The following is a 57,438-nucleotide window of genomic DNA, read 5'->3' as shown; positions in this document are numbered from 1 at the left end:
TAAATTAATCCATTTAGTAAACGGCGTAACTAGAACATTACATAAAATGCCAGAATTACAGGACGAGTTCTCAGCCAACAGCTATTTGGCCATTGTTCACATGACGTAAGCCTATGTTATATACAGCAATATGCAGCAGGATACACGAGATCCAGGGAAACATCCAATCACCAGAAATGGGCTCAGGAAGGAATTTTTTTCCCCCCTGAATCAGAATTCTTTTGGGGGGGTTTCTTTACCTTCTTCTGGATCTTTGGGTCCCAATGACTCTCAGGTGGTCCCCAATGACCGCAGCTCGTTTTGTGGTCTCCACCGGGGCCAATCTGAGAGTGACTGTGACCATAGTTTAATTTCTTAAAGGACCAGTAATATTTTCATTACAATGTTGCTTATTGCTATTTCAATAAAAAAATTTATTATACAGTACAGACCAAAAGTTTGGACACACCTTCTCATTTAAAGATTTTTCTGTATTTTCATGACTTTGAAAATTGTACATTCACACTGAAGGCATCAAAACTATGAATTAACACATGTGGAATTATATACTTAACAAAAAAGTGTGAAACAACTGAAAATATATCTTAGATTCTAGGTTCTTCAAAGTAGCCACCTTTTTCTTTGATGACTGCTTTGCCCACTCTTGGCATTCTCTTGATGAGCTTCAAGAGGTAGTCACTGGAAATTTTTTTCACTTCACAGGTGTGCCCTGTCAGGTTTAATAAGTGGGATTTCTTGCCTTATAAATGGGGTTGGGACCATCAGTTGTGTTGTGCAGAAGTCTGGTGGATACACAGCTGATAGTCCTACTGAATAGACTGTTAGAATTTGTATTATGGCAAAAAAAAAGCAGCGAAGTAAAGAAAAACGAGTGGCCATCATTACTTTAAGAAATGAAGGTCAGTCAGTCCGAAAAATTGGGAAAACTTTGAAAGTGTCCCCAAGTGCAGTTGCAAAAACCATCAAGCGCTACAAAGAAACTGGCTCACATGAGGACCGCCCTAGGAAAGGAAGACCGAGAGTCACCTCTGCTTCTGAGGATAAGTTTATCCGAGTCACCAGCCTCAGAAATCGCAGGTTAACAGCGGCTCAGATTAGAGACCAGGTCAATGCCACACAGAGTTCTAGCAGCAGACACATCTCTACAACAACTGTTAAGAGGAGACTTTGTGCAGCAGGTCTTCATGGTAAAATAGCTGCTAGGAAACCACTGCTAAGGACAGGCAACAAGCAGAAGAGACTTGTTTGGGCTAAAGAACACAAGGAATGGACATTAGACCAGTGGAAATCTGTGCTTTGGTCTGATGAGTCCAAATTTGAGATCTTTGGTTCCAACCACCGTGTCTTTGTGCGACGCATAAAAGGTGAACGGATGGACTCTACATGCCTGGTTCCCACCGTGAAGCATGGAGGAGGAGGTGTGATGGTGTGGGGTTGTTTTACTGGTGACACTGTTGGGGATTTATTCAAAATTGAAGGCATACTGAACCAGCATGGCTACCACAGCATCTTGCAGCGGCATGCTAATCCATCCGGTTTGCGTTTAGTTGGACCATCATTTATTTTTCAACAGGACAATGACCCCAAACACACCTCCAGGCTGTGTAAGGGCTATTTGACCAAGAAGGCGAGTGATGGGGGCTACGCCAGATGACCTGGCCTCCACAGTCACCAGACCTGAACCCAATCGAGATGGTTTGGGGTGAGCTGGACCGCAGAGTGAAGGCAAAAGGGCCAACAAGTGCTAAGCATCTCTGGGAACTCCTTCAAGATTGTTGGAAGACCATTTCCGGTGACTACCTCTTGAAGCTCATCAAGAGAATGCCAAGAGTGTGCAAAGCAGTCATCAAAGCAAAGGTGGCTACTTTGAAGAACCTAGAATATAAGACATATTTTCAGTTGTTTCACACTTTTTTGTTAAGTATATAATTCCACATGTGTTAATTCATAGTTTTGATGCTTTCAGTGTGAATGTACAATTTTCAAAGTCATGAAAATACAGAAAAATCTTTAAATGAGAAGGTGTCTCCAAACTTTTGGTCTGTACTGTATATATATTGTTTTGTGTGTTTTTTTTTCCTGGATTTCACCTTACACAGTGAGAATGATAAGAGTAATCACAAAATATGGGGGCTCCATACACAGAGAGAACTCTGGTACCAAATTCCATGACAATTGTTCTGGGGTTCAGTCTGTGATGGAGCAGTAACATTGTATCCAGGACGTCGTACACACCATGCTACAGAAAGAAGACTGAAGAACGGGACGCAGCCGCAGAATACAGGAGACACAGGGTCTTGTGTAACAGTAAAAAACAGGAAAGATGTTCAACAAGTGGCCGGGGGGCTCCAGGACCAAACCAGGAGGGAGGCCTCAGTCATCAGTGGCCAATATTCACATGAAGTGGCCCACATTTACCAACCGTTCTGCAGCCACTCGTTTACCTTTGTTCAACACCTCCGTCGGTCCTTGCAGTTATTAGGCCACCACTGAGATGCTTTTCTGACTACACACAGACACGTCCATAGACACCGTGCATGCCGCCATCACCGTCCACAACCAGAGTCCTGGTCCAGACCAGTGGCCTTTCCAATTCAAGTCTACTTGGGTTTAAACAAGGGCACTGTCTCTAAGAGAACCATGTGCTTGCCACTTGGAACAGCAGTAATACAGTAACACCAGGTTAATATTCTTCGGGCACAGAGATGCACAGACAGTGAACCCTCTTAAAAAGAAGAATTGGACTGACATTCCCTAAGCAATAAGTACCCACACAATTGGAGGGACAGATTGCTAGCCCTTCCTGCACCATGGTGTATGCCCAGTGGTGGCCACTCTTAGTCTAAGTTGGCTCTTCAGATTGCATGGTGATAAAGAACCAGAGGGCCATATACCTTCAAGAAAAAGATCTCATAAGGACACGTCGCCTTGAATTGTGAAGAACACAATAATGTTTTCCATACAATTCTATTGTGTTCTATTCAGGATATATTAAAAAAAAGTCTGGTCCTTAGAAGTTATAAAATGAGGTCAATACAACCTCAGGTGAACAACACATCACAAATTACACCAGGTCATCGAATATTTACCAAAAAATAGACTGAAATGCAGAAACAGTGTGTGAAAAATTAAAGGGGTTGTCCAATGAAAACAAGCTCCCATCTACAGGAACCTTCATCCCCTTTAGATTGGAACGGTGGTCCGCATGCTAAAATGCTGCTCCATTCATTCTATATAAGCGGCCATGAAGTGCGCCTGACTTTTTTGGACTGATGAGACAGAGTAGCCTTACAGAGAAGGGTCATTGGATTGGACGCCGAGTTAATGACCCCAAAGCAGAACTGAATATGATGTACTAGTGGGAGTCACGAGTGCAAGGGTTCAAGGGCGCCAGTAGTGGAAGACATAGTGCGCGAAACCGAAGAACAAGTAAGCAGACCTGCTGATCAGCACTGCAGTGCTGAGGCCGAGTTATGGCGAAATAGGGAGCGACGGTGCGCCTCACCAGTCCTGGAGTATATTACAGAGGAAGGATACTGTGTGGAAAATGCTTCATACTGTAAAGGAAACCTCCAGAACACTTTGTGCTCGATATCCCTTGTATGCCGGGACGTTGCTAGGGTCCTAAAAGATCAGGGGCCAAAGCCCCAAAGTAGGTGTTTCCCCATACAACCTCCCCGCCACTTAAAAGAGGACCTATACATATATAATTACAGTACACCATTGTTACTAACCTAAAATACACAACTGAAAGACCAATATTCCCAAAATTACTTCTATACAAGGCAATAATAATCCCGCTACACAATGTCCTCTACCATCAACACTACACAGTGAGTACATAGTATTATGATATGACCATTGCCTCTACATAAAAAACACCCTGTACAGAGACCATCTGACTTCTCACATTTCCAGCACCGTCCCCATCTATTCCCACCCTGCACAACCTCCCCATGCTGCCTGCTCTTCCGACGTGGAATAGGAACCTCAATACTTCAAAAATTATGTCATTACTATGATTACCCTCCACCAATTAATGCTACAAAGACTGTGTGCAGATAGAGGGGACCTATAAAAATAATAGCGTCCCATAGAAAGTAGTAAAGACCCCACTGTGCTACCTAGAAAGTAATAATGCCAGATATGCTCTTATGAAAGTTTCAATATCGGAAGTGTTCCCTCCAAGCAACAAATACCGTTGAGTATCCCCTTTAAGTAATAAAGCCCCCTTAAAGCCACAATCAAACTACACCCAACTACAAAGTTCTTCTTTAAGTCTATGGACGATGATTTCGGGGTGGTGAAAGAAGAAATTTCTGATGATGCACCCATTTAAAAGAAATAATGTCCTGAGTGCCCCCATAGCACCCTGTATATTGTATGATAGTCCCACAGCTCACTACACACTGTATGATGGTCCCCACAGTTCCCTATGCCCTGTATGATGGTCCCCACATCTCCCTATGCACTGTATTCTGGCACCACTCCCCATTTTATATAATATGATGGCTCCCACACCCACTTGTACACTATATTATGGCCCCATACAGCTCCATTTATACTGTATGATGGCCCCACGGCCCCTTATAAACTGTATTCTGGCACCCACTCCCCATTTTATATAATATGACGGCCCCACTGCCCCTTATATATAGCATGATGACTCCCATAGCCCCTTATAGTATGATGGCACCCACACCCCTTATATATACAGGTGCATCTCACTAAATTAGAATATCATCAAAAAGTTTATTTATTTTAGTTCTTCAATGCTGAAAATGAAACTCCTATATTATATAAAGTCATTACAATCAAAGTGATCTATTTCAAGTGTTTATTTCTGTTAATGTTGATGATTATGGTCAGGGGCGCACATAGAAATCATGAGACCCCATAGCAGAAGCTCTAATTGGACCCCCCCACCAAAAAATAACTAAATATTTGTCTGTGTCACAGAAGAGCCGATCTCACAACTTTCCAGCCTTTACTTCGCTTTTCTAATTTTCCTCCTACTGAAGTCCTAGATCCCTCTTTCATTGCCCCCATGAAGTATGATGCCAATAAAAGTGCCCCCCAAACACAGTATGATACCCCCATGGTGCATTCCTCCACATTAGCCTCTACATGAACAGTATAATGACCTTATTGTACCCCACTACAACTCCCAAGGCAAAGTATGGTGACCCTAACACAGTATGATCCCCCCAACTGTGACTCCCACACAGCCCTCCATACAGTATAATGGGCCTACATACAGTATAATGGCCCACACTAGCCCTCCAAACAGTATAATGGCCCCACACAGCCCTCCAAACAGTACGATGGACCCCACACAAACCTTCACACCGTATAATTGCTTTCATACAGTATAATGGCCCCCCACATAGCCCTCAAAATATCATAATGGCCCCACATAGACTTCCATATAGTATAATATGCCACCCATAATCCTCCATATAGTATAATGCACCCTCCAAAATCCTCCATATAGTATAATGCACCCCCCATAATCCTCCATATAGTATAATGAACTTCCCATGGTCCTCGATAGAATATAATGCACTCCCCATAGTCCTCCATACAGTATATTTCACACTCCAAAGGGTAAAATACAGCCCCCATATAGTATAATACACCACACAGTCCTGCAGTATTATGGGCACCACGTACTCACTGATTTTAAAATACCGTATGTTTTAAATAAGACGACCCGAGTATAAGCCGAGGCCCCTAATTTTACCACAAAAAAACTGGGAAAACGTATTGAGCTGAGTATAAGCCTAGGGTGGGAAATGCAGCAGTTACTGGAAAATTTCACCATCCTGGTATGTATGGCTCCCTCATCACCAATCCTGGTATGTATGCCACCCCTCATCCCCCAATCCTGGTACATATGGCACCCCTCATCCCCCAATCCTGGCATGCGTGGCCCCCTCATCCCCCAATCCTGGTATGTGTGGCCTCCTCATCCCCCAATCCTGGTATGTGTGGCCTCCTCATCCCCCAATCCTGGTATGTATGGCCTCCTCATCCCCCAATCTTGGTATGTGTGGCCTCCTCACCCCCCAATCCTGGTATGTATGGCCTCCTCACCCCCCAATCCTGGTATGTGTGGCCCCATCACTGCACACACAAAAAATAAACACTTATACTCACCTTCCTTTATCACCTCTGCTCCAGTGCTGCTGTCTTCTGTCTGCCAGCAGCTCATGTTGGTATCTGAGCAGCTCGCGCTCTCAGTTGTCGAGGTGAGCTGCTGCTGCTGCCGGCATATTCACTCCTCTCCACGCCGGGACTATGAGCGTTGACAAGCGTGAATATGCATTCTCTTTAGTAGCGGGCACTGTAAGCAGGAGCCACGGCTCAGCGCTCCTCCGTGCCCGCTACTAAAGAGAATGAAAATTCCCTCTTCTCCATGCCCATGGAAGTGGAGAAGAGGGAATATTCATGTCCCTTTAGCAGCGGGCACACGTGGTAGCTACAGCAGCCGCTACTGCATGTGCCCGCTCCTCCGCCGCCGCAACCTCCCACCCCCCCAATACTCACCTATCCTCCTCGCTCCCCCGAGGCTCACGGGCCCCATAGCAGTGGTGTGGCCTGCCACCATTGGCGGTACCCAACTCATTATGGCTTACAGCCAATGAAATCACAAAAGTCATTATCTCAGTAAATTAAAATACTTTATAACATCAGCTTGTAAATGTTTTTAAAATCCGAAATGTTGGCCTACTGAAATGTATGTTCAGTAAATGCACTCAATACTTGGTCGGGGCTCCTTTTGCATCAATTACTGCATCAATGCGGTGTGGCATGGAGGCGATCAGCCTGTGGTACTGCTGAGGTGTTATGGAAGCCCAGGTGGCTTTGATAGCAGCCTTCAGCTCGTCTGCATTGTTGGGTTTGGTGTCTCTTATCTTCCTCTTGACAATACCCCATAGATTCTCTATAATAGATTCTCTATGGGGTTAAGGTCATGTGAGTTTGCTGACCAATTAAGCAGAGTGATACTGTTGGGTGTAAACTAGGTATTGGTACTTTTGGCAGTGTGGACAGGTGCTAAGTCCTGCTGGAGAATGAAATTTCCATCTCCAAAAAGCTTGTCGGCAGAGGGAAGCATGAAGTGCTGTAAAATTTCCTGGTAGACGGCTGCGCTGACTTTGGTCTTGATAAAACACAGTGGACCTACACCAGCAGATGACATGGCTCCCCAAACCATCACTGATTGTGGAAACTTCACACTAGACCTCAAGCAGCTTGGACTGTGGCCTCTCCACTCTCCCTCCAGACTCTGGGACCTTGATTTCCAAAGGAAAATTGGAACTCTGGGACCTTGTGGATAGTGTCAATGACTGCCTTCTTCGCATTTGTCAAGTCAGCAGTCTTCTCCATGATTGTGGAGCCTACTGAAACAGACTATGGGACATTTTTAAACACTTAGGAAGCTGTTGCAGGTGTTTTTTGTTAATTATTCTAATTTACTGAGATATTGACTTTAGTGTTTTCATTGGCTGTAAGCCATAATCATCAACATTAACAGAAATAAACACTTGAAATAGATCTCTCTGTCTGTAATGACTCTATATAATATATGAGTTTCACTTTTTGTATTGAAGAACTGAAATAAATTATCTTTTTGATGATATTCTAATTTAGTGAGATGCACCTGCATATGATGACTGTTGCCCCCAGTGGAATATATGCGGTGTCTATTTTGGGATATTTTAGTATACCCATGATGATACTATAGACAGCCATTATACCTGGAATGGCCCCTTCCTTGCGTGCCTTGCTTTTTTTTGCTTACATGTCTAACAATCACATATGTGTTGTGTCCCTTCCCCCATCATCCTATTTTTCTATTGCTGAATAAATATGATAGATTTTATACTCCCTGGACTCCTTTGATGGTCTTTTACCCTGCGGGGTTTTCTCTCATATATGGACTCACTGTGTGGTGGTGATGGTAGAGGACATTGTGTAGCAGGATCATTTTGGCCTTGTATAGTAGTAATTTTGGGAATATTGGTCTTTGTATAGTGTATTTTAGATTAGTAACAGTCGTATACTGTAATTATATATGTGTAAATCCTCTTTTAAGTGGCAGGGAGGTTATATGGGGAAACATGTACTTTGGGGCTGGGCTCCCTGATCTCTTAGGACCCCAGCAACGCTCCTGCACTGGGGAAAAGCAGGGTCTGGAGACCACTTTAATATCATCATTTTATGGATATGACGCCAAAGAAACTAATGAAGTGCTTTGCAAAGTGCCAGAATTTTCACAATTCTGAAAAAAAATTGTAAGTTTAGTTCCACTATAAGTGATGTTAATTCTGTTATGAGAGCTAACCTTCTGAGACAATTTATCAATGCGGTGTGTGAATTGTGACATTAAGCTTTGGTACATCTATACATAGTGAAGTTCAGGATCAAAATGCTGCAGGTCCCATCTCTTCTACAGAACAATCCCATGGAAATAAAGCTGATCATTTTATCAGACGGGATCATTAGAACTTACCTGGTTGGATCCTTTGTTTCTGGTGGTTTCTTTCCCAGGTCGTCATTAAGGCCCTTTACAATAAGCTCCAAAAACTCATCGGACTTTCTGAATCTTTCAAGCGTTTTCTCCATCACAGAAAGGACAGAAAGGAGGCGCTTATCCTGGCAGAGGAGAATCAGAGATATATTGTTCTACATCTTCCAGATGTTTGGATTTATCTACAGACTAATGATTAATCTCGCATGAAGAATGATAATATTATAAGAGATCACAATTTTTGGGTAAAATTATTCAGTTTTAAAAAAAAAATATATATAGCAATTACATTATTCTGACAAGACCAATTTTTTGTTTTTTTCCTCCCCTTTTTCCCAAAAAATATAACTTTGTTTTTTCATTAACAGACGGAGGGCTTGTGTTTTGTGGGACTAGTTGTTCTTTGGAACGACAACATTCAATTTACCACATAAAGTATTGAAAAATGGGGGAAAAATCAAAGTAAGGTTATTATTTTTGTTTCTTTGTTTTTTTTTTATGAACATTTAAAAAAAAAATGTGGTTTGTGAGACCATTTTCATCTTGCGAAGACCTAATTTTATAAAATGATCCCATTGATGGAGTTGTCGGCTTTCTCTTGTGGAGAGATCAGTAGTTACAAGTTTCTGATTGCATTTTTGGGAGGGAAGTAGAGTGACCCCAAAAACCACAACCACAACCATGGCACTTTACTGTCCTTTACAGCATTGACCCGACGTGTAATAGATTTATATGTTATGAAAGATTGTACTTATGTCAATGCAGCAGAAACAAATATTGTTTTACGCTTTTTCTTTTTTATAGTTGCCAGAAAACCGCAGAACCTTAAGCAGAAAATGACATGAATGAGAACATCTGCCCGGCTTGTACCGGATCCGGGGGTGTTACGTACAAGGCGAAGGTCCCAGAATAAGGATTTGCTTCATTTTGGTGCAGAGTTTCTAGTAGTTTCTGGTTACTACTGTTACAGGCAGATGCCGTCTGCATAATACAGCCAGCACCGCCTCAACCCCTCCATGCATGTGGACCCCGGCACAAACACTCAGGTCTATCCTTTTATGCTAAGACATTAATAATTCTACAATTATCACACACAACTTATATACAGAAACCCCCCAACCGTCCCCGATCCAATGGGACTGTCCGGCTGTCGCTGGAGGTCGGGGCTATGTCCTGACGAGCTGTGTTCTGTCAGGACGGTCAGTGTAGTACAAGAAAGTCTCATGCCGAGCTGCTGTGATCGCTCCTGGAGAGGGGCAGCATCCGCTCCGTATGCCTCGTACATGCCCGGCTCCGCACGCCTCGTACACACCCGGCTCCGCTCCATACACCTCGTACACGCCCAGCTCCGCTCCGCACGCCTCGTACACGCCCGGCTCCGCTCCGCACGCCTCGTACACACCCGGCTCCGCTCCGTACACCTCGTACATGCCCGGCTCCGCTCCGCACGGCCCGTACACGCCCAGCTCCGCTCCGTATGTGACACCCCAGGGGTCTGGTTGCCACAGTGATAGAGATATTATGTCTGAGAGCAGGTGGGAGGTCCTTTGGTCAGGGATCCTGTGCATGCCACACCTCCTGCCCAGTCTTGGGAGGGGAAGAACTTCCCCTGTATAAACCCGGGGCTGAGGCAGGGTGAGTCAGACAAGGAGAGTGGAGAAGAGAAGCAGCATAGGAAACAGCAGAGTTACAAGGAGTCAGGGGCTGGCAGCTACAGAGCTCGCCCTGACTAAGAAGATTCTTTACCGGACCCGGAGTCCGAGGCTGTGGGGACTAAATCCTCCCCAGCAGCAGAATCCGTCGGGCAGGGGATTTCAGGTCCTCTGGCCCAGAAGCCTGAAGGCACGGTCACACGCGTGGGACCAGCACCGCCATCGTGGAGCGGAAGCCATTAGAAGGCCCCGAGTCACCGGCCATACGGGTGAGCACCACACGGTACACTCAGGGACGTGGGCTACTTACATCAGCTTCTAGCAAGGTAGCCAGAAGAGTACAGTCAGTTTGGGAGGCCTACAACTACGCCTGGCCAGGGGAGATCCCATCTGCTCAAAGACTGACCAGGCCCCGTTTGCTAGCAAGTACTCCGGGAGGGTCTGTCGTTGTTACCAGTAAAGACCCTGAACTACACCGTACCGTCTCTGAGTGGTTCCTGCTACCCCCATCATCCACGTCGGCTGCCCTGAGGCCATACCCCTCCCGTTGGGGGTTATACTATCACGCTGCACAATCCTACCACCGGCCTCAGCGGTCTGCCCTGCAGCAGCAGCTTCCTGGCTGCACTCAACGGGTGGCGTAGTCATCAACTATTTACTACTAATAGACTGCCGTCTAGTTTGACTCCCTGGGCACGGACCGGGTCACCGCCACGAGATTACAACCCTCCACGGATCCGGCTCCGGGTAAGCTCCCGCGTGCGCACCGCAGCGCGACACAGGCCCAGGGGCGCGTCAACTTTGGCGTAGTCGGCAGGATTTCGTGCCCGCAACCACCGGGTACTGCGTGCCTGAAAAGCAAAGACTGTTCAAACTTACCAGTGGTGAAGGTTTCCCGCCATCTGGCGCCATCTTCTACCTTCTTCCCGCCATCCGCGAAGTTTTCCCGCCATCCGGCGCCATCTTCGACCTTCTTCCCGCCATCCGTGGAGTTTTCCCGCCATTGGACGCCATCTTGAGGACGCCGCGCGGGAAGAAGAGGGGCGTGGACTCCGAAAGCGCGCGAGAACTGAAGCCCCGCCTCACGTCCGGACGTTGCGTAAGGTCCTGGAAGGAGCCCAGCAGACGCCGACGTCACAGGAGCGCGACGGAAGGTCCTCAACCCTGACGATCCACTGCGGAGCCGCGGCCTACGGAAGAGGATCATCGCAAGGTAGGCCACGGTCCACTAGGGGGGAGGAAGATGTCGGATACGGAGGAGAGCTTCACTGCCTCAACCCCCGCCAGCGCTACCGCTGCTGCAGTTATGCCCTTCACCATGCCCTATATCCCGGGAGCAGCTTGGCTACCCCAGTACTCAGGGGAGTCACATACCCTGCATGACTTTAGAGAAAAGCTGGATAGCCTCTTCCAGGTGTACCCCCTCACAGAAGAGCAAAAAGTGAGCATCCTGGTGGCCCAACTAACCGGGGCAGCCAAAAGGGAAGTAAAATCCTGGCCACCTGGGAGGAAGACTGTCGCAGGGATACTAACCCGGCTGAAGGACACCTTTGATACCCGCACCTCAGCCGAGATTAAGCTTAGATTCTACGGGTGCAAGCAGCGAGCGCATGAGAGTATAAGGGACTATGCACTAAACCTACAAGAGGCCCTGAGGGCCATAAAGCAGACCGACCCTGATGGGGTGGGAAACGAGGACAGGCTGTTGACTGAACAATTTATAGAGGGTTTATATTGCAATGCCCACCGAACCCAGTTGCGGGCAATGGCCTTACAGGATCCCCATCTGGACTTTGCACAGTTCAAGGACAGAGCCATCCGGGTGCTCCGAGAACCGGCACCAGGTGGCGTTGTGACCCACAGACGCCCCACTACCACTTACTACCAGGAGGCGGCGCCCTTGTCAGCAGGGCCTGTGGGAGCTGATGCGCAGGCTTTGGACAATGACCCGGCTCCAGACCTACACCATCAGGTCCAAGAGCTAGCTAAGAGCGTTGCTGCGCTAACCCGAACTGTGCAGTCTTTACAGGTTTCCACCCCAGGGAAGATCCAGCTGGCATCCGGACCGGAGGACATCCCGTGGCGTCGACCAAGGAGGACCCCACCGGCCAGAGGAAGACCCAGTGACCGATACAGTGAGGACGGACGACCCATCTGCCGCCGCTGCAATCAACCCGGACATATGGCAAGGTACTGTTCTTTAAACGGGCACAACCTGGGGTAGAGGGCCAACCCCCAGGAAAAAGATCACCAGGCCCATCGAACTGGCGCGACAGATATGTGGGAGGACGTCCAGTCTTGCCTGTGGTACTGGATGGCATTCCCATGAGTGCCCTACTGGACACCGGGTCACAGGTCACCACCATCCCGTACGTGCTCTTCAAGCAGTACTGGAATGACTCGGATATTACCCGCTACCCCGACGACGACTTGAGTATCATCGCCAGCAATGGTCAGCCCGTGCCACAGATCGGATTTAAAGAGGTGACCATCAAAATTGGTAGAGTCGAACTGGCCGCACAGGGACTGATCATTGTAGATATCGATAAACATGAGAGTCACCCAAAAATAACTCTAGGAACTAATGTAATTGAAAATTGTCTTGCAGAGGTGATTTTCCTTTTACAGCAGGTTGCCAAGAATGCCAGCTCCGGCGAGCAGCGGGTGCTCCAGAAAGAGATCCGGGCACTGATGCAACGGCAACAAGTGGAACTCTCCGGCGGTGAGATTGGTAGCGTAAGAATGTGTGACCCTTTTCCTATTGCCATGCCCCCAAAAAGTGAAATGATGATTTGGTGCCGGGCAGCTATTGGTCTGAGAGGTAGAGATTACCAGGCAATGGTAGAACCAGTTTACTCAGACAGTAGGCCCACCATTTTGACAGCACGGGGGGTGGTCAATGTACGCCATGGGAGGGTGCCCATTCGCATAATAAATATCGGGGAGAGGGAAGTGTACCTGCCCCGGTATGCCACGCTAGCCAAATTATATACCACTAATCAAAGTTCTATACAATCTGTGGAACCCTTGCCTCCATCTCACCCGGAGGAAGGTAACGGCTCTAAGAAAGACATGGAGGACTGGTGTCAGCAACTACATTTGGGTACTGACTCCACTCCCTCACATCAGAAACAAGGAGTCTATCGGGTGGTTCAAGAGTATGAGAGAGTGTTTAGTAAACACCCGTTAGACTTCGGGCGAGTCAAGGGGGTAGAACATCGCATCCCCACGGGAGATCATCCTCCCATAAAAGAGAGGTATCGACCCGTACCCCCTGCACATTACCAACACGCCAAGGGGATGCTTAGAGATATGAAGGAGGCTGGGGTAATCCGGGATAGTTGTAGCCCCTGGGCAGCCCCATTAGTTTTAGTCAAAAAGAAAGACAACACCATGAGGATGTGTGTAGATTACCGGAAAATCAACCGTATCACACACAAGGATGCGTACCCCTTACCAAGGATAGAGGAGTCATTGGCTGCTTTAAGATCTGCTAACTTCTTCTCTACCTTGGATCTCACTAGCGGGTACTGGCAGGTTCCTGTAGCAGAGGCGGACCGGGAGAAGACCGCATTCACCACCCCGATGGGACTTAGCGAGTTCACCTGCATGCCGTTCGGACTCTGCAACGCACCAGGAACCTTCCAACGCCTAATGGAGTGTTGTCTGGGCCACAGAAACTTCGAGACGGTCCTGTTGTACCTGGACGATGTCATCGTATATTCCAAGACGTATGAGGACCACCTGAAACACCTGGCGGAAGTGTTCGAGGCTCTGGCGAGTTACGGCCTAAAGGTGAAACCCTCCAAGTGTCACCTCCTGAAACCAAAGGTGCAGTACCTGGGACACGTGGTGAGCGCTGACGGAGTGGCTCCCGACCCCGATAAGATCACCGCAATTAAGGGATGGCCAAGCCCCTCCAGCGTAAAAGAAGTGCGGCAGTTCCTCGGGTTGGTAGGCTACTACCGAAGGTTTATTCCCGGTTTCACCAAAAAGGCAGCACCTATGCAGGACCTCCTGATAGGCCAGTCCCGGAAGGCCAAGAACCAGAAGCCGCCCTTCAAATGGGAAGAGCTGGAAGAAGAGTCCTTCCGCCAGCTGAAGATGGCCCTCACGGGGGACGAAATCCTGGCGTACCCGGATTATAGCCAGCCCTTTATCCTCTACACCGACGCCAGTAACATCGGGCTAGGAGCCGTACTGTCCCAGATCCAGCAGGGGAAGGAACGAGTAATCGCCTACGCCAGCCGAAAACTGCGACCCACCGAAAGGAACCCCGAGAATTACAGCTCATTTAAGTTAGAGTTCCTGGCCGTAGTATGGGCAATCACTGAGCGCTTTAAGCATTACCTCGCTTCTTCCCGGTTCACCGTGTACACGGATAACAACCCGCTGACACACCTGGACACGGCAAGACTCGGTGCCCTGGAGCAGAGGTGGATGGCCCGTCTGTCCAACTACGAGTTCACAATTAAATACCGGGCAGGACGCTCCAATACCAACGCGGACGCCCTGTCCAGGATGCCCAACCTGCCGGACGGAGGAGAAGATCCGGAGGGACTGGAAGAAGTTGAACTCCCTGCGTTCCACCGTCATGGGACTATTCAGTATTCCCACCGGGTAAGGAGTAAGCAGGCTGCTACGTTGAACCCCTTACCCCACTACAACTGGGCGGAAACGCAAGACAGCGACCCTGCCGTCCGACTGGTGAAGGAGATGCTGACTCGGCCGGAGGCTCGCCTTGAACCAGACGCTCCGGAGGAAGCCAAACAACTATGGGCAGAGAAGAGTCGACTGTTCCTTTACAAAGGGAAGTTGTGCCGCAGAATGGTTAATTCCCGGACGCATGAATTACTCTGGCAAGTAGTGGTGCCACGAAGAGACGCAGCCATGGTGATGGAGGCATACCACGACGGAGCTGGACACTTTGGGTGGAAAAAGCTGGAGTTCCTGCTGCGCGAGCGGTTCCACTGGGTAGGCATGAGGGGAACCATCGAGAAGTGGTGCAGAGATTGTGGCCCGTGCAACCTGAGAAGGAAGGACCGAGCCAGCCAGAAGACTCCCCTGCAGTCCATCGTCACCCGGCAACCGTTGGAACTGGTAGCCTTGGATCATGTAAAACTGACCCCAAGCAGAAGTGGCTACGTCTACGCGTTAACCATCGTGGATCATTACTCCCGGTTCTTGGTTGTCGTCCCCGTCAAGGACTTAACGGCTCAAACAGCAGCTAGAGCCTTCCAGCAGCACTTCTGCCGTCCACACGGGTACCCGGACCAAGTGCTGACGGACCAGGGACCTGCCTTTGAAGCGGAGGTCTTTCAGGAATTCTGCAATCTGTATGGCTGCCGGAAGATAAGGACGACACCCTACCATCCGCAGACTAATGGACTTTGTGAAAAAATGAACCAGGTGGTAATGGATCTTCTAAGAACGTTGCCCCTGGAAGAACGCAGTCTGTGGCCTGAAAAGTTGCCCGATCTGGTGGACCTATACAACCACATCCCGGTAGGTTCCACCAACTGTACCCCGGCTTACCTAATGAGGGCAAGACCTGGTAAGTTACCTGTTGACCTGGAAATGGGAGTCCTGACCCCCGAGGACACTTCACCAGAAACAGACTGGGACACCGAGAGGCAGCAGCAGTACCGGAGAGTACAGGAGAGCGTGGAGCGAAGTCTCTGTCAGGCTAGGGAAAGACAAGAGAAAACTTACAACCAGTATGCTCCCGCTGTTCCCCTGGTACCCGGAGAGCAGGTCTTGAAGAGGAAGAGACGGCTCCACAAGTTGGACGACCAGTGGGAGAAGGACCCGTACACCGTACTGCCCTCAAGCCACGAGAACCCGAAGGTCTGTACCATCAGTAAAGACGGAGGGGAAACCACAGCCATTGTATCCCGGGACCACCTGAAGAAGTGTCCCGAACAACTGAGGAACCCTGAAGAGGAACAAGAAGACCATCGACCCGTGGAAGAAAGGGAAGATATGGTTAGTACCGTGCTCGGGGACTTTCCTCAGTCTTGGACTCAAGTCAATGGTGCAGTTGTGGTACCCGTACTCACCTTCCTCCAACCATCATCCCAAGAACCTACGGAGCAACGGGTAGAGCTGGAAGAACAGCCGGTCCAGGAGGCAGAAGACTCCACACAAGCAGAACAGGAGAATCAACCCTCTGCTTATAGTGAGCCCGCCGTACCCCTAGTGAGACAAAGAGCCGGTAGACAGCTGCCCAGTTTACCCTTGACAGCTCCTACACCCTGTAGTTCAGGGCCAGACAGTCAGCTCCGTAGGTCCACTCGGGCCACTAGAGGCCAGTTACCCGCACGCTGGAGAATTTAAAGTGTATAAATTGTTTTATCTATGTTTTTCTGTGTCTTGTTGCTTGTGTATAATTTTGTGTTTCTAGTTATTTTTAGGAAACCTTGGTGGATTTACCGGGAATCCTTGTATATAGTTGGAGCGTAACCCAGGATGGACTAGAGACTGTTAAGGACTCGGGGTAGGACAGACCCCTACCTGGTTACGTCTCCCTGTGTTGGTGAAATGGACACCTTTGCTTTTCTTCAAAGACTGCATCCGGTTGCGGACACGCCGTAACCATCTTATGTGTTTTTCTTATAGTATTGTTATTGTTATACTTTGTTATGTTTTTCTAAATGTGTTTAGTCCCGGAGTACTAAATTTCACTAGGGGGGAATGTGACACCCCAGGGGTCTGGTTGCCACAGTGATAGAGATATTATGTCTGAGAGCAGGTGGGAGGTCCTTTGGTCAGGGATCCTGTGCATGCCACACCTCCTGCCCAGTCTTGGGAGGGGAAGAACTTCCCCTGTATAAACCCGGGGCTGAGGCAGGGTGAGTCAGACAAGGAGAGTGGAGAAGAGAAGCAGCATAGGAAACAGCAGAGTTACAAGGAGTCAGGGGCTGGCAGCTACAGAGCTCGCCCTGACTAAGAAGATTCTTTACCGGACCCGGAGTCCGAGGCTGTGGGGACTAAATCCTCCCCAGCAGCAGAATCCGTCGGGCAGGGGATTTCAGGTCCTCTGGCCCAGAAGCCTGAAGGCACGGTCACACGCGTGGGACCAGCACCGCCATCGTGGAGCGGAAGCCATTAGAAGGCCCCGAGTCACCGGCCATACGGGTGAGCACCACACGGTACACTCAGGGACGTGGGCTACTTACATCAGCTTCTAGCAAGGTAGCCAGAAGAGTACAGTCAGTTTGGGAGGCCTACAACTACGCCTGGCCAGGGGAGATCCCATCTGCTCAAAGACTGACCAGGCCCCGTTTGCTAGCAAGTACTCCGGGAGGGTCTGTCGTTGTTACCAGTAAAGACCCTGAACTACACCGTACCGTCTCTGAGTGGTTCCTGCTACCCCCATCATCCACGTCGGCTGCCCTGAGGCCATACCCCTCCCGTTGGGGGTTATACTATCACGCTGCACAATCCTACCACCGGCCTCAGCGGTCTGCCCTGCAGCAGCAGCTTCCTGGCTGCACTCAACGGGTGGCGTAGTCATCAACTATTTACTACTAATAGACTGCCGTCTAGTTTGACTCCCTGGGCACGGACCGGGTCACCGCCACGAGATTACAACCCTCCACGGATCCGGCTCCGGGTAAGCTCCCGCGTGCGCACCGCAGCGCGACACAGGCCCAGGGGCGCGTCACGTACACCTCGTACATGCCCGGCTCCGCTCCGCACGCCTCGTACACGCCCGGCTCAGCTCCGCACGCCTCGTACACACGCGGCTCTGCTCCATACACCTCGTACACACGCGGCTCCGCTCCGTACACCTCGTACACACGCGGCTCCGCTCCGTACACCTCGTACACACGCGGCTCCGCTCCGTACACCTCGTACACACGCGGCTCCGCTCCGTACACCTCGTACACACGCGGCTCCGCTCCGTACACCTCGTACACACGCGGCTCCGCTCCGTACACCTCGTACACACGCGGCTCCGCTCCGTACACCTCGTACACACGCGGCTCCGCTCCGTACACCTCGTACACACGCGGCTCCGCTCCGTACACCTCGTACACACGCGGCTCCGCTCCGTACACCTCGTACACGCGCGGCTCTGCTCCGTACACCTCGTACACGCGCGGCTCCGCTCCGTACACCTCGTACACGCGCGGCTCCGCTCCGTACACCTCGTACACACGCGGCTCTGCTCCGTACACCTCGTACACACGCGGCTCTGCTCCGTACACCTCGTACACACGCGGCTCTGCTACATCCACACTGTAAACCCCTCCTGACCCCACACATAAACTTCAGCTCATCCAGCACCATGACAACCAGCACAGCAGAGTCCTGCATCCACTGAGGCCCCTGATCATGTGACCCCTGACTCCTCCCCTCCTGTGACCTCATCACAGCTCCTGTGCGCACAGAGCAGCCATATATGTGGTGGCGGCTCTGCAGGTGGAGGTATGTGGAGACCCCATTACTCGGCGCAGGGGGCATTAACCCCTTCAGCACGGAGACTCTTTTGGGGTCTTGTGTTGCCCCTTTATAAGAATCATAAGGTTTTTGTTCTGTTTCCTGTAATAGATACGACCCAACTATGGAGACAGGAAGGCAGGAAACGTATAGTTCTCATAGTACAGGACCCCTTTACTGCCCCACAGTGTAATGCCCCCATTATGCCCCTTATGCAGGATGTATGATGCCCCCCACGGTGTAATGCCCCCATTATGCCCCTTATGCAGGATGTATGATGCCCCCCACAGTGTAATGCCCCCATTATGCCCCTTATGCAGGATGTGTGATGCCCCCCACAGTGTAATGCCCCCCTTATGCCCCTTATGCAGGATGTGTGATGCCCCCATTATGCCCCTTATGCAGGATGTATGATGCCCCCACACAGTGTAATGCCCCCATTATGCCCCTTATGCAGTATGTATGATGCCCCCACACAGTGTAATGCCCCCATTATGCCCCTTATGCAGTATGTATGATGCCCCCACACAGTGTAATGCCCCCATTATGCCCCTTATGCTGTATGTATGATGCCCCCACACAGTGTTATGCCCCCATTATGCCCCTTAGGCAGTATGTATGATGCCCCCCACACAGTGTAATGCCCCCATTATGCCCCTTATGCAGGATGTATGATGCCCCCCACACAGTGTAATGCCCCCATTATGCCCCTTATACAGGATGTATGATGCCCCCCACACAGTATAATGCCCCCATTATGCCCCTTATGCAGTATGTATGATGCCCCCACACAGTATAATGTTCCCATAGTAGCGTCTGAGGTCCTGCAGTTGGAATAATCCCTCTGGAGTTGGTTTTCCCTTTGCCTGCTCCCCTACATGTAGACCCTCGAGCATGTATACATGCATGTAGGGGAGCAGGCCTTACTAGATATCGAGGCTTTGTACAGTAATATACCGCATGAGGATGATATCAGAGGAGTAAGACATTTCTTGAAATCGAGATCAGTAGAGTGTAGCAGACATAATGACTTCATGGAGGATCTTCTAAAATTCGCTATTACTCTTTTTGACAGGAAGTACTTCCTCCAGCTCATGAGTACTGCGATGGGGAGCCGCTGTGCCCCCTCATATGCTAACTTATCCCTGGACTGGTGGGAGGAATCCACAATATTCGGGGATGATGATAAGTGGTGACATCCATATATTGGGGTATGGTACAAATATATTGACTACATTTTTATCATCTGGTCAGGGACGAGTGAACAATCTTTTGAATTTGTCAGGGAACTCAACATCAATAGAGTGGGGTTGAGATTTATATCAGAGTTTAATTATTACCAGTTGCCTTTCCTGGATGTACTAATCAAGAAGGATTACTGTAACGGGTCCGGGAGGCGGAACCTCTGAGCTATTATACAAGGGGGCGGCCCTTGTAAGGGAGCGGGTGGCAGTCTCTGGGTGAACGGACAGGGAGTTACGGCAAGTGATCAGGGCAGTCTCTGGGTAACGGGTAGGTACGACCTGTGATGGCAGAGCCTCCGGGTAGGCTAGCAGGCAGATGGTAGATGTGTGCTCCCAGGCGAGCAAGCGAGAGTCTCTGGAATAGCAGGTGGTCACGGCACGTGACGGCGGGACCTCCGGGCTGGCAAGTAGGCAGGTAACGGAGATGCGCTCCCAGGTGAGCGGGCAAGAGTCTCTGAGATAGCTGGTGGTCACAGCACGTGACAACGGAGCCTCCGGGCTGGCAAGCAGGCAGATAACGGAGAAGCGCTCCCAGGTGAGCGGGCAAGCTGGTCCATAGACAGACTGACCGGAGTAGTAAGGCAGACCGTCGGACCTCAGGCAAGCAGGCAGGTAGCTGATATGCGCTCCCAGGTGAGCGGGCAGGCTGGTCCTTTAGACAGACTGACAGGAGTAGTAAGGCAGACCGTCGGACCTCAGACTAGCAGACAGGTAACAAGTATTCAGGCAGGAATCAGGCAGGTAACTGGCAGGAAACTGGCAGGTAACTGGCAGGAAACTGGCAGGTAACTGGCAGGTAACTGGCAACGGGACCTGAGGGCTGAAGCACAGGTGAGACACAGGTGCAAACAACATTGCTCGGGCACCTCCATTTTGGAGGAGGTGCCTTATATATGATGAAGTCCTCCGGCCATTGGCCGGGGACTCCTTAGGACGGCGCGCGCGGTCCCTTTAAGAGGAGGGGAGCGCGCGCGCCCTAAGCACAGGGGCCGGGAAGGAGCGCGCGCTGACAGCAGAGCGGGGAGAGGACGCCGGGCACGGAGCAGAGCGGTGAGGTGAGCAGCGTCCCTGCCTAGCAGAGGGCAGGGACGCCAGCGCTACAGTACCCCCCCCTTTAGGCCCCCCCTTTTTTAGGCCAGACAGAAATTTAGCTAGGATGAGAGGGGCATGGATATTCTCCCGGGGCTCCCACGTTCTCTCCTCAGGACCAAACCCCCTCCAATCTACCAAGAAAAAGGTCTTTCCTCTTACCCTTTTGGTGGCAAGAATGTTCTCTACCTCAAACTCGTCCTCAGCAGAAACCGGAGCAGGAGGCGTACCTGTAGACTTGGAAAAAGAGTTAAGCACTACAGGTTTGAGGAGAGACACATGGAAGGAGTTAGGGATCCGTAAGTTGGCCGGGAGTTTCAATTTATAGGCCACCGGGTTGATCTGACTGATGACCTCCAGTGGGCCGATGAACCGAGGCCCTAACTTATAGGAAGGGATCTTGAGCCGGACATATTTGGACGAGAGCCAGACTTTATCCCCAGGGCGGAATTGAGGAGGGTCCAGACGTTTTTTGTCAGCGTGTCTTTTCATACGCTCGGATGACAGAAGGAGTGCGGACCGGGTACTCTCCCATATGGAGGAAAATTTGTTAACAAGAGATTCCGCAGCCGGATTGTCCGCCGAGGTGGAGACGGGAAACGGGATCCGAGGATGCTGACCGTAGACTACAAAAAACGGGGATTTGGAGGAAGACTCGCTCTCGTGATTGTTGTACGAGAATTCGGCCCATGGCAGGAGATCCACCCAGTCAGAATGGTGGGCATTAACGAAGTGCCGAAGGTAACTGGTCAGGTTCTGATTGATCCGCTCCACTTGACCATTAGACTGTGGGTGGTAAGCGGAGGAGAAGTCCAGGGTGACGTCCAGCAATTTACAAGTGGCTCTCCAGAAACGGGAAGTGAACTGTACCCCACGATCCGACACGATGTGACGGGGCAGGCCATGAAGACGGAAGATGTGGCGGATAAAGTCTTTAGCCAGCTCGGGTGCAGACGGAAGACCTGGCAGTGGAATGAAGTGAGCCATCTTGGAGAAGCGGTCAGCGACCACCCAAATGACCGTACAACCGGCAGAGACGGGTAGATCAGTAATGAAGTCCATCGCTATATGCTGCCAGGGGGCAGCAGGTACTGGCAGAGGTAGGAGGCGGCCGGCCGGCAGGTGTCTCGGAACTTTGTTGCGGGCGCAGGACACACAGGCAGAAACAAAGTCTATTACATCCTTGTGCAGGTTAGGCCACCAGTAGTGCCGGGTAATAAGCTGGAGGGTCTTTTTCTGACCGGCGTGGCCAGCTAGTTTAGACGAATGACCCCAGTGTAGGATCTTCTCCCGATCAGGTACTGGTACGAACGTCTTACCAGGAGGAAGACGATTTAGACTCACGGGAGCCACCTGCATTACTCTGGCGGGATCGATGATATGTTTCGGATCCTCCTCGAGATCAGACACCAGAAAGGACCGAGACAAGGCGTCCGCCTTGACGTTTTTGTCAGCCGGGCGAAAATGAAGGACAAAATCAAAACGAGCAAAAAACAAGGACCACCGGGCTTGGCGCGGGTTAAGTCTCTGGGCATGCTGGAGGTAAGCCAAGTTCTTGTGGTCAGTGTAAATTATTACCGGGTGAAGAGCCCCCTCGAGCAGGTAACGCCACTCCTCCAATGCCAGTTTGATGGCCAATAACTCTCGGTCTCCTATGGAATAGTTGCGCTCAGAGGAGGAGAAGAGTTTAGAGAAGAAGCCACAAGTTACCATCCTCCCGGAAGATGATTTTTGAGTAAGTACCGCTCCGGCTCCAGAGGAGGAGGCGTCAACTTCCAGGAAGAACTGTTTGTTGCCATCTGGGCGATGCAGCATCGGGGCGGAAGAGAAGGCCTGTTTAAGGGAAAGAAAGGCCTCCTCTGCTTCGGGTGGCCACTCTTTGGGATTAGTACCTTTACGGGTGAGCGCAGAAATTGGGGCCGTCCGGGAAGAGAAGTGTGGTATGAAGAGGCGGTAGTAGTTGGCGAAGCCCAGGAATCGCTGAATGGCCTTCAACCCCTCCGGTCGGGGCCATTTCTCGATGGCAGACAGTTTCTCAGGATCCATTTGTAGGCCGGTCTGAGAGATAATGTAGCCCAGAAACGGAAGCGAGGTCTGCTCAAAGAGGCACTTCTCAAATTTAGCGTAGAGATGGTTCTGCCTTAGCCTGAGCAGGACCTGACGAACGTCCCTCCGGTGAGTCTGGAGATCCGGAGAGAAGACCAAGATGTCGTCCAGGTACACCACTACGCAGGAGTAGAGAAGGTCCCGGAAGATGTCATTGACCAACTCTTGAAAGACGGCAGGAGCGTTACAGAGACCAAAGGGCATTACCAGGTATTCATAGTGGCCGTCCCGGGTGTTGAATGCCGTCTTCCATTCATCCCCCTGACGAATACGAACCAGGTTGTACGCCCCACGAAGGTCCAGTTTGGTGAAGATCCTAGCCCCCCTCAGGCGATCAAATAATTCTGGAATGAGCGGAAGGGGGTACTTATTCTTCACCGTGATCAGGTTTAGGCCTCTATAGTCTATACAGGGACGGAGAGAGCCGTCCTTCTTTTTGACGAAAAAGAAGCCTGCTCCCGCCGGGGAGGTAGATTTCCGGATGAATCCTCTGGCCAGATTCTCCTCAATATATTCGGACATTGACCGGGTCTCAGCAGCGGATAAAGGATAGATACGCCCACGGGGAGGAGTAGTACCGGGTAGCAGATCGATGGGACAGTCGTATGGTCTATGTGGTGGTAATGTCTCTGCCTCCTTTTTATTAAAGACATCTGCATAAGACCAATAAGGAATCGGAAGTCCAGGTAGATTAGCTGGGGTAGGAGAGGGACGGACGGGATGGACGGGAACCAGGCAGGTTTTATGACAGTCTTGTCCCCAGCGAAGGACCTCTCCGGTTTGCCAGTCTAGCACGGGTGCATGTCTCTGGAGCCAGGGCAGACCTAGCAAGAGGGCGTGAGAGAGTCCAGGCAGAACATGAAAGGAGATACTTTCAGAATGCAGCATTCCCACCTGCAGGGTAATGGATTCGGTGATGAGTTGAATGGGGCGAGGTAAGAGGCCCCCATCCACGGCAGCGACAGACAAGGGTACAGCCAGAGGTTTGGTAGGGATGCGGTATTTCTCAACCAGGGACTGTGAAATAAAGTTCCCGGCTGCTCCAGAGTCAAGTTGGGCTAGTTCGAAATAACGGTTCTCCCCGTAGATGATCGAAACTGACAACAGCAGGGATGGAGAGGATTTATTCTTGTCTAGGTGGACCTCTCTGAGCGAACCTAGACACAGGCGTTTCCCGACCTCTCCGGGCAGGCACGGATCCGGTGCTCCTTACTGCCACAGTAGAAGCAGCTCCCCTCGGCACGGCGTGAGTCCTGACGGGTTTTGACCATCTTGGTCTGGTCGACCTGCATAGGCTCAGGAGAGTGTACCTGGGGAGAGATGGAGGGAATGACGGGTTTCTGGGAAGTAGGAGCTAAACGTGGAATCCCTCTCTCACGGGTGACCTCTTTGGCACGCTCCTGGAACCGTAGGTCAATCCGGGTGGCAAGGGTTATTAGATCATCGAGAGAGATAGGAATGTCCCGACCAGCAAGTTCATCTTTAATACGACCGGACAGACCCTCCCAGAAGACGGATACCAGAGCGTCGTTATCCCAGGCCAGCTCCGAGGCAAGGGTGCGGAACCGTATGGCATATTGGCCCACGGTGAGACCCTCCTGACGGAGGCGTAGCAGAGAGGATGCGGATGAGGTCTTCCGTCCGGGTTCGTCGAAGACTTTCCGGAAAGCCGAGAGAAAAGCAGGCAAGTTGGACACCAGGGGGTCTCCTCTCTCCCATAGAGGATTTAGCCAGGCCAGGGCCTCCCCGGTGAGATGGGACATGATAAAGGCAATTTTGGCCCGGTCGGAATTAAACTGATGGGACAAAAGTTCAAAGTGCAGGGTGCACTGATTTATGAAGCCCCGAGCCTGGACGGGGTCGCCTCCGAAGCGAGGAGGTGCAGAAAGCCGGGGTCCGGGGTAGGATACCATAGTATTAGTGGGCAGCGGAGCTGCCGGATTGCAAGATATGGTACTGGCGGAGGTTGTTGGTGGATCAGACAGGGTGTTCAGGCGAGTATTAACATTCCGCAGATGACCCAGGATGGCCTCCTGTTGGGACTTCTGACGGGACAGTTCAAGACAGAGGTCCGAGAGCGAGGGAGCTTGGGTGCCACCGGGTTCCATGGCCCGAGCAAACTGTAACGGGTCCGGGAGGCGGAACCTCTGAGCTATTATACAAGGGGGCGGCCCTTGTAAGGGAGCGGGTGGCAGTCTCTGGGTGAACGGACAGGGAGTTACGGCAAGTGATCAGGGCAGTCTCTGGGTAACGGGTAGGTACGACCTGTGATGGCAGAGCCTCCGGGTAGGCTAGCAGGCAGATGGTAGATGTGTGCTCCCAGGTGAGCAAGCGAGAGTCTCTGGAATAGCAGGTGGTCACGGCACGTGACGGCGGGACCTCCGGGCTGGCAAGTAGGCAGGTAACGGAGATGCGCTGCCAGGTGAGCGGGCAAGAGTCTCTGAGATAGCTGGTGGTCACAGCACGTGACAACGGAGCCTCCGGGCTGGCAAGCAGGCAGATAACGGAGAAGCGCTCCCAGGTGAGCGGGCAAGCTGGTCCATAGACAGACTGACCGGAGTAGTAAGGCAGACCGTCGGACCTCAGGCAAGCAGGCAGGTAGCTGATATGCGCTCCCAGGTGAGCGGGCAGGCTGGTCCTTTAGACAGACTGACAGGAGTAGTAAGGCAGACCGTCGGACCTCAGACTAGCAGACAGGTAACAAGTATTCAGGCAGGAATCAGGCAGGTAACTAGCAGGAAACTGGCAGGAAACTGGCAGGTAACTGGCAACGGGACCTGAGGGCTGAAGCACAGGTGAGACACAGGTGCAAACAACATTGCTCGGGCACCTCCATTTTGGAGGAGGTGCCTTATATATGATGAAGTCCTCCGGCCATTGGCCGGGGACTCCTTAGGACGGCGCGCGCGGTCCCTTTAAGAGGAGGGGAGCGCGCGCGCGCCCTAAGCACAGGGGCCGGGAAGGAGCGCGCGCTGCCAGCAGAGCGGGGAGAGGACGCCGGGCACGGAGCAGAGCGGTGAGGGGAGCAGCGTCCCTGCCTAGCAGAGGGCAGGGACGCCAGCGCTACAATTACAATGGGACCCTAGGGACACTCATCTACCATCAACCTTCAAGCACTAATAAACTATTGAAGTGGGATAGCCACCACCCCATCCCCATAAAAAGAGGAATACCCAAGGGCCAGTTTTTACGGTTGGGTACTGCTCTAATGTCACAGATTTTAATATACAGGCAATAGACCTGAACATCAGATTCAGGGAAAAAGGGTACACCTGTTACATTTTGGATTCTGCATCATCGTTTGCAGAAAAATGGGAGAGACAGACACTTCTCCTTACCTAACCAAGAGACCAAGAAAAAGATTGGACAACACGAGTAAGAAAAACTTACAACCATCAGAGTGACTGTATCTTTCATATCCTCAGAAAACACTGGGATATACTTGTGGCTGAACCGGACCTGAGGGGTGCTGTAGGATCTACTCCCATGATAACTTTCAGAAAGGGTCGGTCAGTTAGGGACCATTTAGTGTATAGTTTCTGTCAGGAAAATATTGAGAAAGTATTAACAATTTCTCTCTATCCCTGAAACCCCTCTTCATCCCTCCCTTATCCACCATTTGTCACCAGAGGAGAGCTGACACTCCACGCAGCTGTTGGTATGCAAATACAAGTACAAGAAGCTCAGTAGACTATTCTACTTAACATACGAATGCATCTCCTCTTGGCACAGACCTGGGATAGATTGACACCTTCCAGCATAGGAGCAGAGATGGAAGGAAAGAGGAAATGGCTCGTTTAGGCTCAAAAGGGGTTTAACAAAGACTGCAGGATCTTCAGAGTCAAAGCGAAATATGGAATAACTAAAGTTTCATAATTCTGATAATGATGGGACCCATATTTTTAGTGACAGAGTCAGCTAGGGAACGATATGGATATTTTCCTGTCTCTGTAAGCCCCTTGGGGGGTTGTGGCGCAAAAGTCCCAAAATAACAGATCGCAGCTATACCGTGTGAGGTCTCTGGAGAAAGGTAAAATCATAACGGAAAAAATTGTATCACTTTCAGGTCTCTATGATCAACCGACGATAAGTTATCACAAAAATCAGATATCTAATAAAGATATGAAGGCTGGAGACCAGCCCCCTTGATGTCATCCAAGGGGTGTGTGGGCAGGTCTTTCCCTTCAGCAGCATAAAATAATCTGCTGAGGTTAGAGTAGTATTCATTGCGGGAGTATATATTTATTATAGCAACAGATTCTGCTGAGTGTCTCCCCTCCACCTATATTGAATCATCTCAGTGATAGATATAGTAAGTCTTCTTTAATCCTGTTTATTTTGTGTAACTGCTTATGTATTGTATTGTCCCCTTTTGTAAAATCTTGTATATTTTTCATAACACTGCCTCCCTTTTGGTTTAAATATAAAATATAATAGTGCTGTTTCTTTTGTGCTGTAATTGTTCCCTTCCATGAAGCCATACGCTACCAGAACGCAGGCTTCCCCCCAGGCCTGTATTATATTTCAAATCTGGAGGGTGGTGGCAGCGAATAATATTAATTGGGCTATTGTGAAGCTGACAGTGACCGTACAGGGGCATATACACATATTCCATGCGTTGGAATCCGGAGATGTGATGCCATACGCTCACTGGTCGCTTGCCGATACCTATGTAGTCCCCACTCCCTGACGAAATCCGGACAGAGTGACGGCAACGGTGAGATATTGTGTGATCTCCCCGGTGTCGTCGCTGCTGAACCCTGACAAATTGGTGGCAAGCGGTGGGTTATTACAGAACATCAGTGGTTGGATTGAGCAATCATTCCTGTCACTGAAAACTTACACGGTTCTTGCGAGAATACTGTGCAGATTTTTAAGAAATAAGAGTCAGTGTTTTAATATTTTTTTATTTGGGACATTACTGTACGTATAGCAGTTGCATCCCCTCCCCTTCTCTTGTTTTTCTGTCCTATCTTTTATTTGGCAATGATGGCTACACGTGAAGAGCCCTGGTATCACCAGCAGTCAAAGGAGACTCTCACTGCTCTCTGTGAGCTGAGACAGATTGACCCGACAGGCAAAACCAGGCACCAAATGATTGCTGAACTGTTGCAAGGTGCTGCAGAGCTCGGATGATGGGGTGGCCAGCCAAGACCCGGATAGTGCTGCTGCAGGGTTCCCACCTGTGATTGCCAGCCAGACCCGCAGTCAGGGTAGTGTGGACCCCCACCTGCAGATGGCCTTGGAGCTGCTCACCGCAGACAATCGTGATGGACAACTGCAGCTGGTCCTGAAATTCCAGGAGCGAGCAGAGCAACGAGCCGAAGCTGACCGAGAGGCTGCTGAGCTACAGGCTGAGGCTGAGAAAGGTGAGCGACAGGCCCAAGCTGATCGAGACGCTGCTGAGCAACAGGCTGAGGCTGAGAGAGCTGAGCAACAGGCCCAAGCTGACCGAGAGGCTGCTGAGCGACAGGCCCAAGCTGATCGAGAAGCTGTTGAGCGAAAGTGGCAAGATGAGCAGCGCTACCAGCTGGAGTTAGCCCGAATCCAGCTGCCGAAATCCACCGCATCGGGCAATGAGACCGGCAACACCAACTGCTTTAAACCCCGTCCGGAGCATTTTCCTGTAATGGAAAAGGACGGGGACTTGAACACATTTCTCTGAGGATTTGAAAAAGCCTGCAGACAGTACCAGCTGCCTGAAGCCCAGTGGGCCAGGTATTTAACTCCAGGGCACCAAGGAAAAGCTCTGGAGGTGTTTGCTTCTCTAATTCGAAAACAAGATGGAGACTATGAGGCCGTCAAGCAGGCTGGGATAAAAAAGTACCAGCTGACTCCGGAGGTTTACTGGAAAAAGTTCAGAGCCCTCCAGCGTGGACCACATGACAGCTACAGTGACGTGGTGGATGGGCTCAGGACCAACTTTGAGCAGTGGGTCCAAGGACTGTCAGTTACCACCTTCGAGGACCTGAAGGATCTGATGACGAACGACCAGTTTGTTCGTCTTTGCCCAGTGCAAATTCGACAGTTTGTGCTTGACCGGGAGCCAAAGGAGGCTGCCAAAGCCGCCCAGATTGCAGATGCCTATAAGGCCAACCGCACACCAGAGGTGCGGAAGTCAGCCGCCGCCAGCTGGAAAGGGGGTAAGCCCTCAGCGGGTTCTGCCCCATCTTCCAGCACCTGGCCTGCATTTGACTCCCATAAGTGTTATGTTTGTGACCAAACGGGTCACACAAGCCTTGTCTGCCTGGAGAGGCAGAAGATGAGCACCACACCTGAGGCCCCAGGACCTACTGCAGCCATTCTTTTTGTGGGTGGGGCGGTTGGCAGGGCCCGGGAAAACTTACAACCTGTTACTGTGGACAACACCGTTACTGTTGACCTTAAAAACACTGGCGCAGAATGTACCATCATCCACCCTTAGTTCGTGTTACCAGAGGAACTCATTGCTGGGAAGACCCTGACTGTCACCGGGTTTGGGGGTGTTTGCCGATAGCCCGAGTTTTTCTGGACTTGGGTGCGGGGAGGGGGTTAAGGGAAGTGGGGGTGTTGGAGATTCTCCCCACTAATGTGCTATTGGGAACTGATCTGGGACGGTTGATTGCCAGATACATCCCTGACCACCCTCCCAGATCTGATATGTCATGTAATGCCACTGTCAATAATGTCAATTGACGGTAATGACAATAATGTCAATTTCATGCATAATAAAAATGTATGTTGTGTTAATGGGAATTCAGCCACCTCACCCTGCTTGGTGATGCTGCTGAGGATCCCCTAAAGCGAGCCAGCATAAGTGCTATGGGCAAGGGGAGCAGGCACGGACACACCAGTAAGCAGGTTGTCCCGTGCGGGTGACCAGTGTCCCTCCAGATAGTGACATGGTCAATGGTAGCTGTCCCATGACTAGCACAGCTCCCGAGGTGATGAGCAGGGATGGGGAGAAACATGAGGATCATAGGGAAAGTGGTTCCGTGTCGGTGACCAGTGTCACGATGGACTGTGACATGGCCGGTCGTAGCTGCCCCCTAGTGAGCATGGCTCCCAAGGTAAAAATGATGGCAGGAAGGGTAGGCCCCACAACTGGGCAAGGTAAAAGAAAGGTGTGTCCCCCTGTCTGTCAGGAGTATGGGAGGAAGGTACCCATAGCCTGTTAGAGGAGTGGGGAAAATGTACCCCGAACCGGTCAGGGTGATCGGAAAGCTGGATCTCCATTCGGTCAGAGTGGAGGGCAAGTTGGGTCAACGGCATTTGGGCAGTATACGCCTTGGTTGGGACACCCCATTAGCGAGACACATGTACAGTATACATTGAGATCAAACCGGAGACATCTCCTTTTGTATCATTGAGATGGTTAAACCCAATGTGAGAGGAGGTGATCACAACAGATGTACCCTCAAAAAAGAAAGTCAGTGGATTTCCAAACTGGATTCACTGGCCCCTAAGGGACACAATGAGCAAATTTCCTCTGCCTATTTTGAGTGAATACAGCCCCATTCTGGATTACATTTTTGGATTGTATACTCTACCCATTGCTACTCAGTGCCCTGTGAATGAGGTTCACATATTGTTGTACTTCATCGAGATATCTGAGCTTCTATATCAGAATTATTTCTTATCAATTATTCCACTTATACTATTTTGTAATTAACAAGTGTGGTGATTCTTGTGTATCTCTAATTGTGCAATAGAGGTCAAATTTGACCATTTAGGAATATACTGTGGGCCATCATCCCATATCTTATGTAGTGATAAAGTATATCTACATGCTTATTGCATGATGGGATGCACAATACTTGTTTTTAGTCTCCCATGACACTGATCTCAGAGACAGAAAAATCCTATGTTGGTGGAATGCAATCCAAAACCATTATGCGCTCCGGCGTGGAACGCACATGTCCGGGCACGTTTGTGCTTTCAGCCCGCCCGTTGTTTTGTGCTGAATTGTGGGGAATACTTGAGAATTTATTTTTGTTCTGTCTTTAGTTGATCCCACTGATGCATCAGATAAGTCCTCAGAGAATTATAATTAGAGGAACCCATGGACACATTAGGATTTGTGAAGCTGACCTCCGCTCTCCTCTATTTCCTTTGAATTTGTTGTGTGACCTGTTTTTCAGAACAGTAGCTCTTGGTTTGTTTCATTTCCATGTGTAAATTGAATTTGACTCGTTGTCTTTGATATCTCTTTCAAACTTAATTGTTTCGATGTCTGAGATCCATCCTCCAGACTTTGTAAATTCTTTTACATATTTTGTTTGAGTTTTGTATTCAAAAAGGCTTCTACACTGGGCGGAAAACTTTCACCGAGTTTTTTTAAGAAACAAATACCAAACGCAATGTGACTTGGTTATCCTTGGTTAGGGTTTTTTTTTTATTTAGATTGTGAGCCCCAATGAGGACAGCGATGATAATGTATGTAAAGCGCTGCGGAAAATGTTGGCACTATATAAAAATAAAGAATATATCTATAATATAATCGTACAAGCGTCCCTCTGTCTGAATCCTCTATAGACTGCGCAAGCGCGACACGCCTGCACAGTCTGGCTCCAGACAGAAGAACGCATGGAGCCATTACAGGTAAGAGGAGTGTGTAGGCACTGAACGCATACCGCAATCTCCGGCGTCATACTTGCATACTTACCTGACCGGGAGGAGCCGGGGCAGGAGTGAAGGCGTCGGAATCGGCGCATGTGCATAGCGCTATCAGGTGCCATTTTACTGAAGACACATTCGCAGTGTGTCTTCAGCAAAATGGCGCCGGACAGCGTGGTATGGGCACGTTTTTTACTCCGGCGCCACACTCCTCACCCGGCCTCCGGCAGAACAGAGCACCACAGCTCTGAAGCATAGGGAAGAAAGGTGAGTTTGTGTTTTTTTTTTTTGTATGTGTGCAGCGTGAAAGGGATGAGGGAGCCACACATACCAGGATTGGGGGGTGAGGAGGCCACGCATACCAGGATTGGGGGGTGAGGGGGCCACGCATACCAGGATTGGCGGGTGAGGGGACCACGCATACCAGGTTTGGGAGGTGAGGGGGCCACGCATACCAGGATTGGAAGGTGAGGGGACCACGCATACCAGGATTGGGGATGAGGGGTGCCATGCATACCAGGATTGGGGATGAGGGGTGCCATGCATACCAGGATTGGGGATGAGGGGTGCCATGCATACCAGGATTGGGGATGAGGGGTGCCATGCATACCAGGATTGGGGATGAGGGGTGCCATGCATACCAGGTTTGGGGATGAGGAAGCCATGCATACCAGGATGAGAGATTGGGTGCCATACATACCAGGATTGGGATGAGGGGTGCCATGTATACCAGATTTGGAATGAGGGGTGCTATGCATACCAGGATTGGGATGAGGGGTGCCATGCATACCAGGATTGGGGGTGAGGGGGTGCCATGCATACCAGGATTGCTGGTGAGGGGGTGCCATGCATACCAGGATTGGGAGTGAGGGGTGCCATGCATAGCCAGATTGGGGGTGAGGGGTGCCATGCACCAGGATTGGGGGTGAGGAGTCCCATGCATACCCGGATTGGGAGTGAGGGGTGCCATGCATAGCCAGATTGGGGGTGAGGGGTGCCATGCACCAGGATTGGGGGTGAGGGGTGCCATGCACCAGGATTGGGGGTGAGGGGTGCCATGCACCAGGATTGGGGGTGAGGGGTGCCATGCATACCAGGATAGGGATGAGGGTAGCACAAATACCAGGATGGGGGCAGCAGAAATACCAGGATGGGGGGCAGCACCATACCAGCATGGGAGACCATATACCAATAAAAATGCTCGCCACCCGGGCGTAGAACGGGCTCAATGGCTAGTATATATATATATATATATATATATATATATATATATATATATATATATGTGGACATACATCCTGTAAAGCATGCGACTATGTTAATAAAACCGACACATTTGAAGAAAACCTAACGGGACAGCAATTTGCAATACACAATTTCATCAATTGTGACACTATAGGGGTCATCTATTTAATAGAGTGTATAGAGAGTTAACAGCAATATGTGGGATGCACGTCAGATCTGCTATAAACATGTATTAGAAGACATTTATCTGACGCAATCAATCCCACAGCATTAAACCAATCTGTGGTTTCAAGACGCTTTTCACAAAAACATAAAGGGGATATCAGATCCTTCAGATATTAGGAATAGAAAAGGTTTATAAACCATTAAGAGGTGGAGATATGAAAAGAAAAATCTTAAACAGAAAGTCATATTGGATATTAAAATTACACACTAGAGCCCCACAGGGAATGAACATCAGACAGGATTAATATTACAGTACAATTAATTGTATTTGTCTTTGATTTCCAGTGATTTTATTGAATGTCTCATGCATGAGTTGTATTTGTGTATTATCTTTTTCTATCATACAATACAGGGTTAAATTGTCTGGGAAGTGCTCAGTAATCAATGGACACCCAGGAAAGGGAAGGATATAAAAGTATCACAGAGACTCACATGTTACAAATCAGGAATAAGCATTGGTTTGGTATGTCGGCACTTGGTGGTATGCCATCACAACAGTTTTTATGAATTCACAATAAATGTGAGGTTTAACAATATAGACAATGCTGGAGAATCCATCTCTCCTCCTTTCTCTACTTGAACCTTGAAATGTCCCTGACCAGGGCGGCTCCATGCGGTGATCTTCAGACAAAGTGCATTGAATAAACAGTGAGCTGACCTCCCTCTCCATTTTCCCATTATATGCATGTTGTCCCTATAGTGATGAATATTTATTTTTGCTAAAACTGTGATATTTTCACTTTAAAACTTTTTAAACCTTTTTTTTATAAACGTTTTTAAACAACTCTCCTTAGTACGATCATACAACATACAAGCCTCTGATCGCTCCGGTGATGCACTGTACTACTGTAGTGCCGTGTATTATCACTGCCTGTCAGTGTAATACTAACGTCCCCATACACATGAGATAAGTGTTGACTGAACAGTCATTTGGCAGACGGCTATCTCTCCAGACTCCCCCATACACACAAATATTCCAGCTTTCCTGTGGTCTGTATGAAAGAGTCACCTCCAGACTCCACTAGCAGAGGATTATCTACAGGAAGAACAAACGGATTAGCCTCTGAAATTCAGGATCATACATCCTTCTCTGCCCTGACATCATCTGTCGGAAGGCCCCCAAATACATTATATAGTTGACCAAACCCCTCGAAATCAGTGCTATCATGCAGCTTTAGTCGGGCATTAAAAGGTAATTTATTGAATGCTGCCTTTGGCCCGTCCTAATAGACTTTCGTACATTGCAGGACCAGACCCCATTATTAGACATTAGTATTGTAGGAACTAGGCAGCCCCATCCTATTGAGCACTTGGGGGAGGAGGGGCAATCAGTCGAACTCTGTTAAACCTTCTTAGATGCCATGTTTGCTTTTTGCAGGAGCAAGTGGTTAAACTGCCAGGGATTTTATTGCAGCTGCAACTGTGCCAGCCTTGCAGTGTACATTTATGTTCTGGTGCCCAAAAGAATTTGTATGAGAACAAAAACGAATGTTTAAAAGTGGCAATGTGTCTTCTGCTTTTTGCATGTTTTTTTTTTTTTACAAGCATTGTTGGTGGCAATTTTCTTTTGAAACATTTTAATATCTGTTTTTTTTCTGGGTTTTTTCTTGTAATATAGGAAAGCCTAAGGCCAGAAGTAAACCCCATAATACACTGCACATGTAGACTTTAGTATCAAATCATTTCTGTCCGCGGTGTTTGTGCAAACAAAACAGCTTTTATAAAAGCCTCAAACTTCTGTGTGTGAATCAGACATGAGATCTGACTTGCTAAAAGATTACAGTCTGGGGAAGACAGGAAACATTCATATAGACGGCCGGTGGAGATGTAGTCAGTGACGGACTATGGCCAAATATGGTTTTAGAGCCGTAGTAGAAGATGTTGCCTCATCATGAAGTAGTTGTTTCTCATGTCACTTGTAATGAATATCTCCTGCACTATTGCGAATGCCAATTCCAGTGTCGGAAAATGAGACGAGAATTAGCTTTATGGAAGGTGAGTGTCAGGAACTCACAAAGAGACGACACCGGGAAGATCACACAATCTCTCACCATTGCCGTCACTCTGTCGGGATATGTGTATACGCCCCCGTACGGTCACTGTCAGCTTCACCATAACCCAATTATTATTATTCGCTGCCACCACCGTCCAGATTTGAAATATAATACAGGCCTGGTTTGACACCTGCGTTCTGGTAGCGTTTATGGCTTCGGGGGAGGGAACGATTACAGAGCAAGAGAAACAGGACTATTACATTTTATATTTAATCCAAAATGAAGGCAGTGTTATGAAAAATATACTAGGATTTTACAAAGGGGACAATACAGTACAGAATATACAGGTACACAATATAAACAGGATTAAAGAAGACTTGCTTAATAAACATATCGCAGAGACAATTCCGTTTAGCCGGAGGGGGGCGCCCCACTTATTGATTTGACTGTTATCGAACAAGATCTGTTTATTATCGTCTCCATACCCCCCTGGCAATGAATACTCATCCATCCTCCGTGGATTATTTTATGCTTAAGGGGAGACATGACCACACAGCTTCTAGGATGACATTACGTGGGCTGGTCTCCAGCCTCCATATTTTTATTAGGATATCTGGCTTTTGCGATAACTTATTGTTGGTTGATCGCAGAAGCCCGGAAGTAATACCATTTTTTCAGTTATGAATTTACCTTCCTTTAGAGACCACATATGACATAGTTGCAGTCTGTTATTTTGTTACTTTTGCACCCCGGAGGGGCTCACAACTACGAAAAAATAAGCATATTGTTCCTTGGCTGACCTTGCCACTAAAAATATGGGTCCCATTATTAGCGGAGTTATGGAACTTCCAATATTTCTTATTTCGTATCAGCTCCGGACATCCTGGAGTTTGTGTTAAACCCCTTTGAAGCCTAAATGAGTTTTCCTTCAATCTCTGCCCCTGCTGGAAGGTGTCAATCTATCCCAGGTCTGTGCTAAGAGGAGATGCATTCGTATGTTAAGTGGGTCAGTAGCACCTTTTGTGCTTCATTTGTCTACAAGTGACTTCTGCTGTGTGTGTGTTAAATTGCATGGAAACAGTTGGTCCAAATGGTGGATAAGGGAGGGGTGAGAGGGAAGAGGGGTTTGGGAGAAATTGTTAATATTTTCTCAATATTTCCCTGACAGTGAGTCTATGAGAAACGTATTCAGCTGCAGACTCCGAGGAAGAAATTGCTTGTTATCTGTGGCCTAAAATATATAGGTTTTATTAGTAGATGTAAAGACAAAAACTAAACACTGTAAAATAATAAATCTCCTCATATGTTTCCCCTTATTATCTCCAGTAATTGTATTATTACACAGGATTTTTATAATGTTACATCGGCTCATCTTCTTCTCATTCAGCTCTCTACAATATTGGATCCTCGCAGTGAAGATCTTCTATATAAGAGAATTTTCCTGATTTACCCATCAAAGATAGTTATGGACAGAGACAAGATGGCAGAGAGGTTATTACACCTCACCCTAGAGATCCTCTTCCGGCTTACTGGAGAGGTGAGAGATTCTGATGATGTCACATTACATCATTCTTATCTATGGGAATACCAAATGGACAGAACTGGAGAGGTGAGGACTCTGGAAATGTCTGGAGTGAGATTTATTAATGTGTCTCTCCATAACCAGGATTACACAGTAGTGAAGAAGACCTCTAGTGAGCGCTGTCAGGTCCATGTGTCTGAGGGATGGGGAAGAACCCTGAGCCCAATCACAGGGCCTCCACCTCATCCCCTGATACACGAGAACATCAATGACCAGAAGATCCTAGAACTCACCTACAAGATGATTGAGCTGCTGACTGGAGAGGTGACACTGCTGTGAATGCTGGGACTTTATACAGTAATGCTATGAAGGGATCAAGGGATGACTGTATCATTGTATGTGTCAGGTTCCTATAAGGTGTCAGGATGTCACTGTCTATTTCTCCATGGAAGAGTGGGAGTATTTAGAAGGACACAAAGATCTGTACAAGGATGTCATGATGGAGGTTCCCCAGCCCCTCACATCTCCAGGTAATAGACAGGACTAAATACACACGGCCTATAATTATCTGTATGTAAAGAATGAATTCAGTCCCTGTATGTGTTTCCTCCAGATCTATCCAGTAAGAGGACAACACCAGAGAGATGTCCCCGTCGTCTTCTTCTACAGGACTGTAAACAAGAAGACCCCAATGTTCCTCAGGATCATCAGGTAGATGGAGAGAAGGTGTCATGAGATCTCCCCTATGATGTGTAGACGGCTGTGAAGGTCTTGTATTCAGTCTTGTTTTATCCACCAGTATTATATGTTTTATACTTGTGTAATGAGAACGGTGGAGATGGCAGGATTAGAGCTGATCATAGATGTGACTTCTCATCTGTTTGTGACTTTTACAATATTTGTTTCAGGGTGAAGATCTGACCCATATTAATACTACAGAGACATATGTGAGGGGTGATGAGCGGTGTAAAGAGGAGATTCCTACATATGACTACCCAGGTGAGTAGTGACCACTAAATGCAGAGAAGTCACAGATTCTTCTCAGTCACCGGCTGTGGCTGCTTTATCAGTGGTATAGTCTGGCCGTATCACAATCGTGTGATCACCATTTTGCCGCTGGAGCATAACATTCTCCTCCATCCGAAAATGTTCAGTTTACTTTGGGAAATTGTGAAAGCCCTTTTCTATAGAATTTACAACCTGGAGGATCCACCTGCCCCCTGGGATTAGGAGACGCTGACCGTTACCTGCGCAGATCTGTAAACTACAAAGCCAAATAACAGCGTACGCAGAATGTGCTGACAAGTGAGAAAATCACTTGAAGAAAAATACTATGATGGGCCTGTAAGAGAAAGCGGAGGGTAATGATGGTGTTGGCTTCCTAGAACCCTGATATCTTATTGGATGAATCTACCTTCTCTCCCTTCTGTGCTGCTGAATGTGCTCATATGGTCCCTACAAGACCCGGTCCAGTCTTTCTGGCCAAACTTCACCTTTATGATCGACAACATTAAATGTGCGGTGAGGGCCAAGTGTGAATTTCTGTACAATAACAACAGAGTTTCCCTTTATTCTGACTTTTCAATTTCTTTTAAAACCGACTAACTTCAAACAGGATTGTGATAAACTGAACAGAAAACATTACACCTGTGCCATGATATATCTCTAAGCTGTGCGTGGCTGATGGCTGTAATATACATTTATTCACGCCTGCAGGAGGTGTGTTGGCATGGCTCCAGCCCTGGTTTAGATTGCCAAGAGCCACCGAGCCCCATACTCTAATTACCCCAGAGAGGTTTCACCACTAGTTACTCATTTTTACTGATGAAGACTGTTGAGTTTGATAATTTCAGTAGATGTGTTATTGTCTATAGTCACAGTTTTTGACTTCAGTAATCCTCTGATTTAACCCCTTCCCGCAGCCAGTTTTGTGTTCTTATCAGGCCCCATTTTTTAAATCTGACATGTGTCACTTTTTGTGGTGATAACTTTGGAATTCTTCCCAAAGGATAATAGGAAACAAATGGACCTTACAAATTATTTTCCAACTTCTCTTGAATCTGACAATCCCCTATATACAGTTGTACACTATTATCTGGGCACATGGCAGGTTAAGAAGGGAAGGAGCGCCATTTAGCTATTAGGAATGCAGATTTTGCTGGAATAGTGTGCAGATACAATGTATTGGGGACACTGGTCATGGTTACCTGGAAGATCAAAAAATGGCCACCACGAATAGGCTTGGCACTATCTACCCCATTTACAGATTTCACAAATTACTTTGCTCATCACCGTTTAACCCACTGTTTCCCAAACCCCATCCTCACGGCCCCCCACAGGTCATGTTTTCAGGATCTCCTTAGTATTACACAGGTGATTGAAGTATCATCAAGGCATCAGGAATTCTCTCACCTGTGCAATACTAAGGAGATCCTGAAAACATGACCTGTGGGGGGACGTGAGGATGGGGTTTGGGAAACACTGGTTTAACCCCTCTACATGGATCTGGACTTACACAGAGACCCCTAGGCTTGGGCCATGGTGTTATCTGCTGTTCTGTGGAGTGAGATGGAAAGAAGAATAGTCAGGTAGCCGGGTCAGAAACAAGAGGATAGAGAAAATACAAAATCAGAAGACACGAGTAGTCATTAAACGGGCCGAGGTCACAACAGGAAACAAATACACGAGTCGGGAGCTGAGCACAGAGGACTGAACCAGAGGAGAACAAGGCTGTATCTGGCAGCTTCCGGCAATATACCATAAGCTTTAGTAGGGTGCGGTGCTCTCCAATTAGCTGAAATAGGGAGCAGATTACTCCAGCTGGACAGCACACACACCCATACTGCCAGACTGGATGGTACTATTGGTCCCAGCAACCCTAATCTTAGTGGCTGCGCAGAGCCTGTGTCTCGCAGAGCTTCTGGTTCTGACATCTCCTCCATCACCAGTGCCGCCTTCAGCATGAATAAGGCGGCGCCTGGTGACAAAAGCAGACGTCACACAAGTCGAAGCAGGAGGAGAAGTAGACGTCCCAGACGAGATGGGAAACGCCTTTTGCAGAAGCCCTAATATGACAAAATGTCAGAAAACCAGGGCAGTAGAAATCCCAATAAAGTGACTCCATTTTGGAAATTATAACCCTCAGTGAAATAATCTATAGGAGCAGTGACTATTTTGACTCCACAGGCACTTTCCAGAAATTAGCACGCAGTGGATGTTGGAGAGTGAAAATTGCAAATATGCCATTTTATTACCCAACACATTGTGCCCAGATTGTGCTCCAGGAGACACACACCATCAATTAAGTGGGTTCTTCTCATTATAGTAATGTCAAGTACATGGATGTTAAATGTGGTTTGGGCGCACTGCAAGGCTCAGAAGTGAGGGGGAGATCTGACTTCGGGAGAGTGGATATTGCTGGATTGGGTTATGGAAGCCATGTTGCTTTTCAAGAGCCTTTGAGCCACTAATAATGTGGAAGGCTCTGTTTTCCATTGACAGATGATGGACTTGAGTGGGGGCTTGTTTTTTGTGGGATGACTAGAAGTTTTTATTGGTATCATTTTTGCCTACATAACATTGTTTGATGGCTTCTTATTCCATATTTTGGAGGCAGAATGAAGAAACAGATGGACACCACGCTCTACTGGTTCATCCTATGAGGTTTTCTATTAGACTGTGAACTGTCATTGTCTTGGTGAATAATTCAATTTTTTTTTATATAACTTGCCTTTTTTACAGACAGTATAAGTACAAATGTTAAAAAATATAAAATTCAAGGATTTTTTCTTAAAAAATAATAATTGGTTTTATTCTTGGTAGATGACTGTACCAGGAGATCAGAGGGACAGCTGACACCTTCAATTTTTAAATCAGATAATTTTGAGATCTCACAGGATACAATTGAAGTGACTGCCATTACTCCAGATAAACCATCATCCCTTCACAGCAAAGATCTGTCATCTGATCCTATGAAACAGATCCTGTCTTCTGATTCATTACCGACTACTAAGGAAAATCATAGTCACAAAATAAGCATTAAAAAACGAACTGCTTCTAAAGCAAAGAAGCCATTTTCACGTTCAGAATATACAAATAGTTTTCCCCTCAAAAAGTCTTTTCTTAAACATCAAAAAATTCACACAGCAGAGAATAGATTTTCTTGTTCCAAGTGTGGGAGATGTTTTAATCAGAAATCAGATCTTGTTAGACACCAGAGAATTCACACAGGGGAGAAGCCTTTTTCATGTTCAGAATGTGGAAAATGTTTTAACCAGAAACCAGATTTTGTTAAGCACCAGAGAACCCACACAGGGGAGAAGCCTTTTTCATGTTCAGTTTGTGGGAAATGTTTTGTACAGCAATCACAACTTAATACACATCAGAGAACCCACACAGGGGAGAAGCCATTTTCATGTTCAGATTGTGGGAAATGTTTTGTTCAGAAATCACAACTTAATATACATCAGAGAACTCACACAGGGGAGAAGCCATTTTCCTGTTCAGAATGTAGGAAATCTTTTACAAAGAAATCAGCTCTTATCGCACATCAGAGAACTCACACAGGCGAGAAGCCTTTTTCATGTTCAGAATGTGGGAAATGTTTTACAGAGAAATCAACTCTTATCGCACATCAGAGAACTCACACAGGAGAGAAGCCTTTTTCATGTTCAGAATGTGGGAAATGTTTTACAGTGAAATCAACTCTTATCAAACATCAGAGAACTCACACAGGGGAGAAGCCTTTTTCATGTTCAAAATGTGGGAAATGTTTTAACCAGAAAGCGTATCTTGATAGCCACCGGAGAACCCACATAGGGGAGAGTGCCACAACTACACCCAACTAGTCTCTGTACCGACTTAAAAAGGCACTAGCTGTACAACTAAAAATGCCACCACAGACCTAACTCCCTAATAGGCCGTTGAGTTTCTCGTACCTCCTGAGGAACCAGAGGGGAGGCCGCAACACACTGTCAACCAGGGGAAAGGAAAGTATGAAGTAAAATATGAAAACTCTGAATGAGAAACAAAAACACATTCATATAGGGCAAAGAAGGCAAGCTAAGGAGAAACAAAAATAAAAGGAACGAGTATAATCTCCCAGAAACCTAACATTGTTAGAATGAAAAGGTACTGGGAGGGAAAGCAAACTAACGGGGAGGATAGTTTCACCTTTGTGGTGAAACTTACAGCATTCATCCTCACCAACTGTAACTGTAAAACCCGTCCATTTATAATGACCACGGACAAGATAAAGATTCCCAACTCACATCAGGACCACAAGATCCCAGGTACTTTCAGCTGCATCACATCTAATGCAGTGTACTTCATTATATGTACCAAATGTCCAACTGGGGTTGGTATGTAGGGGAGACAAGGCAAAAACTTAGAACAAGGATGAATTCTCATCGCCACACAATAAAAGAAAAAAGAATAGATCACTTGTGGCCTAACATTCATGGACATGAAATTACTTGTATTAAAAGGTAACTTCAAATCTCAGAGAGACAAAGTTATGACAACCTTTGACACACTCAGAGCAGGAATGAATGTGTCTCATGGATTTATGTCTTTACATCAACTAAGGAATGTGCTCCTCAGACCGTTTGAGGGCATCACAATCATGGACCAGACATCAATCACAGGACAATAAAACTTTCATACTCCTGATCTTTGAACTTTTCCAATATTTACGGCCACAACTGCTTCTCCCTCTCCCATACTGATAGTTCTGCTTCATGTCACTTGTCTTATCTATTGCATTATTCCTGTGCCCTCTTGTGTATAAATATGTGACTCTTCAGATTTTGTGTTATACTATGCCTGATTAACCAACTTGAGTAGTCTCGAAAGCTTCAAATTTATTACCTTTTAATGGCTAACTGAAGATGGTATCAACCACTGATGACTCTCAAATTGTAATATTTTTCTCCAAACAGCAATTTTAAGATCTCTGCACAGGTGTTCAATGGGATTTAGATCCTGGCTCATTGAGGGTCAGAACTCTCCAGCACTTTGCTTCCATCCATTTCTGGGTGCTTCTTGAAGTATGTTTGGGGTCATTGTCATGCTGTAAGACTGATGACCTAGCACACAAACACTGCTTTCTGACACTAGGCACTACATTGTGACCCAAAATCCTTTGCTAATCTTCAGATTTCATGATGCCCTGCACATAGTCAAGGCACCTAGTGCCAGAGGCAGCAAACCAATTCCAAAACATCTTTGAACCTCCACCATATTTGACTGTATAGGTTGTAAATGTATTAATTATGTTGCGCACCATGGACAAAGGAACATCTGGATCTCTGAAGATGGACCTTGAAATTGTTGATATTTTTCAACAATTTTGGTTCTTAACTCCTCAGACAGTTCTCTTCTTCTTTTTCTGTTTTCTCCATGCTTAGTGTGGCGCACATATGCACACAATGCAAAGATTGAATCAACTTCTCCCTTTTTTATCTGGTTTTAGGTGTCATCTTCATATTGCCCACACCTGTTACTTGCCACAATTGCATTTGAAGAAGCTTCACATGCTTGAAACTAAGTTATTTACCCACAAGTTTGGCAAGGTGCCAACAATTGTGTCCAGCCTATTTTATGTGGTTTTGTGTGAAATTATGTTCTAGTTGCCTTTTTCTCTGTTTTCTTGTGTTGTTCCAATACACGCAAAGGAAATAAACAAGTATAACAAAATGTGTAATTCCAATAATTTTCTGGGAGAATTACTTCATTTCTGGGACAATTTCAAGGGAGCCAACACTTTTGACCATGACTTGTTTTTGTTGCCTTTTTAATTTGTTGCAGCATATCATCCTCTATGTGTTCAGCTGTATTAGGAGGCTTGTGGCAAACTCCAATTAGCAGCTTTCCATTATTGCCATTTCCATGCACATTTACCCAGATTGACTCTCTACATCAGGGATATAAAACTCAAAACACGCAGAGGGCCAAAATGAAAAATGTAGACAAAGTCGTCGGACCACCAGTTTACAGTATAATGGGCCCTACATAGTCCTCCATACAGTATAATGGGCCCCACATAGTCCTCCATACAGTATAATAGGCCCCACATAGCTTTCCATACAGTATAAAGGGGCCCCACATAGCTTTCCATACAGTTTAATGGGCCCCACAAAGTCCTCCATGCAGAATAATTGCCCCACATAGGTGTGGTAGTTCTGGTGCCACGGGTTTTCCCTCTCTGCTTTCGTTGGTAAAGCACGCAGTGGATGCTGGGCTGTGACGTGCGGTGAAATCCTGTCCACAGCCCATCAATCAAGGGGGAGTGTGTCACTTGCTCACGCCCGACTGCAGACGGAACTTGACGTGGCATCAGCGGATGTCGGAGCCGGCTGCAGCCGGGGTCACGTGATGCCTGGTGATAGCGCCGCCCACAGGCAATAAAGAACAAGCAATTTATTTACAAAAAGACTTGTTGCCACTATATAAATCCATAGTGGCAATGTTAACAGTAATGGACAACCTTTAATTAATGGGGAACAAAATCTCTCCTCCTCTGGCATGGAGGACTGTAATCTTGAAATATTCCCAAACACCGGATGAAAACTACCGCAGCTAAAAAAAAAAGGCAAAATCCCGATAGCCTTAGAGGAATGTTTATTTAGAGCACACTCGGTAAGGGGCAGAAACTCCACCCGGTCTTCCTGATTGGAGGACAAAACATCCCCAATACTGCTCTATTTCCTGGTTCATTCTTTCCGTTTGACCATTAGACTCGGCATGATAGACTGAGAGAAAAGACAATGGATAGGGAAGGTGGAGGCTTACCATGTTGAGAGAAGGAATGACTTCAGCTGGAGAAATCCTGTGGGTGCCGCACCCATCGGTGATTACAGACCATGAATGGAGAAAAAAAAAGTAAAAATGGCACATCCAACCAGGACACATAAAAGGGAAAAAAATTTATTTGAAGAAAAAAGTTAAATCATGGAAATAAATTCAGAAACCTCAGGAAATCCTGATGCGTTTCAGGTGCAGAACGCACCCTTAGTCATAGGATGTCAGAGGTAAGACATAAATGCTGCTATATATCTTAAGGAACAATGTCCATTGACTGGATAATGAATTAATTAACCAATACTGAGGCATCAGGTGTTCGCATACACATAATGTGAGTACATGGCGTTATAAGCTGACATGAGTGACATAGATATATTGAATAAAAACAAAAAGACTACCGCAGGGAAACACAGCACCATGTAACACCATCCCAAAAACCACACAACTGGATACCAAAGAAAAGCAAACACCCTGCCACACTCAACAATGGACTAAAGAAACCAGCGATCTTGGGAAAGAAAAAGGGTAGATTGTATTAACACCAGAAGTATGGATCCTAGCTGACTAACTCACAACTACCAAGAGAAGCAGTGCGGCTTAAAGAGGCACATAGCACCTCACACGAAACCACCGATATCCCGCCGGAGACACCACGGACCAACACGTCCCAGCAATCCCGGAAAGCCGTCTACAAATACGAGCACAGCAGACACGGCCAACACTGCAACACCAGTGCCAAACGCCATGTTACACGCAAAGAATGAACTAGAAGAACCAGCAATCTTAGAAGAAAACACTGCATTGTATTGACATCAGCGGTATAGATCAGGGTAACTAACTGGAAGCCAACGAGGAATAAAGTGCGGTTTATAGGGGCACATGATGCTACATCCACATACACCGACTCTGCTAAGGAAACACTAAATGACAACATGTCCCAGAAAAATGTCCACCAATGCGGACACGGCGAGCATGGCCAGCGATGCAACTCATACCACAACGTCACCACAAGTAAGTAAAATGATTATAGCAATCTATACCGGCGGCCTGGATGAACAGATCTGCTGGCACCATACTGGAACCTCTGAGGAACAACTGGTCCCAGGAGTCCTGACTGACGAACCATTGCTACCAATGCAGCAGACATGGCTGACAATGCAACTGAATGCTGCAACCTGGCCGCGGGTGAGTGGAATGAATGCGAACAATTGTAAAACAACAAAAGCCAACGATCCAATGGACCGGCCGTCTACACTACTGCGATAGACACAGATGGAAATATATACAAATTCCATAAAGGAGTTTTATCGTCTCTTACTAAACGCATTGCCAGATAATTATTAGGAGAAAATACAAGTGTGAATGGTGAATCAGATAGTGATTCACAGGAAGCAGATACATCATTTACAAAAGAAAACTGAACGTGTGCACAGGGTGCGACTGGGGAATATATATAGTGAATCACAGCTGATCATTAGACATTATATAGATTAAATGTCCACATTCCTGAATGAGGAAACACATTATTTTGATGTAAAATTGAAATTAAATATACATCGCCAAGCCGAAAAACAAGGAAAATGTTCATAGATGAAAACAAATCATTTTTGAAGTTCACGCCATGGTGGTACTTTGTGTTTAAAGTCAAGATCCAATACGCTTCCCTCAGGGCCGGCTGCTTTAACCAGATTGACCTTTCCGAGTCCGAAAAATGATAAACACGAGGAGTCACCTTTATGTATTATGGTAAAATGTTTGGCCGCACCAGAATACCCCGAGTTGTTGTTGGTGATCTTGTTGTTGTGTTCAGCGATCCTCTTCTTCAGTTCACGTGTGGTATAGCCAATATACTGAAGCTGATGGCTACAGCAGAATATACCGTATACCATAGGTAAAACCTATAGATAATAAAGTAGCGAAGAGAGCATGGATCTTACCCCGAGGGTGCTCACGTCCAAGGAAGAGGAGACACGGAGGGGGCAAACAACCACCAATGGCAAGAGGAAGGGGGAAAAACTCAATCGTTCATTTAGGCCTGCTGGTGACATAGTTCCCAGTCTATAGATCCAGAGGCATTCTAATTTGACCAATGCCTTCTTTACATCACCACCTCTTAGGCCCAAATGGACCTGATCAATGCCACAGATCTGCAGACTCTTAGGGTCGCAATGATGATATTGCTTAAAATGTCTTGGCTGGGTCCGAAGTGATGATACATCCTCCACCTCCCCAGCCCCCAAAATATCCAAAACGTGCTCCCTCACGCGTCTCCTCAATTCCCTAGACGTGAGCCCCACGTAGATGAGCCCACATCCACAGGTGGCATGATCAATGACGCCCACGCTGCTACAAGAGATATATTGCCTGATGTCAAAAACTCTCGTGCCATCTACATTAGAAAATGTTTTAGTCCTAACCATGTTTCTGCCGGAGAGGCGAGAGCCACAGGGATAGCAGCCCCATTTAGGGTTGCCAACTTTGAAAGGCAGGACACTCTGGCGTACATAGTGACTATGCACCAGAGTATCCTTGAGACTCCTGCCCCTCCTTGCTGTCATAAGAGGACGATCCGGCAAAAACTCCCGGAGACTTGGGTCAGTTTTTAGGATCCGCCAGTGTCTATCAATGATGTCCCCGATGGCGTGCCACTGATTATTAAATGTAGATATGAACCTCACCACGGGTTGACCGGTGGACCCCGCAAGGCGGCTTAGGTGCAAGCAGCTCTTGTCTGGAGGCTCTGTATCCACACACATCCCACCACGTCCCCTGAGGAAGTACGGAAACACGTATCGGGGCCTCCCCTGACACTGCTGATTATCTGTTTACTTTCACTAAGTATGTCTTACTTAACCCTTTCCATGTGATGCTTGTACTTTTTATGTGTTGCTGAAAAAACTTCTGATGGTTGTTTATACTGTGACTTGTTACAGGTCACTTGATGTATGTCATTATAACTTTTTCTATAATTTTTTCTGCACACATTGTCTGTGACTAATGGATTGTATGGGTTGGACTATGTGACCTATTATAGGTCCAATGTGAATTGGATACCAGCTGTGTCTCTATCTACCCCCTGCTGCCTCACATGCCCATGTTATGTCCTTTCACACATGTTATTTATACCTATGTGTTATCTTTTTTAAAAAAAATATATAAATAAAGCATTGATCTTTTTTAGTCTAACATATGGTGTTTTGATTATGTTACTTTGGGGTTTTGAAAATACCTATGGTCTCTCTGGTTCATATAATGTTTAGTGGTATGCCCCTTATTACATTCAAAGTCCTATTGGTCATTGTTATTTTGTTGTATTATGCTGGGAGTTATAGTTCACCCTACATTTATTTCATGTGATTTCCCTGAGAACTATAACTCCCAGCATGTCCTGCAGCTTCTATGGCATGCTAGGAGTTATAGTTCATCACAGTGGTAGTGTTTTGCTGTATGTGCTTTAATGCTTGCCTCACTGTTTCTTGTTTGGAGGGAGCGGGGTCGCACTGCAGGGAGAGGATCATCAGGGATCAACGGCGCTGTTATGAATTCACTATGGCAGTGTTAGACAGAAGTTAGTGGGCGGGCCCGGGACAGATCACATGCTGCAGTGACGATACAAAAGAGGCAGGGCCGAGACAACACATAACAGCACAGCATGCAGTCCCCCCGGCCCTGCCTCTTTTGTATCGTCACTGCAGCATGTGATCTGGCCTGGGACCGCCCACTGTCTCCTGTGTAACGCAGCGTAAGTGCATTAATGGCGGCGCCACTGATTTTGTGGTGTGTGATACCTCTCCCTGCCCTGCCACTCGCTACCTGCAGTACGACCACACTCAATCACCACTGCTGCTGCCTCCGCCCCACACCACCACAGTAAGCACCATAATATCTATAATTTGACTAGATTCGGACCATAAGACGCAACCCCTATTCCCCAAAAACTTTTGGGGGGAAAAAGTGCATCTTACGGTCCGAAAAATACGGTAACTCCCTAATAGGCCATTGAGGAGTTTCTCGTACCTCCGGAGGAACCAGAGGGGAGGTTGCAACACACTGTCAACCAGGGGAAAGGAAAGTATGAAGTAAAATACGAAAACCCTGAATGAGAAACAAAAACACATTCATATAGGGCAAAGAAGGCAAGCTAAGGAGAACCACAAATAAAAGGAACAAGTATAATCTCCCAGAAACCTAACATTGTTAGAATGAAAAGGTACTGGGAGAAAAAGCAAACTGACTGCGAGGATAGTTTCACCTTTGTGGTGAAACTTACAACATTCATCCTCACCAACTGTAAATGTAAACCTGTCCATTTATAATGACCACGGACAAGATAAAGATTCCCAACTCACATCAGGACCACAAGATCCCAGGTACTTTCAGCTGCATCACATCTAATGTAATGTACTTAATTATATGTACCAAATGTCTAACTGGGGGTCTGTATGTAGGGGAGACAGGTGAAAAACTTAGAACAAGGATGAATTCTCATCGCCATACTATAAAAGAAAAAAAGAATCGATCTACTTGTGGCCAAACATTTTTGCATCCTTGATCACAGCATCATGGACATGAAATTACTTGTATTAAAAGGTAACTTCAAATCTCAGAGAGACAAAGTTATGACAATCTTTGACACACTCAGAGCAGGAATGAATGTGTCACATGGATTTATGTCTTTACATCAACTAAGGAATGTGCTCCTCAGACCATTTGAGGGCATCACAATCATGGACCAGACCTCAATCACAGGACAATAAAACTTTCATACTCCTGATCTTTGAACTTTTCCAATATTTACGGCCACAACTGCTTCTCCCTCTCCCATACTGATAGTTCTGCTTCATGTCACTTGTCATATCTATTGCATTATTCCTGTGCCCTCTTGTGTATAAATATGTGACTCTTCAGATTTTGTGTTATACTATGCCTGATGAACCAACTTGAGTAGTCTCGAAAGCTTCAAATTTATTACCTTTTAATGGCTAAGTGAAAAGATGGTATCAACCACTGAGGACTCTCAAATTGTAATATTTTTCTCCAAACAGCAATTTTAAGATCTCTCCACAGGTGTTCAATGGGATTTAGATCCTGGCTCATTGAGGTGAGCCGATCAGCTGTTAGCTAACTGGCTTGTAACTGGCTTCCGGTCAGCTGATTACAAGCCGGTCACGTGACAGTCAACTGATCGCTTCACGGCAGATGCTGCAAGCTTGGGACGGAGCAGACGCGTCTCTCATCCATCGGGTAGGTGAGTATCCATAGTCTGTACATACACTGCTAGGGACACACACACACACGACACATAGACACACCGGACACACAGACACAGACACACACAGTACACACAGACAGTACACATGTCACCGTTCATTTCACACTGCGTTTTTTGCTGCGCTTTTTTACGCAGTGTGCGAATGGAGATGCTTTTTTTACCTGCGTAAAAAAACGCAGGTAAAAAAAGCAGGAAAATACGCAGCGTAAAAAAACGCAGGGAAATACGCAGTGTGTGAACGCAGCCTAAAAATGGCACATCCAACCAGGACACATAAAAGGGAAAACATTTTATTTGAAGAAAAAAGTTAAATCATGGAAATAAATTCAGAAACCTCAGGAAATCCTGATGCATTTCAGGTGCAGTCATAGGATGTCAGAGGTAACACATAAATGCTGCTATATACCTTAAAGAACAATGTCCATTGACTGGATGATGAATTAATTAACCAATACTGAGGTAAAGCATCAGGTGTTTGCATACACATAATGTGAGTACATGGCGTTATAAGCTGACATGAATGACAGATATATTAAATAAAAACAAAAAGACTACCGCAGGGAAACACAGCACCATCTAACACCAGCCCAAAAACCACACAACTGGATACCAAAGAAAAGCAAACACCCTGCCACACTCAAAAATGGACTAAAGAAACCAGCGATCTTGGGAAAGAAAAAGGGTAGATTGTATTAACACCAGAAGTATGGATCCTAGCTGACTAACTCACAACTACCAAGAGAAGCAGTGCGGCTCAAAGAGGCACATAGCACCACACACGAAACCACCGATATCCCGCCGGAGACACCGAAGAACAACATGTCCCAGCAATCCCGGAAAGACGTCTACAAATACGAACACAGCAGACACGGCCAACACTGCAACACAAGTGCCAAACGCCATGTTACACTCAAAGAATGAACTAGAAGAACCAGCAATCTTAGAAGAAAAGACTGCATTGTATTGACATCAGCGGTATAGATCAGGGTAACTAACTGGAAGCCAACGAGGAATAAAGTGCGGTTTATAGGGGCACATGATACTACATCCAAATACACCGACTCTGCGATGGAAGCACTAAAGGACAACACGTCCCAGCAGTCCCAGAACAACGTCCACTAATGCAGACACGGCGAGCATGGCCAGCGATGCAACTCAGATACCACAACGTCACCACCAGTAAGTAAAATGATTATAGTAATCTATACCGGTGGCCTGGATGAACGGATCTGCCGGCACCATACTGGAACCTCTGAGGAACAACTGGTCCCAGGAGTCCTGACTGACGAACCATTGCTACCAATGCAGCAGACATGGCTGACAATGAAACTGAATGCTGCAACTTGTCTGCGGGTGAGTGGAATGAATGTGAACCATTGTAAAACAACAAAAGCCAATGATCCAATGGAGCGGCCGTCTACACTACTGCGATAGACACAGATGGAAATATATACAAAGTCCATAAGGGAGTTTTATCGTCTGTTACTAAACGCATTGCCAGATAATTATTAGGAGAAAAAACAAGTGTGAATGGTGAATCAGATAGTGATTCACAGGAAGCCGATACATCATTTACAGAAGAAAACTGAACGTGTGCACAGGGTGCGACTGGGAGATACATATAGTGAATCACAGCTGATCATTAGACATTATATAGATTAAATGTCCACATTCCTGAATAAGGAAACACAGTATTTTGATGTAAAATTGAAGTTAAATATACATCGCCAAGCCGAAAAACGGGGAGAATGTTCATAGATGAAAAACCAATCATTTTTGAAGTTCACGCCATGGTGGTACATTGTGTTTAAAGTCAAGATCCAATACGCTTCCCTCAGGGCCGGCTGCTTTTTCCAGCTGCCACCACAGGCCACAAGATTGACCTTTTCGAGTCCGAAAAATGATGAACACGAGGAGTCCCCTTTATGTATTATGGCAAAATGTTTGGCCGCACCAGAATACCCCGAGTCGTTGTTGGTGATATTGTTGATGTGTTCGGCGATCCTCTTCTTCAGTTTGCGTGTGGTATAGCCAATATACTGAAGGTGACGGCTACTGCAGAATATACCGTATACCACGTGGCTGGACTCACAATTTATAAAGGATTTGATTGGATAGGATAAATGAGATGAAATGCACATAGAGGGGAATTCCTGTTCTCTATTGTCAGTAAAGCCACATACGCTGCATCGATTTAATGCACAACCGGAAGCCGAGAGCCATGTAGAAGGTGTTCTGGTATTACGCAGCATACTGGGGGACAACATATTCCCAAGTGTTTGTCCTCTCTTATCAACTACCTGACACTAGTGTTGAGCCACCCCCGTAGTGTTCGGGTTCGGTTCGGTTCGTCGAACACCGGGATGTTCGAGGAACTGTTCGTCGAACTGTTCGTCGAACACCTTAGAACACCGTCGAACACCGTTAAAACCAATGGCAGGCAAACAAAAACACATAGAAACACATAGAAAACACCTGCAAAGGTGTCCAAAAGCTGACAAACTGCTCAGAAGACACTCTGTTTAAAAAAGCCGGCCGGCAAATTCAGCAGCGGCATACACCGGTACCCGACAATTTAGACAAGAAGGAATAGAGCATCACACATAGATTAGATAGATAGAAACATGTCAGTCACACATATAAGAAGCACAGTGACAGTGTTGGTTACTGCATTTGTCATTTAGTGTAAAGGATTTATTAAAAAAAATATTAGTGTTTTCATGCACCGTCTCTTTAAAAAAGCCGGCCGGCAATTCAGCATCTGTACCCGACAATTTAGAACAGAAAGAATAGAGCTTCACACATAGATTAGATAGATAGAAACATGTCAGTCACATATATAATAAGTACAGTGATAGTGTTGCTTACTGTACTTGTCATTTAGTGTAAAGGATTTATTTAAAAAAATAATAGTGTTTTCATGCACTGTCTCTTTAAAAAAGCCGGCCGGCAATTCAGCAGCGGTACCCGACAATTTAGAACAGAAAGATAGAGCATCACACATAGATTAGATAGATAGAAACATGTCAGTCACATATATATGAAGTACAGTGATAGTGTTGGTTACTGTACTTGTCATTTAGTATTAAAATAAAGGATTTATTATTAAAAAAATTGGCGTGGGGTTCCCCTTAATTTTAGGCTCTAGCGGAGGTTAAGCAGACGGCTGGGGCAGATGTTTGAAGCCTGGGAAGGGGGTAATACCCACGGAGCTTCCCAGGCTACTAATATCAGCCCCCAGCTGAATACATAGCCTTTACTAGCTATTAAAATGGGGGACCCCCCCAAAAAAATGACGTGGGGTCCCCCCTAATTTAATAGCTAGCAAAGGCTAGGCAGACAGCTGGGGGCTGATATTAATAGCCCAGGAAGGGAGCCATGAATATTGGCCCCCTCCCAGGCTAGAAACACCAGCCGTCAGCCGCCCCAGAAATGGCGCATTCATAGGATGCGCCAATTCTGGCACTTAGCCTCGCTCTTCCACGCTGCCCTGGTGCGGTGGCAGGGGGTAATAGGGTTGGGGTTGATGTCAGCTTATAATGCCAGCTGACATCAAGCCCAGGTTAGTAATGGAGAGGCGTCTATAAGACACCCCCATTACTAACCCCATAGTCAAAGTTAAAAAAAACACAAACACCCAGAATAAAGTCCTTTAATTGAAATAAAGACACAATCCTTTATTGTTCTAAATTAAACCATACTTACCATCACGCCCATTCCAGCTGAAGCCAACGATCTCCTGCAATAAAAGAAAAATAATAAAGCAACCTCATCCTTACCTTTCCATGGTTCCCACGACAGCTTCAGCTCTGCTACATCGAGATGACAGGCTGGACCGCAGCAGAATGCCGCCATCCAGCCTGTCATCCCGCAGACACTGAGAAGCGCAGGCATGCTTGCGCTGCTCAGCGTCTCTCTGTGACGACATCCAGATGAGCCGAGTTCATGTCCAATGAACTCGGCTCACCTCATGCACGTCACTGACAGCGTGGGAAAATTCTCACGCTGAAGCGCTGATTGCAGGAGAATTTTCCCACGCTGTCAGTGACGTGCAGGAGGTGAGCTGAGTTCATTGGACATGAGCTCACCTCATGCACATCACTGACAGCGTGGGAGAATTCTCCTGCACTCAGCACTTCAGCGTGAGAATTTTCCCACGCTGTCAGTGACGTGCATGAGGTGAGCCGAGTTCATTGGACATGACCTCGGCTCATCTGGATGCCGTCACAGCGAGACAGTGAGGAGCGCAAGCATGCCTGCGCTTCTCAGTGTCTGCGGGATGACAGACTGGATGGCAGCATTCTGCTGCGGTCCAGCCAGTCATCTCGATGTAGCAGAGCTGAAGCTGTCGTGGGAACCATGGAAAGGTAAGGATGAGGTTGGTTTATTATTTTTCATTTATTGCAGGAGATCGTTGGCTTCAGCTGGAATGGGTGTGATGGTAAGTATGGTTTAATTTAGAACAATAAAGAATTGTGTCTTTATTTCAATTAAAGGACTTTATTCTGGGTGTTGTGTTTTTTTTAAATACTTTACTAGAAATTCATGGCGGTCATGTCTAATACTGGCGTGACCCCATGAATTTTGGGCTTGGGGCCAGCTAATAATACCAAGCTGGCCCTAACCCCTTTATTACCCAGTGAGCCACCGCACCAGGGCCCTGGATGAGTTGGGTACAGCGCCAGAAGATGGCGCTTCTATGAACGCGCCATTTTCCGGGGTGGCTGCGGACTGCAATTTGCAGCGGGGGGGGCCCAGAAAGCTTGGGCCTCCCTGCGCTGCAGATTCCAGCCCCCAGCTGCCTAGTTGTACCTGGCTGGACACAAAAATAGGGCAAAGCCCCACGTACTTTTTTTTTAATTATTTCATGAAATTCATGAAATAATTTAAAAAAAATTGACGTGGGGCTTCGCACTATATTTGTGTCCAGCCAGGTACAGCAGGCAGGAACGGGCTGCCCCCAACCACCAGCTGCCTATTTGTACCTGGCCGGACACAACAATATAGGGAAGGCCTTTTTTTCTTAATTATTTCATGAAATTCATGAAATAATTAAAAAAAAAGTACGTGGGGCTTCGCCCTATTTTTGTGTCCAGCCAGGTACAACTAGGCAGCTGGGGGCTGGAATCTGCAGCGCAGGGAGGCCCAAGCTTTCTGGGCCCCCCCCCCGCTACAAATTGCAGTCCGCAGCCACCCCGGAAAATGGCGCGTTCATAGAAGCGCCATCTTCTGGCGCTGTACCCAACTCATCCAGGGCCCTGGTGCGGTGGCTCACTGGGTAATAAAGGGGTTAGGGCCAGCTTGGCATTATCAGCTGGCCCTAAGCCCGAAATTCATGGGGTCACGCCAATATTAGACATGACCACCATGAATTTCTAGTAAAGTATTTAAAAGAAACACAACACCCAGAAAAAAGTCCTTTAATTGAAATAAACACACAATTCTTTATTGTTCTAAATTAAACCATACTTACCATCACGCCCATTCCAGCTGAAGCCAACGATCTCCTGAAATAAAAGAAAAATAATAAAGCAACATCATCCTTACCTTTCCATGGTTCCCATGACAGCTTCAGCTCTGCTACATCGAGATGACAGGCTGGACCGCAGCAGAACGCTGCCATCCAGCCTCTCATCCCGCAGACACTGAGAAGCGCAGGCTTGCTTGCGCTCCACAGTGTCTCTCTGTGAGGGCATCCAGATGAGCCGAGTTAATGTCCAATGAACTCGGCTCACCTCATGCACGTCACTGACAGCGTGGGAAAATTCTCCTGCACTCAGCGCTTCAGCGTGGGAGAATTCTCACACTGAAGCGCTGAGTGCAGGAGAATTCTCCCACGCTGTCAGTGACGTGCAGGAGGTGAGCTGAGTTCATTGGACATGAGCTCACCTTATGCACGTCACTGACAGCGTGGGAGAATTCTCCTGCACTCACCGCTTCAGCGTGAGAATTTTCCCACGCTGTCAGTGACGTGCATGAGGTGAGCCGAGTTCATTGGACATGAACTCGGCTCATCTGGATGTCGTCACAGAGAGACGCTGAGCAGCGCAAGCATGCCTGCGCTTCTCAGTGTCTGCGGGATGAGAGGCTGGATGGCAGCGTTCTGCTGCGGTCCAGCCTGTCATCTCGATGTAGCAGAGCTGAAGCTGTCGTGGGAACCATGGAAAGGTAAGGATGAGGTTGCTTTATTATTTTTCTTTTATTGCAGGAGATCGTTGGCTTCAGCTGGAATGGGCGTGACAGTAAGTATGGTTTAATTTAGAACAATAAAGGATTGTGTCTTTATTTCAATTAAAGGACTTTATTCTGGGTGTTTGTGTTTTTTTTAACTTTGACTATGGGGTTAGTAATGGGGGTGTCTTATAGACGCCTCTCCATTACTAACCTGGGCTTGATGTCAGCTGGCATTATAAGCTGACATCAACCCCAACCCTATTACCCCCTGGCACCGCACCAGGGCAGCGTGGAAGAGCGAGGCTAAGTGCCAGAATTGGCGCATCCTATGAATGCGCCATTTCTGGGGCGGCTGACGGCTGGTGTTTCTAGCCTGGGAGGGGGCCAATATTCATGGCTCCCTTCCTGGGCTATTAATATCAGCCCCCAGCTGTCTGCCTAGCCTTTGCTAGCTATTAAATTAGGGGGGACCCCACGTCATTTTTTTTGGGGTGTCCCCCATTTTAATAGCTAGTAAAGGCTATGTATTCAGCTGGGGGCTGATATTAGTAGCCTGGGAAGCTCCGTGGGTATTACCCCCTTCCCAGGCTTCAAACATCTGCCCCAGCCGTCTGCTTAACCTCCGCTAGAGCCTAAAATTAAGGGGAACCCCACGCCAATTTTTTTAATAATAAATCCTTTATTTTAATACTAAATGACAAGTACAGTAACCAACACTATCACTGTACTTCATATATATGTGACTGACATGTTTCTATCTATCTAATCTATGTGTGAAGCTCTATTCTGTCTGTTATAAATTGTCGGGTACCGCTGCTGAATTGCCGGCCGGCTTTTTTAAAGAGACAGTGCATGAAAACACTATTATTTTTTTTGATAAATCCTTTACGCTAAATGACAAGTACAGTAAGCAACACTGTCACTGTACTTCATATATATGTGACTGACATGTTTCTATCTATCTAATCTATGTGTGATTCTCTATTCCTTCTATTCTAAATTGTCGGGTACCGCTGCTGAATTGCCGGCCGGCTTTTTTAAAGAGACGGTGCATGAAAACACTATTATTTTTTTTGATAAATCCTTTACGCTAAATGACAAGTACAGTAACCAACACTTTCACTGTACTTCGTATATATGTGGCTGACATGTTTCTATCTATCTAATCTATGTGTGATGCCCTATTCTTTCGGTTCTAAATTGTCGGGTACAGGTGTATGCCGCTGCTGAATTGCCGGCTTTTCATGTTTCACTGTTGGCACTGTTCCCATCGATTTGGGCAACCACTGTAATGCCACAACCACCATGGCTGTGGCATTACAGTGAGTGGCAGACAATCCCTGCATGATTGGTGCTCTAAATAGCGCCAGACATGCAGGACACGCTTTTGGTGCACGAACAGTTATCGAACATAACCTCGAACAGCCGAATTTTTTGCAAATCGTTCGGGTTCGTGGAACAACTCGAACACCGCCCAAAACAGCTCGAATTTGAGATTGGCGAACAGTTCTAGTCGAACACCGCTCATCTCTACCT

The 57,438-nt window shown here is 47.3% G+C and overlaps 1 protein-coding gene across 1 annotated transcript; it reads left to right on the top strand.

The window, feature by feature from the left end:
• Positions 1-18,528: 18,528 nt before the first annotated feature.
• On the top strand, positions 18,529-43,285 carry LOC141235454 (uncharacterized). Its single transcript, XM_073668137.1, has 8 exons — positions 18,529-18,621; positions 19,709-19,844; positions 36,519-36,668; positions 36,798-36,977; positions 37,060-37,183; positions 37,267-37,364; positions 37,562-37,652; positions 40,476-43,285. The coding sequence occupies exons 3-8, from the start codon at positions 36,597-36,599 to the stop codon at positions 41,498-41,500; spliced, it is 1,590 nt and encodes a 529-aa protein (XP_073524238.1). The 5' UTR covers positions 18,529-18,621; positions 19,709-19,844; positions 36,519-36,596; the 3' UTR covers positions 41,501-43,285.
• Positions 43,286-57,438: the final 14,153 nt, after the last annotated feature.

This window comes from Phyllobates terribilis, unplaced genomic scaffold (genome assembly GCF_046119375.1).
Source record: "Phyllobates terribilis strain yellow unplaced genomic scaffold, ASM4611937v1 Scaffold_673__1_contigs__length_839561, whole genome shotgun sequence".
Taxonomy (NCBI): domain Eukaryota; kingdom Metazoa; phylum Chordata; class Amphibia; order Anura; family Dendrobatidae; genus Phyllobates; species Phyllobates terribilis.
The sequence above is the reverse complement of the archived record's forward strand: the minus strand, read 5'-3'. Positions and strand labels throughout refer to the sequence as shown.

What these genes read in the sequence shown, in the direction of transcription:
- LOC141235454 (XM_073668137.1), top strand. Translation starts at nt 36,597, where the DNA reads ATGGACAGAGACAAGATGGCAGAGAGGTTATTACACCTCACCCTAGAG. An exon ending in TCTTCCGGCTTACTGGAGAG is followed by an intron (nt 36,669 to 36,797) that starts GTGAGAGATTCT and finishes CTCCATAACCAG; the next exon opens with GATTACACAGTAGTGAAGAA. An exon ending in CCAGCCCCTCACATCTCCAG is followed by an intron (nt 37,184 to 37,266) that starts GTAATAGACAGG and finishes TGTTTCCTCCAG; the next exon opens with ATCTATCCAGTAAGAGGACA.